Consider the following 72089-nt stretch of genomic DNA (forward strand, 5'->3'; position numbering starts at 1 on the left):
GGCTAGTTCCCTCAAGTTGAATGAACAACTATTAGGGATATTTCCCCAGAGTCCCACAAAAGAATTCACTTACTATTCATTGGTCAGAACTGAAGCATATGGTGCAATCTACTGTAAGAGAAGCTGGAAAAAACTACACCTAAAAAATCAGTCTTCTGTTATTGAAGAGGAAGAAAAGAATTGATGTTGGTGCTGTAAACTGGTTTCTGCCACAGAAAGTGACACTGAAGTAATGTGGACATGTAGACTGAGTGAGATTATGATTCAGTTTGTCTGAAACTAGTATTAAAACCAAAGAGACCTGGTTAATTCATCAATATTGTGTCAGGAGTTGGGATATAAAAAGGCTCTTCTCTTGTTCTGTTCAACAGTGTTACCTGTCATTTACGTGAGGATGTTGAGGGCCCTCTATCTATCTCTGCTGATGGCACAAACTTGGGAAGGTGAGCTGCCATGTCAGACAATAGAATCAGAATCTAGAAGCTCTAAAAAAGAAAGGCAGCTGGAAAGAAAGAGAAAATTTAACAGGAAAAAATATAAAAGCCAATATTTAGGACTAAAAATTTAACTGCCTAAGTCCAGGATGAGAGAGACATTGGCTTGGCTGTGGCAGATTTCATCTGTACATTAGAAGTGAGATACAGTGAACAAAAGATCTAATGGGATCTGGCCTTTGACAGGAAGGAAAACAGAAGTTAATATTTATGGAACACCTACCATAGGCCATGCCATCTGATGGGCCACATACACTGATTCTGGATGTTGTGTGTCCTTACACCCCAGGTTAAGATAAGGTTGGTGACTGTTTCACACAGCAAGGAAGCACAGAGCTCTCTTCTTCCTCTACCCCACACTTCCTCACTCCAAAGATATCCGCCCCTATGTTGTGACTAGGGGAACTGAAAAGCCCTCTGGTTCACACTACTCGCTCTGCCAGAAATTCCTTTGTAGGGACTACTCCTCAGGAGACATGTTCTAACTGCTCAAGGCAGTGTTTTACTTGCTTGGGAGCTCTTTAGCCAGGTAGTGTTAAAAGCAATTAGTTTATCTGATTAAGCAATTTACAGTCTTTGTCACTTTGCAGAGAACTGGTCCCAGAAGAATCCAAGCATAACAGATAAGATATGAAGAGGAAAAGATGGAGGGAAACACCGCTGGGGACAGTGGGAGAGGCTGTGGGCGAGCCCCAGACATCAGAGAGGAGGAGGCAGGAGAGTCCGTGCTGGTGAGGTTGTGCTGAGTGTACACAGCACCCCTGTAGCATCCTTCAGAACAGAGGGGTAAGCTGAGGCTCAGGGTCAAACAAAAATTTCCAAACTGGTTGGTTCCAACTGTACAGCTCCACAGTCTCCACACTGATTGCATACTAGAATAACCTGGAAACTCTTAGAGAACACCTTTGCTGGGGTCCCACCCCAGACTCATTAAATCAGAATATTGGGGAAGGGCCCCAGCCTGTGGCATTTATGTAAAGCTCCCAGGTGGGTCTAATGTGGAATAAGGGGGGTTGTCTTGGAGACCCTTTGTTAGAGAAAGTGCACTCATTGGACATGGAGACTGATGATTGCAGGCAGAAAGTTTATTGGGAAGCTCTTCCAATGGAGGGGGTCTGAAGAATAGACTTCAGCCCACTCCTGGAGGGTGGTAGATATGACTTTATATAGTACATCAACAGGTGGGGAAACTGAGCACAGCCTGGGGCCAAATGGCTAGGGATAGTGGGCTAGGAGGTAGGATATTCTTGGAATGTGGGAGGGGGCGGTTGTGCCTGGGTCCGGGAGGGGGTGAAGGCCCTTATTTGCTCCACTTTGCTCATTCTTAGTCCTGTAGGCTATGGAGGTTATGGCTACAGGCTCCTTTCTTCAATTTGATGTCATGAGGAATTGAGTCATGGTCTTATGACCTGTTAATCATTGCAAACCTTGTAAGTGGGAACCTCTGTCACCCTTGAAGTGGGTTTCTCAGGCAGGACGTCAGCTTCCCCTCCACGTAGGGATTTCCATAGGGGTGCGGGCATATTCCTCTGGTCTGCTTAGGAACTTCATTATCATCAACACAAGCCTTCCCTCTGCCCAGTTCATGGCCTTGAGGAGATGACAAGCACTCCGTATCAAAACCTAGGAATCCCAGGAGAGTGAAGTATCACAAATGCTGGAGCAAGCCAGCCTGGCCCCTTTATCTGTCCCAGGAAATTGCTTGAATTCATCTTTATTCCATGTCCCCATCTGAGTCCTTCTCTGGTTTTGTTTCTGCTAGAACCCCCCCCTCTTCCTAGAGTTTGTCCTTTGGGCTGGTCTGAAATAACCGCCTCCTCCATGACTTATTTCCTGGTTTCCAGAAAGGGGGCTCCTTGTGTCTCTCTCTACCCCTGGCGTGATCATGCCATGCACTTGGTGCTCTTACCTCTTCACTGTTGTAAGCTATCCTGGTGCTCACACCTGTGCCGGCAAATCACCAGGGAAGCTACCTAGCTGTAAGGACTCTTGGCTGGCTAGACAAAGATTCCAGCTCCAAAGCGAGGGTGGGCTCGGAGTCTGTGTTTCTAGAAGCACTGCCTATCCTTTGGTCCCTGGCATATGCAGCATGGTGTAAAATGGTGAGGAGGGAAACCTTCCTAGGTTCCTGTAGTTTTATGTAGTTGATGTGTATGTTCTATGTGTGTGGTCTGGTGTGTGTGGAGGGACGAGGGGAGAATGTTTAATTGTGTTATACAGGAATCACCAAGCATACATATTTCTGCCCTGGGAGGAAGGGATGACGAGAAAATTAATTCTCATTTTATGCCCCAAGTAGGCAGTGAATTTTTCTACCAGAAGAAATAAAAAATTCCCCTTCCATCTTCACAGTGTGGAGAATCGTGATTGCAGCAGAGAGTGAAGAGAATGTGGACAGAGAGCAAAGGAGAGAGACCAAGGCAGGGGATGGAAGGAAGGCATATGAGAGACAGTGTACACAAGGGAGCAAGAGCAAGTGAGCTGTGGGCAGCCCGCATTTTGTAGGGCTTTTAGGAAGTCTGACCTTGAAGAAATTAGTAGATAGAGAACATAAGCTGAAACTAAGGATTTCCTGCAAATGAAACAAGAAAGAGATACCCCAGCGTAGGTCTCCCCAAGATAATAGCATCATAGACATATGAATGAGAAACTGGCAAATCTCAATGAAGAGCACTGAAGGCTAGACCAGAACAGAAGCTACTGTTTGGTCTGTTTGACCCACTGACTAAGTGTTCTCACATGTTCCCCGGTGTGGAGAAACCAGCAATCGAAATCAGATTCCCAAGGGTATGCCATATAATAGCTGTATATCAATAAACATCTGGAGTAAAATGTGTATTTCTAGATTGTTCTCTTTCCAGACTATGGTCTCAGTGATTGTCATGAATCCTTTGGGTAAAATCCCAAGAGAAACAAAAACAAACCCAGGTGATGCTGATGGTAGATGTAGATGCAGTCAGATTTAGTGCCCAGGAGAATAAGAAAGCAGGGGTCCTTCCAGATCCTGTGAGATGGCGAGACATAAATGATTTATCTAAGAGTGCATTTGATAGTGCTTAGCCAATGTGTCAATCTGTCAATAGAATCTTTGAAATGGAAAGTTGCTTGAGGGTAGAAATGATACTCTAATAAGGCTTTTCTCTAGTTTAGCACATCACCTGGGTGGTCATCAGTGTTAGAAAAATGTTCTCTCACCAGCAGCCACGTGCCAGTGCCTGGAACTCAAGCATTCCCTTCTTGACTTCCTGCAGATCTTCTTTGTGGATAGTAATCTCCTCCTCTTCACTTGAAACATGAGAAATGGGAGATTAAACAAATAGCATCCCTCTGGGGGAAAACAAAGCCTGTGTCTAAAATTGGATTCACCCACATTCCTTTGGGCTGGGTGGTTTATTCTCCGCATTTTTCAGAGTTAGATTTTGGTTAATTACTTCCCTGGGAGGAATATGATCAAGATTAATTATGTTTGGAGGCACAAATAGCCAAACAAATGTATTGTCAGTTGTGTATAGATGCCCAAGGGAAATTTGAGGTGGAGAAGGGAAGCCAGAAGACACAGATCCATAGCGGGTAGGCTTGCTTCAGATGGGATTTGAATCCTCATTTTGGAGGTTAAGATAAGAGCCCCCAATTTAAGTGCCGAATGTGCTGATCTTTATGTTTTGAATTGACCCTTCTGTGACTAAGGCTCCGTAGAAAGCAATCAGAACCATTGAAAGCTGACATTTCTCGAGCCAAGAGCAGTCTCTCCATACTCCCGCTATTGATTTGATTTGCCCAGGATGTTTTCTACTAGAGAGAGAGAGAACTGTGGAAGATGTTTGCATTTATTTTGAAGATCCTGTAACAGAGCTCCCTTCCTTGCTGCACAGGTTGGCATTCTGCATTCTGGAGAGGTCCTCAAACATTTCCTTTGATGACAACCTATTGGTTTTCCCAGAAGAGGCCTTGACCCTCCAACTTTCTCACATCTCCTTCCCCTTGTAAGGTTTTGCTGCCAAGTTCATTGCCCTTACTTATGGGCTTTCTGAAGGCAGGCAGATTTGCCTTTCCTTGGCAGCTCTCTCAGTGCTTGGCATTTCTCCCCTTTCCCTCCCACCCAGAGCATGAAGAGGTCATGGCTATTCCCTCCCATGTCTGAGCTTAGGTGCTGGAAGCCAGAGGGACCCCAGTGAACTTGGGGGTGGTGGAGGAGGCGGCTCACCTGGAAAGGCAAACATTTAGGGCCAGACGGATGTTATGAATGTCCAGGATGGGCAAGGAGCTGAAGATTTGGGAGATTCAGGAACTTAGACTTGGGTCTTAGAATACCTGGCTTCCCAGGTGGAACTTTACAGGGACCAGGGAATCAGGACTATACATTCTATGACGGAAATCATTTGAAATGTTTGCCCAGATCAGATATTTGAAAAAAATCAACAGGTTTTGTAAATACCCCAGGAAAGATTTCTTTACCTACGGAAGAATAACAGGGACCCATGATAGACTTCGGTCTGTAAAAGCTCTGGAGTATGGTAAAAATTGTGGTCTGGATGGAGGGAAACCATAAGTTTTATCAGAATCTGAATGAGCTAAAGGGCACATAAAAGTTGAAAACCATTAGTGGCCTGCACTGGCAGCCGCCCTACCCAGGCCCCTAGCACCTGCGAGACATCCAGGAAACCAGAAGGAGCTCCTCATCAGAAAAATATCGGTGCTGAGAAAATTGCCGAGTCCAGCCCAGTCCCCTTAAAAATCTATCCGCTATGGGAAGCCCTACCTAAGCAAGACAAAAAAGCGTAGAAATCATAAAAGAACATGTTGACAAATATTTATTATATAAAATAAACAGTTTTACAAACAAAATTAAAAGCAAATGATAGGCTAGTAAAATATTTATAATCTATGTAATAAAAGTAAATATCCATAATATATAAAAAATTTCCATAGATAAGAAAAAATGCAAAGAAAAAAGTTTGAAATTTTGGGAGAAAGCCCAACGAGTTAATTTACAGACAAGGATATTCAGACAGCTAAGAAGCCCCACAAACCTCTCTAGTGATCAGATATATACAAATTAAAACAGAGAAACATATTTTCTACCAATTAGATTGAGAAAAATTAAGATGACTGATAACGGCTGATGTCTAGTCATAAGCTGTTAGTGGGAATAGAAACTAATGTAATCTTTTTAGAGAGAAATTTGACAGTTACTAATTAAATTAAATATACACATGATTTTTGATGCAGAAATTTTACTTACTGGAATTTATTCACCAAAAAATCACTCAAATGTGTACAATGTTTACTGAATCAAAATAATACTAAAAAACTGAAAACAACATAAACGTTGATTAATAGTAAAACGATTAATAATATATTACAATTGGCCTATCCTGTGGAATATTATGCAGCCATTTAAAATATTATCTATATGTTGATATGGAAGAAGATTCATGATATATTTTTTAGTTAAAAATTTATGCATATTATGATCCTATTTTTATCTTTATTATAAACTTTAGAACAATGTGTATATATATGTGTGTGTGTCCCTGGACACCCATGAACCCATGAAGATGTCGAGCATCTTTTTAAGTACTTTTTGGCCATTTGAGTATCTTCTTTAAAGAAATATCTATTCAAGTCTTTTGCCCAATTTTTGATTGGGTTGTTTGTCTATGTTGTTGTTGAATTGTAGGATTTCTTTACATATTCTGGAAATTAAACTCTTATCAGATATGTGGTTTCCAAATATTTTCTCCTATTCTGTAGCTTGTCTTTTTACTTTCTTGATGAAATCCTTCTATGCAAAAAGATTTTAAATTTTGATAAGGTTCCATTTATCTATTTTTTCTTTTGATGCTCATGTTTTGAGTTAAGGTCTAAGAAACCATTTCCTAACACAAGATCCTAAAGATCTTTCCCTATATTTTCTTCTAAGAGTTTTGTAGCCCGGATTCTTACATGGAAGTCTTTGATCAATTTGAGTTAATTTTTGTACCTGATGTGAGATAGGAGACCTCTTCATTGTTTTGCACCTGGATATCCAGTTCTCCCAGCTCCATTTGTGGAAGAGACTACTCTTTCTTAATAGAGTGGACTTGACACCCTTGTAAAATATCAGCTGGTCCTAGAGGTGAGGGGCTATTTCTGAATTCAGTGAATATATTCCATTTGTCTATATATCTATATCTATCCTCATGCCAGTACCATGCTGTTTTGGCCCCTGTAGTTTTGTAATAAGTTTTAAAGTCAGGAAGTGTGAGTCCTCCAAGTTTGTTCTTGTCTTTCAAGATGGTTTGGCTGTGCAGGGCCCCTTGCCCTTCCAAACAAATTTGATGACTGGCTTTTCCATTTCTGCAAAGAAGGCTGCTGAAATTTTTATTAGGATTGCATTGAATCTGTAAATTACTTGGGTAGAAGTGACATCTGGACAATATTTTATCTTTCAGTCCATAATCATTGAAATTTCTCCCATTTATTTAGGTCTTCTTTGATTTCTTTTTAGCAATGTCTCATAGTTTTATGCGTATATGTTCTTTACTTCTGTGGTTAAATTTATTCTTAGATACTTGATTCTAAGAGTTGTGATAGTAAATTGATTTTTTTTCTTAATTTTCTCCTCAATTTGTTCATTAAGAGTGTATCAAAACATTATTGATTTTTGCATGTTTGTCTTGTACCCTGCCACTTTGCTGAATTCATTTACTAGCTCTTGTAGTTTTGTTGTAAAATTGGGGGGACATTTTATTTGTAGGCTATGTCATCTGCAAATTGTGAAAATTTTATTTCTTCCTTTCCAATTTGGATGCCTTTTAATTTCTTTTCCTTGCTTAATTGCTCTGGTTAGAACTTCTAGTACAATGTTGAATAACAGTAGTGACAGTGGACATGCTTGCCTTGTTCCAAATCTTAGGGGAAAAGCTTTCAGTCTTTCACCATTGAGTATGAAATTAACTGTAGGTTTTTTTCATCTATGCCTTTTATCATATTGAGTATGTTTCCTTCTATTCCTAGTTTTCTAACTGTTTTTGTCAAGACATGTTTTGGATTTTGCCAAATGCCTTTTCTGTATCAATTGAGATGATCATGTGTTTTTTTTCCCTTTGTTCTGTTAATGTGATATATTGCATGAATTGATTTTCTTATGGTGAATCATCCTTGCCTACCTGGGATACATCACTGAACAATCATTTTTAAGATCAACTCTTCTGTTGATTTTTTTAAAACCCTCATGTGCTATATTTTAATTAGAAAAAAAAAAATCTCTCCTTGGAAGTCCGTGCCAACCCAGTAAAACATGCTTGGCAATGCTTCCAAGGGATAACCCATTGATGGATGACTGGTTCTCATGGAGTTATCTCAAGAACTGCCCATTTTATCTACTTTTGCATGGCATGTTTCCTTGGCTTCTGCACTGCTAACCTTTGCACAGTTTCCAGCCTTCTTTCCCCTAATACTTCCACCTAACGCCCCTTTATCTCCATTTCCTGGTTTCTTACTTTGCCTCTCCCACCTGGTCCAGCATTTCAATGGAGTGGTCATTGACTACTGACCTGCTGTTTGGCCCAGCTCTCACCATATATGACCCAACTTTATGGGCAGTTATCTAGCAAATATGGTCAATGAAGCACAGAGATAGAGCAAAAATCCAGGGTGGTGAGACCCAGAATGGGATGGAGTTGGGGTCAGAAATCAGGCAAATTGTCAGGAGTTTAGAAACAAGGGAAACCAATCATCATGGTGAACTCTTCTGAAGCCAGTCCCATAAGGAGAAACAAGGGCATATGTGGACACTGGCAGTTGAGATAAGCAGGCTGTTGGACACAATAAAGGCCAAAGCAAGGTTGGGGCCAAAAGAGTGGGCTGATGGCCAGAAACCAACCCACCCATAGAAGATGCAGAGCAGGTAAAAAGTAATAGTGAGCTTGACCTCAAAAGGCAGGACTTTGAATCCTGGTTCTGCTGATTGCTAGGGGTACAGCCTTGGGCACTTAAACCTGTTAAGCTCCAATTTCTTCATCTGTAAAACTAGAGATAGTAATACCTACCCTAATGGGGTCCACCTAATAGGCTTTTATGAAGCCCCATGCCCCATACTTCCCACTCCACTCTCCCAGTCAGGCCTAGAAGATACAAGAGCAGCAGGTGGGAGAACAATTGAGAGGTTCTTTATGAAGTACACCTTGATCCAGACACAGAAGCTTCTTCTTTTTTTTTAAAAGATTTATTTATTTATTTTCCCCCCTTCCCCTCCTCCTGCTCTGCTGTTTTTGCTGTCTGTGTTGTCTTCTCGTCTCATTTTCTCTCCTCCAGGATTCACTGGGATTTGATTCTGGAGACCTCAGATGGGGAGAGAGGTTCCCAGTCAATTGCGTCACCTCAGTTCCTGGTTTTTGCTGTACTTCACCTTGACTCTCTCCTTGTCCCTCTTTTTGATGCATCATCATCATATTGCATGACTCACTTGCGGGGAGCACTGGCTCACCACACGAGCAATGGCTTACCATGCAGGCATTTGTGCAGCACTGACTTCCCATGCAGGCATGCTTTCTCTTCTTTTTCTCCAGGAGGTCCCAGGGATTGAACCCAGGTCTTCCCATATGGTAGGCAGAAGCTCTATCACTTGAGCCACATTTGCTTCCCACAGAAGCTTCTTTTTTTTTTTTTTTTCAGTTTTTTAATTACCTTTTTTTACAGCTAATAGATCACACAAAATCCCACAAAAGCTTCTTATGTGTCTCTGCTCTTGCCCTTCCAAGGCTCTTTGGGCAGAAGTCTATATATGGTGGCATCTGGCCAGAGACGGTCTAAATTCTTTCTCTTTATTTCTCTCTATGTTGCGATTCTGGACGCCACAGACTCAAATTTCTAGCTCCCCCAATATCTTCCTGCTCCACATACATACAGATTTTCCTCTCATCCCTGTCTGGGGCTGGTAAGTTAAGAACAAAATGCATGTGTGTCCAAAATCTCACACCAAGACATGAACTTCCAAAGCTACTTCTATACAACCCCCTCTCATTCACCAATTCCTCAGAAATTTCAAACAATTTCCATTATTGGTAGACACGGTGTTCCCTTGTTGCATGCTACTTTCATACAACTGAAATTTGTAGACAAGAAAAATACAACTGTTATGCAGCACTAACTGGGCTTTTATGTAGCTTTATAGACAGGAGACTGGCTGTGGAATGCCACACATCTCCTTATCACGGCTTGCTTGCTGGGACCTCTATTCATTTTATGAATTGTGTATCTCTGAATTTTCCAGAATGTAGTTGAGAGTCGTGTTGCTTGCTTTCAGAATTATGCATAAAAAATCTTTTGTTTTTCTTGAGCAAGAAATCATAGGCACTGCAGAATCCTTTTGACACAGGCAGAGCCATGGGGTTGGTTTTCAACGAAAACCAGAGGGAATGAACTGCCATTGACTACGTTAACTATCCCGCCCGAAAGGAATGGGGAGCTCCCTGCTCCCATCCAGGTGTGAGGACATTGGAGGCAGCAAGCCTTTTAAAAACCCACCGTGGACCCCAGTTCCTCTAGCTGTGTGGCTCCATTATGTATTGGCTAAGGGAGTTGGAATCATTAGTTGCTTTTTTTTTTTTTTTAATTAAAACCATTAAGCCAATGTAGTGGGCGCAAGAGGACCAGAATTAGCAGCCTGGGATAACCAGATGTCTGCCACTACCATAGTCCAGGAGGAAGTGAAGCTATGTAAGCACTCTGAGGCTAGCTAGCCTTTGGTGAAAGAGCAAAAGAAGATACTTTCCCAGCAGTGGGAAGAAGGGCAAAGTCCGGGAGGTACAAAGGACTCTTTGTCTTGGAGATATTCCTCGGCCTCCCTACTAAGGGAGGAATTTGGTTGATTGTCCAGCCATTTGAGGAGGGACCTGGGAGTCTCTCACTGCTCCATGCTGCTTTCCAGCCTCAGTTTCCTTATCAGAGGATGCCGAGACTAAGTTGTCTCCAAGTTCATCAGGCAACCACTATAACTGCAAATTCATCCTGTGGGTAAGTGATTTTGCTCATTTCCTCTCTAAAGGTATTCAGGATAAAATGAGATGGTGGAGGAGCGCTGGAAGAGGAGGAAGAGGGGGAGAAAAGAAGGCTGCGAGGATGGCAAAGCTTCACTGATTCTCAAGGAAAGGCCTCCCAACCTTTGCTTGGGTAACATCCAGCTTCCACCCACTTGGGGGCTTAATGCTTCTGCTCCATTACTAGGCCCTGGGAGGCTGGCATCTTCCCTGCATGTCTCCAGCAGTCCCTTCTCTCCCCACCACATGCCCCAAAGTTCAGCCGTGGAACTGCAGTGTAAAACAACATTAGCAGAATGCAATGCAAGCCCAGCCTCGTAGCTTTGCCTCATTAACCTGTAGATCAGGCTTTCAGAGTCCTTCCTGGGCTGACTTCTTGCTTTATCCATCCTCTGATTTGGCTTAGTCTAAGTCACAACCCTTTTGTTCAAAGGACCTTTCTGTCAAGACAGCAGATCTGGGAAGTGGACTTGGCCCGGTGGATAAGGCATCCATCTACCACATGGGAGGTCCGCGATTCACACCCCGGACCTCCTTGACCTGTGTGGAGCTGGCCCACATGCAGAGCTGATGCGCACAAGGAGTGCCATGCTATGCAGGGGTGTCCCTGCGTAGGGGAGCCCCACGTGTAAAGAGTGCGCTCCGTAAGGAGAGTCGCCCAGCGCGAAAGAAAGTGCAGCCTGCCCAGGAGTGGTGCCACACACATGGAGAGCTGACACAACAAGATGACGCAACAAAAAGAAACACAGATTCCCATGCTGCTGACAACAACAGAAGCAGACAAAGAAGAACATGCAGCAAATGGACACAGAGAACAGACAACTGGGGCGGGGGGTGGGGAGGAAGGGGAGAGAGAGAAAAAAAAAGACAGCAGATCTTCCTCTTGTACCTCTTCTGATCTTCTACTTAGTGGTTCTTTGGAGTGTTGTTCAGAGCATGTCCCCAAATAAGGCTCCAACATTCTTGGCACAGGAAGCAAACCCAGACTCTGCTGTCCATTACCCAGCCCCGTGTCACCCTATGTGGTCCACAGCTGCAATAAAACAATAAAGTACTTCCTTCCCTTAGTAGATACCTGTCCCCATCTTAGAATTCCAATGATCTGTTCTTATCCAAAGAGCCTTCAGGAATGGACTATCCTGTGGCCTCAATATCAACAGTAGCATACACACAGTCAGTCTATCAGTTATTCTTTCTGAAAAAAAACCTTAAAAATCAAATGATGCAAAGAGGTGTAAAATTGAAAGTAAAATTCTTTCTTCTCCATCCTCCCAACCTACCTCCAGAGCCATTAAGCCTTCTAGCTGATATTCAGTCTTGTCATGGGCCTTACCATAACTCTGAATAATATGCTTATTTCTCTACTTCTTGATTCATCAGCTTCCAGCAGCATCTATCACTCACCACCTAGGGAATTCTTAAGTCACAAAACATTTGGAAAAGTTGGAGATGTTGCCACATCTCTACTTGCAGGTAAACCTTTTGCCTTACAGCCCCTTCCTCCCTCATAGTGCCATCTATAGGATGCACTGTGTCTTCTGAGCCAAATGGAATTTCCTGCAAGTGAGGATTCACCGTAAGATTGGGCCTTTGTGGAACTGGCAAGTGCAGGCAAGGATCCCAAACAGAGTCTCACCTCTGCAGCCATTCAGGAAATGCGCTGGAGGAGAATAAGGAACAGAAGGCAGGGTGAAGCTGGGATTCCTCTGCAATTTTGCATTCTTCAGTTGTCTCTCCTGCTCAGATAACATGGATGTAGCTGGGAGCAGGTGGTCAAGGGCTTTAAGTAAAAGGCAGAACAAACTCTATTTCCGCTTTCCCTGCCCACTCCCTGTGCTTGAGGGGTGTAGGCTGCTGAGAGAATGGGCTGCTTTCCCAGCCCTGCCTGATCACAGACCAGCCAAGGGCAATGATGGGTCACAGGTGCTTCGCGGGCCTCGGGGACCTGGAGGTGATGTGAGACCAGGGGACCACCTAGTGCAAACACATCTGGCCTGAGTCTCCCAGTCACCCTCTCATCTGCTGCTATGGCTTTCTGTGTTCAGGTTCCATGGCCCCAGTCATGTCCACTGCCCCTTGTCCTCGTTTCCCAGCTGGTATAGCCCTCCAGCCACCCTCACCCCAGGCAGTTTCTAAATGGAGGGCTCTCCATTCAGAACAGTGCTGTCCAATAGGGTAGCCACTAGCCACGTGTGGCTTCTTAAATTTAAATTCATTAAAATTAAATATAATTTAAAATGCTCATTTGTAACTAGGAGTACCATTTTGGACTATGTAGATCTGAAACAACTCCATCATCCCAGAAAATTCTCATTTTAGACTTTCCACAATGACTCATCTTCTTCTAACTCCAGACTTTTCATCTCCCACTTGCCTTTATAATGCACGATAAAAGTATTTTGTTGTTGTTTAAACCTCTTCTCTAGATGAGACTCCCTACCCATCTCTACATAAGGAAAACCCAATAAAGGTATTCCCTATGCAGAAAGGTTGTCTCCCCATAGCTGGTCAGAATTGTACCTCTCTGCTTGAATGCTAAAGCCCTGGAGTGACATCTCTTTTGGGAGAAATCACAGAGAACAGGCTAGACCACAGAGGGCCAGGAGGCCAGTGGTTAAAGACCAGTCTATGGGTTGGACTTGGGTGAGCAGCCCGAGAGGGCTGTACAGAGTCTGTGCAGAGTTTGCTCATCATAGCTGGGCTGCTCAGAACCAGGTACTTGGGCGAAGCCTGAAGGACCACATCTGAAGATTTGCAGACTGTGAGGGACAAAAACAAACAGAAAGGTCAATGAGTCCAACTCCTGTATTTGAAGTAGAAAACCCTCAAGTTCTTTTGAAAAAAAAAAAAAACAGAAACAAAAAGCCTATGCTGATAACGATCAAAGGTCTAAAATCTGCATAATGCCAGCATGTGGGCAAACAGATTGTCCCTGGAATGCAGGCATAAGTAAACTGAAGAAAGAGGAAAAATAAAAGCCTCCTAATGAACTAGGAACTTACCAGAAAAAAAATCTGCTCTGGAAAGAAATTCTTTTAAATTTAAATCCCATTTTCCTTTTGACTTCCAATATGAAATTGGAAAGTTACCTTAACAATGCAGCAACAATTAAAATGGGGGAAAAATCCAATAACTTTTAAAAATTCAATACTGATAGCAATACTAATTTTGAAAACAATGAGTCATTTGCCTTAAACTAAAAGCAGCGATGGGCACCTAGTCAAAGATCAATAAGTAACTGCTGATTGATTAAAATAAATCACGAAATAAAAATACAAATTAGGAATCCGTGCCTTTGCTAACCATTCTCTCCTCAGATAATGAGTTATTTATTTCGCCGGTGAGGGCTTGCTCCTTAGGGGTTGTACGTACAAAGCAGTGCTTGTTGAGGCTGGGCATGTGCTCATCAGTGTAAGAGATTAGTTTTGTATCGTAGGTGGTGGAAGCTACAGAGACAAGCGTGCAGGCACAAAACTTCAATTCTTTTCATCTTATAATGGGTATAACGATACATCTGCCCCTTAAATGAGGAATTCTAATTTTGGCGTTTCAATAAGTGAAGGAGAGCAGCACCGCGCTTAGTACACTTGGGCACGTTGTGTGTTTGAGTAGCAAAGAAGGCAAGAGGCACTGCTGGTTCGGAATCTCAAGCCAGACTGGTCAGTAAGGCAGAGCTGTGAATCTCTGTCCTGAAAAAGCTTGCATATGAAAATCATGTTGCCCATCATCCCAACTATTGTAGTGGGCATTTGTTGTTTGTGCTTCCCAGTATCCTTTTCCCCTTCTCATGACAGCAACCCCACAGTTTGCTTTGGAGTGGGAGAGAGTTCTGTGGTAGGGGGCAGTCCTAGCGCAGCCTCCTGCCTTTTCCTGGCACCCACAAATACACCCAGGTGTGTGGGGCTAGCAGGATGAAACACAATCCCCTAGTAGATCAGGGGACTGCAGGGACGTGCCTTTCCCTGTTGTCCCAAGCATGTGTACATATTCGCTGGAGACAGTCTGATTCTGGTGCAGTATCTGTGGAGTATCTGTCCCCAGCAGAGAGGAAGCGGGGTTCAAGAAAGGGGGCGCTGCATGTAGAACATCCCCCTGCCTTGGCCAGGAATTGAGGCCCGCTGGTAATGGGAGCCAACACCATTGGTAAAGCTGACCTATCGCTCTCTTCTCTGTGTGAATAAAGCGTCCTTCCTTAAGAGCCTGTGCAAGCCATGCTTTGGTGTCCCCAACGCCTGTGTCAGAGTAGGTTGTCATCTCTTCATATGTCTCTCCTTCCCTCCCACCTCTAGTATCAGTTAAAGATGCTAAAATGTAATGGCTCAAACAAGGTAGTAGTTCATTTCTATCTCACAACGATTCAGGGCCAGTAGACAGGCTCTATGCTTGTCAGCCAGGGACCTAGGCTGGTGGGAAAAAACCCCGCCATTCCCAACACATGGCTTCCGAGTTTGCCCCAGTCTTTGCCGTTTCCACTCAGCAGGAAGGAGAGAGGGCACGAAGGAGGGCCCGTTGTGCCTTTAGGCCAGCTGTGAAGTGGCCTTACACCACTCTCACTCCTATTCTACTGGTGGGATCTTAGGCTCAGGGTCTCACTCAGCTGCAAGGGTAGCTGGGCCATGGAGTCTCTAGCCAAGCCCTATGTGGTCCAGCAGGTGGGCACGTAATGCAAGCTACAGTAAATTATGGACATTCTGCCTTGACATTTAAATCTTGGGCAAACAGACTGAAAATAGTTGGAGCCACTTCCTCCCAGGAACAGCATCCCAAAGAGATCCTCCGGTGAGTTCTGTGGCCTCCAGTCCTGGGACTGCCTTGTTTCCTGCCGGGGTTTCTCCCTTCCCTGCAGCATTGCTGGCAGGACCTCCTCTGCTTAAACGAGCTAGAGGTGGCGCATGGCACTTGGTATGAAGTAACAGAGACGTGATAACTGATACAGCTACCTCTTAGTAACGGCCCATGTGAGCCCAATACAAATACTTCCCGTGCATCTACTCGGTGCCAGGTGGTGTGCTAAGCAATGGTGATACACCGGGATTAAGGCCCTGCTCTCACGCAGCTCTTCTCCATAGCCTTTTCCCATTTCCAGCCAGTAAAGCTCCTCCCTCTCTGGGCTCTCTCCTCTCAGTTTCTTTGGTGTGGGCCTGAAACTCCAGGATGAGCCCAGCAAACTTCCCCCAAGCACCGGTGCACAGTAAAGAGATGGCCAACACCACTTCAGCTTTCCTTGGGCCCTCTTGCTTTTATCTTGCCTTGTTTTTAGGTGTGCAATATGCAAATTATTTATCAGTGCCTCTTGCAAGGGGTTTATGACCAGGTAGTGATTTGACTCTTCCACTGAGACAAACGCCACCAGCTAGAGACATAATTTTTTGTGACAACGTGGAATTTGCATATTAACAGGCTTGGGTGTACTGCTTTGCCGGGAACCCAAATGAGAATTCCACCCTCCCCAGGCTTTTATTATAGGCATCCACTACCAACAAGTGCGTTCAAAAACAGATGCCTTTGTTAGAGTCTCCCCTTTACCTCCTTGTCATGCAAATCGCCCAAATCAAGGAGTCTAAAACATGCTGGAGAGGTGACTGGAGAGCATCTTAAATGAGTAACCAGTCCATGTTCAGGGCATTCCTTGATTAATTGGGAGTAATAGCAAAATAAAGCAGGCTCAAACCAATAGGGACTTGCTGACACCAAATTAGCTTTGAATACCCGCCAGGAGTGTGAGAAACTCCCTCTTGCTACTTCTGTCAGTGCTCTGTGGTTGTCTTTTCTTCTTCTTCCTCCCTCCCCCCTCCCCCGACTTTTCCTTGAGGAGTGGAGGTGGGAGGGAAGAGGAGGTGGGGATTGGAAGGAGTTGCCAGTCAGAAATATGCAAGCTAATTAGAGGAGTGCCGGGGCAAGGACGCTGCGCAGGCTTCGGGCTGCGGTGGAGCTGGGTGGACTCATGCACTTAATAATAGCAGCCTAACAGGTTTCAACCCTAAAGATATGTGATGGAAAGATGGCATGAATAATTCAGCAAGCACGAGGTCCTGAACCCACGTTTGCTCTCATAAAGAGGACAGCCATGTGCCTCCGGTGCAAAGTTTCTGATAGCAGAGTTTAATCTCACTCTTTCAGGGCTTTGTTACTAAGTGCTGTGTAGGTGTGAAAGCCTTATTACCATGTAATTTTGTTGGGAGCAGACTTCCAAGTACCTGCTTTACTTTATATTCACATACACAAAAAAGATCAAAATCTATTTTATTTCCTAACAATAGCCAATTTTGCTCTAATTATTGTAAAATACCGAATTTTAAGGCACGTCGCCCAAGTGACTCCCCACGTTGCTCCCCTCCATACCTGAAGATCTTCTTATTTATTGCCTTTCCCATAATGAACTTTGAGATAAACAACGGGAAAAGTAATTTGTTTTTTGACAATGCCGAACCTTTGAATAGAGAAAATCACACAGTTGAACACAGAGCGCAGTCCTGTGTGGTAAGTGGTATCCATGGTAACCAATAGATTTTATGCTAAGTCTGGCCTTTAAAAACATTTCACGTTTACCACTGAGAAAAAGATGGCCTTGATTTAAAAATGATACAACAAGTACCTCAAATGGGCATGCTTTCTGCTCCGGGCTGCAAACACAATTAAGAGGCATCTCCTCTGTACCGAGGCATCTCCTCTGTACCGAGTCACCTCAATAGTATCTGTGTCATCCTTGACGTACATCACGGCCAGCTAGAAAAAAGGAAAAGGTTGGACATTTTGTATTCTGCTGCAGGGCCTAAAGCAGTTTGTTTTCCACTTGTTCTCCTTGTATTTAACACCGGGAGTAAAAAATAGGGAGTAAAAATAGCATGTTGGCCTCTTATCTTAGTCTGTGATCATGGTGACAGTGAAAATATTATGGCCTGCTTATCTCGGGAGCAGCTCCAATAGCATGTGCTTATTATAACTTAAAATAATGGAAGGAGAAATACCTACCATACCAGCCTCAGACTCAGCACCCTAAATTAGTTTTGGTTCACATTTAGAAAGTTGGGTACCAAAAATGGAATGCAGTTGCAGCAAAGAAAGGATGTCACCTTAATGATATAGTTGAATAAAATGGAAAAGAACAAGCCCCCTTCTCCTTTAAAAAGGACAAAAAGAGAAACATTTGATCAATGATCCGTCAGAGGAAGGAAAGGAATGTTTCAGGGAGGAGTTTGCTTTTCGGAACTATTTGTAAGTTCTTTGAGGTTTTCCTTTCCAGGGTGGCATTTCTATTTCAAGCTCTTTTGCGAGGTGGGGTGGGGATGGGCGCTGTTCTTTATTTCCTCAATACGGGGTTCTCTTGGCCAGACCTGAAGTAGTTCAGTGTACCACAAATCAGGTCGGAAGGAAGGTGGAGAAAGTCCTGGTTGGTTTCCTCTGAGATATTTTCAGCTGGAGCGTTTTTGCAATTAACTGGGGTGGGGTGGGATGTTCTTTTAGGGAAAGAACAGTTTCTTGAAAGGTATGGTAATCAGTGCATTCAGAAAGGAACCTAGACTGGAGAAATCATTGCGGTTCTTTTTAATTTTTATTGTTTTTGGAGGGGGGTCTGCTTCGTAAATACACCTACCTCCTCTGACTCACCCCACCCCATTTGCCAGTAGCAAAGGGGACAGCTTTTTGTCTCCTCAGTAGTTGGCTTTGATGAATCCAGGATATTTTCTGATTCACATTTTATAGAGAAAAAAAAAGACACTTTCTTCATACCCCTCAAACACCTGAGAAGTGAGGTAGACCCGAGAGAGTGATGGCGCTAGAAAGAAGTGTACCTGGGGGACTGGGCTTAGTTCGCTATATCCATAAGCTTTGCTTGACAAGTGGGGGTGCGGGGGGCCTGGGGCTTAGGACCACACATCAGCCACCTGCCCCAAGGCCCACGCCATTCATCTTTCTGAGATAATTCTCTTCCTTCAGCCCACGGAGAGCTGTGGGCTATCTTTGGCCGGGGAAAGAATGTTGACTGTTTCACACACTGAAACATAAATCACTCTCTCTAGGCCTTGTTAACTTTTACTTATAAACTCTTTTAATGTAGAACTGTCAGGACCCTGTGAAAATAATGGGTAGTGACAGGTTTAGGATTAAAATCGTCTCAGGTAGTTAGGATGGTGAGTTAGGTTATAAATTGCTTTTAAAGAGCTGAGGCATGGACTATGCGCTTCATCTGCTTACTCCAAATGGACACCAATGAGGCAGCCGGGACAAGTATATGCTAGTAATTCATCTTAATTATTTGTCAGCAAAACCATCTTAATAAGAGATGTCGTTCATTTTGATTAAAATGAGCCTTGGTCATCTCTGAAGGGTCTTGTCTGAAAGGCACCATTGAAAGGGAGACGTTGACTCTTCTGGGGCCTGGAATTTTATGTCTCACGCAAGGAGTACTGAATCAGAAAAATGTTATCAACTGATGTAAAGATGGAGCTCAAGCGGCCAATTATAGATGCATCCATAATTCTCTTAGATGACTCTATTTGCTTCATTGTCAGGGCATCAGCGGGCTCATGATTTCTCTCAAAACTTATCACAGCTCAGGGCTCGCTGGACAAGAACGGCTGTTTACTCACAGAGAAGCAGAGCTCTGAGCAAGGGCGGGCTCCACGTTACACCCGTAGGGAGGTGACGCCACAGCATCCAGCTCCTGTAAGTCCGGCTGTTCAACGGGACAGCAAAGCAGACATCTCCGGTCACAGGGCAGCCAACACTTTTCTTAGGGGACTAAGACAAGTGGATGTCCCTCAGGTTAAGAAATGTGAATGGGAATGAAGAAGAATGGGAATGGGAAGAGAGAGGGGCAGACCCGCATCTGTAGAAGCCAGGAGTTCAATGGTCCTGTCACTCCTCATGTGAGCTCCAAAGGGCTTGGGGACACACAGGAGCAAGACGGTCACACGGAAGAACAGAGATCGAGCATTCATTCCTTTATGCCACCAAAAGTTATTGTACACCTACTGTGCCCAGCTCTATCGGTGAACAAAACAAACACAAATCAATCTCCTCATGGAATTTACTACATTCTGTTGGGGTCAGGGGCTCCACATCAACCTCATCCATTAAATGAAACCAGAAGTACATAAGTGATTTGTTCTTTGAGACCAAAGCTGCCTGGGACCAAGAGTGGGCCTCAGCCTGGCCTCAGGCAGCTGGAAAAATACTTGCCAGGAAATGAGCTAGAGGAGTGGGCTGCCCCAGAGTGACACATCCTCTGATGCTTCTGGGTGGAGACGCCTTCCTGTCTCTTGGAGATGCTCTAGGATTCAACAACAATTCACTAAAATATTTCTGACTTTTAAATATGTAACTATAGATACAGACAAACTGTTACAGTGCTTCAGAGAACCATCTGCTAGACTTTAATTTGCTTCTTAGGACTGAAAGGATAGCACAAATCACACAATAACACATGCAGCAACATGCTTTCCTCCATATTTGCAGGTTTTTAAAAATCACATGTAGTGGCATAAATTGACTTCACCATTCTTTTCTTGGAGAATTCATCTCCCAGGACTTCTCATTGATGGACATAAACGAAATGAAACTGCCCTAATATGGTGCACAATTTTACAATTATGATAGATTGTACACAAATACAAATACTTTGAAATATTTTCCCATAGGCATGTTTAACAGTTTTTTTTTCCATTCTTAAATATATAACACTATTGCCATGTAATTCCAAAGAGTCATTACCAGATTCCAAGACTCAAAACTGAGGGATCTACAGTGAACATCTAAGGTCCCAGAGTCTGGTTAGACACGAAAGAAAAGCCTTCCAGCTCACTATAATGCATGCACGCACTTAAGGTTGTACTTCTAACAATAAAATCTTCATTTAACAAACACTTGTTGAGCACGTATATTGTGCCAAGTCCAGTTCCTCTCCAGGAGGTCCCAACATGATGGAGGAGTAAACACAGAAATAAACACAAGAACACAGAATATGATATGTGCTTTAGTCTCCTGGCTGCTGAAACAGATATCATGCAGTGGGTTGGCTTAAACATGAATTTACTTTCTTATGGTTTTGAGGCTAGGAGACATCAGGAAGGTGATGCTTTCTCCCTGAAGACTTTGACCATCCTTAGTTCTTGGCTTTTCTGCCACAAGGCAATGCATATGGCGGCCTTCTTGGCTCCCATGGGTTCCATTGACTTTTGGCTTTTTCCTGTGGCTTTCTCTCTCACCTGTGACCTTCGCTATGAGGACTTCAGTATTAGGATTAAGGCCTGAGTCAGTCGGGCCACACCCTAACTGAACTAACCTCACCCAATGGTCCTAATACAATGAGTTTGCATCCCCAGGAATGGATTAAGATTAAGAACATGTTTTTCTGGGGTTCATAGATCCAAGCCACCACAAAGTGTTACAAAGAAGTGCATTTCAAGGGACCGTTGTTGTACAAAGGAAGAAATCCTTACCTCCGCCTGGCATGTGCATCCCAGAGAAAGGGGCATTTGTGCTCCTTGAGGAATTCTCAGCAACTACAAACTGTGTGTGTAAAAGTCAGAGGGGTTAGAAAAGGCATGGAACACTCAGGCAAATGCAAGCCCATTGGCAAAGCAGGAACCCCAAATTCAAATGAGAATGATGAAAGATGAGGCTGGGAAGCAGACTTGGCCCAATGGATAGGGCATCTGCCTACCACATGGGAGGTCCATGGTTCAAAACCCCGGGCCTCCTTCCTCCTTGACCTGTGTGGACCTGGCCCATGCTCAGTGCTGATGCATGCAAGGAGTGCCCTGCCACGCAGGGGTGTCCCCAGCGTAGGGGAGCCCCATGTGCAAGGAGTGTGCCCCGTAAGGAGAGCCGCCCAGCACGAAAGAAAGTGCAGCCTGCCCAGGAATGGTGCCGCACACACAGAGAGCTGACACACAAGATGATGCAACAAAAAGAAACACAGATTCCGGGTGCTGTGGATAAGGATAGAAGTGGTCACAGAGGATCACACAGCAAATGAACACAGAGAGCAGACAACTGGGGGGTGTGAAAGAGTGGAGAGAAATAAATTTTTTAAAAAATCTTGGGAAAAAAAAAAAGAAAGATGAGTCTGGAAATACTGTCCAAGGCCAGATTATGGTGTGTTTTTTCAACCATACTAGGAGATTTGTACTTGATCTTCAAGATAACAGGAAATTTTTGAAAGGGGATTACTTTCTGCTGATTCATCCACACTTGCTCATGCCGTTTTCTTGAAATAAATGGAATTCCAAGATAGTGTACTCTGTGCTCATGAAACAGAGGAAGCCAATAGATCCACCAGAGGGTCAAGTTTTAACCCCTGCTCCATGGATCCATGCCCTTAACAACTAGCTTCGAGTTGGAAAAAAATCAGGTTAAAGGAAGCTGATAGAGATTTGTCCCAAGTTAGAAGTTTGACATTCCAAGTTCTGGGAAGGGTAGGTCAGTATCTTTTTGATCTCAAAGAACTAAGGTTTCTGCATCTCAGGCTCATTGACCCCAACTATATTTCTTAGATAAGTCCCTAATTATGTAGTATGAGACCTACAAGATAAAAGTGAGAAGTGGGGAAAAGGTTAAAATTCAACTAATATGCTCTATTTTTTATATTTATTTTTGTCCCTTGGCTTTAAAAAAAAAAGGCATATAAAGAATTATGCTCAGGAAATATTTTTCTTTAGACCTTGCCCAAACTACTTTCAGATAGAATAAGATGGCATTCTGCCTTATTTAACAACCCTGGCAATGAGAAGTAAATGAGTCCATATGATCGAAGAATTTTGAAACCCTTTCTTTAAATGGCATTCGTTTCTTCCATAGTCTGTATGGAATGAAATTTAATAAATCAGACTTGTCTTTCAATGTGGAAAAGATTGGGGTTTGTTGACTGAACCTTTCTCCTTGGACTCTCTCTCACAGTTTTACTTCAAGCATCAATCAGTCAATTGCTCTGAGTGCTTTAAGTTTTCCTTCAAAACTGCCATTTGCCAACTTCTACCATGGAGGTGTTTGAACCTGAGCCAACTAACCTTCTACTGGGGGGAGAGAAGGCTTTGGAGGGTTGAAAAGAGCCCTGTCAGTTCTCCTTATTCTATTCTGGTCTCTGTCAGTGTCTTGATTTGTAGGATGGGACAAAGCACTTAACCTCGGTGTCTCCAAAAGCAAATGATGAATTCTGTCCCATTTACACTGTTTATTAACAGATGGGAGTTGCACATGATTAACTGCTCTGTTCCCTGGTTTCTTTGACCTTAAGATGAACGCCTCGTGAGGGGACTGCTATGCAGAGATGAGTAGCATGCAGAGCCACAGACAAGGTGATCAGCAAAAACTCTATGATGAAAATGGTGATGAATGAAACTCACTTGACTTCTCAGCAAATGCCAAACTCCCTGCAGGATAACACGTGTGGTAGGAGAGCCCTACCCAGTTTGGAGAGCTGGAAGAAGCTTGATGAAGCAACACAAAGTGAAAAAAAAAAAGGCAGGGATTCTCTAACACTGAACATACTTTACCATTTTTCCTAGGAAAGTCACTGATAATAACTAAACTGGTTCCAAACCAAATGGCAGGTCAGATCTTTGATGAATTCCCAGAAATTAAATCAGCTAAGTGCTGTTGACACTTGGCCGCCAAGCCTAATGGGGATTCTTTAACCTGGCAAGGCGCTCATCAATATCTCCGCGGTTAAGGAGAGAAGGAGTGAAGTCATGGAGATTCCAGCCTTTATTTTTTATTTTTTTAATGAATCCTTTTGCCGAGCTGCTCTACAAGTCTTCTGCATAGCAGCAAAGGATACCTCTCTGTCCCCCGTGCCTGATAAGATGAACGACAGTTCTCCTCTGATTTTTTACGTATATCTGAATCCATGTGAAATTACATGGAAAGATTTAGAACTTTCCCTAAACCAGCATTTCCCAAAATATATTCTATTAGAAAATTAGTTCTCCTACATGCTCTTCAAAGTAACATTCTATGATGCAGTATGTTGGGAATACTTCCAAAAAATATTTGCAGAGTGCTGGGGATATAGTGATGAACAAATTATTTACTCTCTGAGCCCTCATGGATAAAAAATGAGATAATGTAAGAAAAAAGGCCAAGGACAGCTCACGGAAGGTCTTGTAGACCATGGTAAGGACTTTTTATTTTATTCTGATTAGAATAGGTACTCATCAGGTTTTCAGCAGCTTTTATCCAGTACCTTGTGGAATATTAGTCTCTGGGAACTCCTGAGTGGAATAAATCTGTAATACTTTATTTAACCTAATGTTTTCCCAACTTATTTGATTTCTAATACCTATTAACATGTTGGGGAAAATATCTTTTAACTTAAGAGAAGAGAAGAATTCCCCCATATTGCCTCTTTAACATTAAAATGCTGTTGCCAGAACAGGGTTCTCATTGCAAAAACATTCCGGTTTTTAACCTTGGTCACTTCTCCCCATTCCTCCTTTTTGTTCACAGTGTTATATTATTATTTGAATATAGTTATTTCTTCCCTTTTATTAGTGAGGATAGGCTAACTGCTGTAATTAATAGACCTAAAAAGTGTGTAGTGGCTCAAATACTATGGAAATGTATTCACTTTTGATGTAGTAACGATACAGGGCAAGTCAATACGTTGAACAGATCTCCCTCCTCCACACGGCGACTCAGGGTTTCCAGCTGATGGAACCTTTGCCATTGTCGACATGTGGTTTCCAAAAGTGCTTTGGGGATCGTCTCCATTCTATCCAGACAGAAGATGAAGAGAGCGTGGAGAAGTATGCCTGCAGGTGGGTGTGAAGGAAGAGCTCCATGGGCCAGGGCTGGAAGGCAGTTGTCCCTTCTGCTCACATTTAGAGGTAGGAATAGTCACATGGTCCCACTTAGCGGCAAGAAGTTTAGGAGAGGCTTTTCCTGGATGAGACTGCACCATGGCAGAGTTACATGGTTTTCATTGGACTGCTTGCCATTTCTGCTACACTCCCGGTACATGGCCAGCTCTCTGAAGGAAAGGCTATATGGTTTTTTTGTTTTGTTTTTTTGAGGTACCAGGGGCTGAAGAATGAACCCAAGACCTCATGAGAAACCAGTACTCAACCACTGAGCCACATTGGCTACCCTGACTTGGTTTTTACATTTGTTTTTGCTTGTTTCCATTTTCCTTAGGAGGCACTGAGAACTGAACCCAGGACCTCCCATGTGGGAAGCCGGCACTGAACCGCTGAGTCACATCAGCTCTCCATGTAGGTTTTTTTTTTTTAAGATTTATTTATTTATTTCCCCCTCTCCCCCATTGTCTCTGTGTCCATTCTCTGTGTGTTCTTCTGTGTCTGCTTGTATTCTCATTAGGTGGCTCTGGGAACCAATCCTGGGACCTTCCAGAGTGGGAGAGAGGCCATCATTCTCTTGTGTCACCTCAGCTCTCTGATCTGCTGCGCCTCTTATTCTCTCTCCTTTGTGTCTCTTTTTGTGCACCAGCTCTCTGCGAGGGCCAGCACTCCTGCGTGGGGCAGTACTCTGAACAGGCCAGCTCGCCACATGGACCAACTTGCCTTCGCCAGGAGGCTCTGGGCATCGAATCCTGGACCTCCTATGTGGTAGACGGGAGCCCAACTGCTTGAGCCGCATCCTCCTCCCATACGTTTTAATGTCTTCATCTTTGTTAGCTTCACAGATATGTCATGGTGCTTGTCTAAAATGGGTGCTCCAATAAATGTTTGCTGAAGTAAGCAGTAGTACATCTAAAACCTAAATATCTCAAACAGGGGGATGCAAAAATTGAAGGAACCATCCGAAAACAGAACAAGGAAACAGGGTATTTCAGTTCCAAAGAGATAAGCATTTTCAGAGAAAAAAATTGAAGTTTAATCTCCTCCAGGATTTATCTAAAGTAGGCCTGGCACAAGCAGAGATGAATTTAAAGAAGGGCATGAGATTTTCTGGGGCTCATCTGAAAGTGAGAAAAGTTCTTTCTACATTTCTTTATTGTGTTTTGGTCCCAGACCCTCAGAGCACAGGCTGAATGCTGTCAGATACCTTCTGGGTCATAAATCACACAGAGGCATGGTAAGCACTAAATCAACAGAGCTTCTAATTTTTGAAAAAGTGGGAAGGTGCTTATGTAACCTCACTGCGGAAAGGGAAAGCCGTTGGCAACTTGCCTTGTTTATCCTGACTTGGACACATGCTCAGAGGCTTCTCTGCCCCTGGGAGTCCTTTTTCTCAGAGGACACTGGGGGAAATGGTGAAATCTGCAGGCCATGGATGCTGATTTCCCCATCCCAACTTGTTCCAGCCATAGTTCACTTTGCAAATGCAACTATGGAGAGTTGTTTACAGTGTTGCACATTACAGTGCTGCTCACATTTTCTCTTCTGTAGGAGTAAGAAGAGGTGGGAGCTGGAAAGGAATGAACATTTATCATTCGGGACACCTTCCCTCCCAAATATGATCATCACACCTCTTCAGAAAAATAAAGCATTTTTGGTGCCTATTCGGTATGATCCAAAGGTTTTCTGTTCTTAAGTCTTAGCACCCCCCTGTGATAAGATCTTAAAGCAGAGAAAATCTAAGCAGAGCACAGCCTGTCCTTCTGTCCTGCAGTCTTCTCTGTCTATCTGTTTATCTCCATCCAAAGCCAGCTGAATGCTCCGGGCTTTCTTTATCTGAAAATTGGGATGAAATGCTTTTTTTTTCTTTTTCTTTTCAGCAGATCCAAGATGGGGAGAAGCACTGGTAGTTTAATACTTTTGATACATGGTCCATTGAGCCAGTCCAGCAAATTTCAACAGGACTAGAGAGCAAAACTGCCCTTCATGGGCCAGGGAGACTTAAGTGGAAGAGAGATAAAAAGATATGACATAAATGATCAAAGCAATAAAACTCACTGCTCAATTAGTCACTCAGAGAAGCAGGAGGTAGAGGGAACTGGTGGTTGAGGAAAAGTGCATATTTGCTCTGCAGGGATCCTATTCGTTTCACAGTGCCACCCTAACTTGCTTGGCTCAGCTGCAGAATTCAGGCTGGTTGTTAATTTTATAGGAGGTTCTACCCACCTCACCCCTGCCCCTCCTTTTCTGCTACTTTAAAGCATTAGCTCGTTAAACAAAGTATATCCATCATACTATGCAAATTATGCCTCTCTGTTTTGATGGTTATGGGAGCAAACAGCGCTGCATCTATTCCAACTAATGCTGGCAATTTAGGTTTCTTTCATTTTTCCAAGATTCCATTATAGGCTTCACTGAAAGCAAAAATCCTTCAAGATCCATTTGGCGACTGGTAGAATCCTATATGAATAAACATTTTTAAGGGCTTAACATGCCATAGGCAAGTCCTGATAATAGACATTTCTGACAGTCATGCCTGGCCTGACCCCGGAGGGTATTCTAGGAAATCTAGAACTAGGGCAAAAATAGGAGTGCCCCAGAAAATCTGGTCTGTCATTGAGAAAGAGCAATTTATATTTGAAGGAACTAGTGTACACTAATAACTACTTTTGAATTTTCCAGTCTGGTCTAAATTAGCCCCAGTATTTCCAAGGTCTAGCTTCCTAATGAGAACAATTATTTCTGGATTCCAATTACGCTGAATTAAAGAAGTACTTTATTCATTTCTGTTTGTAATTTTTTTCATTATAAAAGCAATATCACCATATGATAGAACATATGAAAAATATACTGAAAAGAGGATGCTCATAATCCCCTGCCCCAACAAGACCCTGCATCAATCTTGGTGCAACTGAAGAATATTTAAGGAGCACCTACAATGATAGACGCAGTGTGATGGGACAAACATCAAGAGCAAAAACAAAAGCAGGAGGTATGAAGTCTAGTTGGAGCGGCCGTACATATGGATGTAATGCAGACACAGAATGAAATGGTGTAGGAATGAATAAGGGGTAGGAGGCAGGGAGTGCTCCACAAAGATCATGGGAAATGAGTAGTACCTTAAAGGATGGACAGAATATGGCAGGTGGAGAGGCTGCTGGAGTCGGGAAACTGGGGTAGCTTGAAGGGGATTAGGATTTGAAACTAGCATGTTTGTGAGGAGCAGAGAAGCTACTTTGGCTGAAGAATTTAAATGGCGGACAGTCAAATACAAGATTTGATAGGCAGTATGAGCCCTCATAGCATAGTCTAAAAGGTTCTTGAGAGAAGGGACTGTTAGAAAGCTTACCAGTGCAGTGTCTGACACATACAGATACTCCCATTGTTCTCTTATTCACTGATGCTAGGTCTAGGGACTCACCCAGTGCCTGGGATAAAAGGAGATGCTCAATAAATATTTTTAACTGAATAAATCAATGAGGTGATAGGGTAAGAGTATAGAAGGTCTTGCTTATTTCAAATTCGGTGACAATGAGGGGTTCACTATTCTGCTTTTTGAGTTTAGGTTGGAAGAGGGACAGTATGAGACTAGTGATCCAGGAAAAGGAATGTGGTGTCTGAGTGCACAAAGGGTGGAGAAGGAGGAGCTTGGAGAGCTCTTGGGATATTATTTTAATAATTGAAGAGAGGAAGGCAATGAGAGGCTGGAGGAAAGTAATGGCAGGGGAAGGAGAAAGGAATGGAGAGAGATGAGGAGGAGGAAGCCTGAAGAATAATGAGGTATTGGAGGGAGTAGTCCAGGGAAATGATCTCAAAGAAGGCAGAGTCAAACTTCTCATGAAAGTCTTGTGCTTGGAAAACTGGAGGTGTTAGTGAGCAAAACTGAGCAGTCAAAGGTAAGTTGTCTGGAGGTTGTCTTAGTTTTCCAGAGCTGCTATGTACCACTAGGCTTAAACAAGAATTTATTGTTTCACAATTTTGAGGAGAGAAGTCCAAAGTCAAGGTCTTGAGAAGCTGTGCTTTCTCCCAGAATTTGTAGCATTCTGGTGTTGGTTTGCCACAATGCTTGGGGTTCCTTGGCTCGCATCTCTACCTGTCACAGGGGAATCTGTCTCCTTGGTTTCCTCTTATAGCTTTCTCCAACCCCTGGCTTCTGGCTTAGTTTGAGTGGCTGCCTTGAATTTCCTCTCTTTATAAGGATCCAGTCAAAAAGATTAAGACATGACCTGGTTCAATTTGGCCACACCTTGACTAATAATAAACCTCCGAAAAGTCCTATTTACAAATGGATTCACACACACAGGAGTGTGGATTAAGAGTTGAACATGTCTTTTGTGGGGTACATGACACAATCTCCCCCAAAGGGGAAAGGATATATTCTAATTTGAACTTGTCTAGTTTGAAGTGACATTGGGACACTAAGACTAAAAAGCTGGACCATGGGGCCACAACTAGGTTGGTTCTAGTGGTTCTAGGTTGGTCTCTAGATCTATAGTTTCCAAACATTTTTGATCATACAACCCTATCAGAAAAACTTTTTTGAGTGTATAACCATTACTATTAAATTATGTAAATATACTACTATGCTAACATATCTGGTACATTATAAATTATATAAAATTGATATTAAAAATTACAAGAGGATAAAGATGAAAAAAAGACAATATTTTAAAATATTTTGCTAATGTGATGGTTTCTTTTGTTTAGCTAATGTTAAATATCCCAAAGAGCAGAAAACTCTAAGGGAAAGTTCATTATTAATGGTAATTAATATAAATTCATATTTCAAATAGCCTTTTTAATACTTTCAAAATATTTTGGTTAGCTTCCTGACACATCTTATTATATTGTTTGTTTGTTTTTTACCTTTAATGTGGCTGATGAAATCTTGCCCCTGGAGTAAAAGGGCCACCTCTTCATCTTCTTATTGTTTTCACATGCTTGCATTATTAATAGGGTGAACACATGTCCCAGGTTGTTTTGGGCACTCTTAGTTCATACTTGTTTCTTGGCATAATGATTAAGAAGGTGACCTTATAATTTATCATCCAAACAGGGACACTTTTGAGAGTGAGAAGGAGCACTTATTAGTATTATCTTTGTACTTTTATGCAGGAAATATTTTACCTGCTTATACATCTTGGACGGGTTAAAAATAGATGACACAATTCATAAATGCACTTAATAAGCACATATAAGCATGACATAACTGCAATAGGTTGCAACTGAATAAATAGTGAGAGCACCACAATCAATCTTTCTTTGTGTGGACATCCAGTTGGTTCTCAAGGATCACCACATGCCACATGTGGCCCATGATTGTCTGACTTCTGGACTTAGTGAAGGATCACTGCCAACATAAATATAAAATATTAATAAAGCTGAACTTCTGTCTTAGTTTTTTATTCTTCTCCTATTTGAACCTATAGTTAGTTAAAATAGTTGCTAGGTGTATGCCCAAGAGACTTAAATCTTGGGCTGTCCATGTGCCAGCTGGGCCTTGAATCTCAACAGAGTTGCAATACTGGCTCTCCAGTTCATCAGACTCACCCAGGACAACTAACAAGCAGATGATGATGGACAATGACCATCACAAAGAACAGAGAGAGCCTACAACTGCAAGCAAGATAGTCGCATCCATCTGCCCCATGGATCTAAGCCCCCTCTCAATTAGAGGTGGAGTGGGCATCGCCATCCCAGAATCCTCAAGATTGGGGAATGAACAATGGACTAGAGTCGACTTACTGGTGTTCTACTATACACTGACTGTGATTCTAGCGATGGAAGAGCTCATATCACTGATGTGGAAGCAGTGGCTTCTGGAAGTTTTGAGGGGAGGGAGAGGGAAAAACAGGTGTAATATGGGGGCATTTTCTGGATTTGGGTATTATCCTGAAAGATACTGCAATGGCAGATACAGACCATTATATATTTTGCTGTAACCTACAAAATTGTTAGAGCAAGAGTAAACTACAATGTAAACTATAATCCATGATTAGTGGCAGTGCTCCAAAATGTGTTCATCAATTGTAACAAATGTACCACACTAATGAAGGATGTTGTCAATGTAGGAAAGTGTGGGAGGGATAGGGAGCAGGGCATGTGGGAATCCCCTATATTTTTTATATAACATTTATGTAATCTAAGTATCTTTTAAAGAATTAAAAAGTGTATTAAAATAAAATAAGCAAATTCAAACAGAAAAAAAAGAATTAGATATTCATTAATCTTCATTTCAGTAGATTTCCTTGAGTACCTACTTTGGGCTCTTGAAGAGTCTGCCTTGGGAAGTGGACGTGGCTCAACTGATAGAGCATCTGCCTACCATATAGAAGGTCCAGGGTTCAAACCCAGGGCCTCCTGGCTCATGTGGTAAGCTGGCCCACATGCAGCGCTGATGCACGCAAGGAATGCCATGCCACACAGGGGTGTCCCCTGCATAGGGGAGCCTCACGCACAAGGAGTGCAACCCACATTGAGCCGCCCCACACGAAGAAAGCCCAGCTCTCCCAGAGCACACATGGAGAGCTGACATCAGCAAGATGACGCAACAAAAAAGAGACACAGATTCCCAGTGCCACCGAAAATGCAAGAGGACACAGAAGAACACACAGTGAATGGACAGAGAGCAGAGAATGGGGGGGGGGGGGCGGTGAGGGGGAATGGCAATAAATAATAAAAATAAATCTTAAAAAAAAGAGTCTGCCTTAATCCTGCCTGTACCTCCAAAGCTTGGCACTGTGGCACGGAAAAGACACTCAAGATGTTCACGAAATAATGAATGAATGATATAATTGAATGGATGAAATGCAGCTGAAATAAGGAATGGGGAGTAATGAAAAAGAGAGACTAATATTTGCTGAGTACCTTCCTTGAACCCAGCACTTTCACTAATGCTTTCATTTAATCCTTCCCATAATCTCATGATATGCTTTATTATCCTACTTTCACAAATGAAACTGAAGTTCAGAGAAATCACGTAACACATCCATGGTAAGTGGCAGGGACAGAGTGGCCTGATTTCAAAGCCGTTTTCTTTCCAGAGGTTGGCAGCACTGAGGTCATATTTAAAGGCATCAAAATCAATGAATTATTCAATGCAGAGGATGTAAAACCAAAGAAAAAAAGGACTTATCGTTGAGTTTGGGGACTATGCCTATAGGGAAGGACCTAAGGAGAGGTGTGAGGAAAACCTGGTAAAGTGCTGAGTGATGACATCTGCCAAGGGAGAAGAGAATTTCATTAGAAAAGGGAAGTCGATGTGTTCAAGACTTGCCATGGGCCAAAGAAATGGGGACTCAGAGAGAGACCTTGGTGACCTCTCAGAGTGTGTTTGTAATTAAATAATGGGAATAAAGGCCACATTGCAGGAGATTAAAGGAGTGGCTGATGAAGAATCCATAGAGGAGAAGTACACACTCATTTGGAAAGCTTCTCTCTGAACGGATACTGAAGTCCATGAGGACCAGGCAATGCTTTCTCAAGTCAGAGGAAAAGTGTGCATCTTTGGAGGACATTGCAGAAATAGTGGCTGTGCACCTAATAGCCCCTTTGCCCTCCCACATTCCTCTACCTTTTTCCCAAATAGACTGGCGCCATACGATTATTTCTGCTCACTGGCCTAGGAGCAGGAATGACACGTGGAACTTCCGGTGGAGGTTATCGGGAGCCAGGGTGCTCTCCATCTCCCTCTTTCCAGGACTTGGCAACCCTGGATAGCATAGCCTCAAAATAGAGGAGGGCCACCCAACCCTCATCAGATTTTGTGAATGTGAGAAATAAGTCTTCATTGTGTTAAGCCACTGAAATTTTGGGTATTGTCCTTAGGCTTGTGCTAACTAGAGAATCAATGAGGGATTCTCAAAGGGATTGCTTACTTAGGGCCTAGCTGCCGTTGGTTTCTCCTCGAGAAAGTGATGAAGAGCTGGAAAATGGCGAGAGGCTAGGAACTAAAATGATCAAGAAAATGTGATTTTTCTGAGAGGGAAGCGAAAATGATTGGAGTTCTTCAGCCTGGAAGCACAGAGAGTGAGAAAGATGTGATCAAAGGGTTTTTATTGTGAAGAGGACAGAGGGTGAGGGAGAGACGGTCCGGCTCACTGCGACTTGTGAAACTATACAAAGGAGCACATCCTGAAACTTGAAAGCGGCAGTTTTAAGACAAATACCCAAACCGCTACCTTCTACAGCAGGCTCGTTATTGGCATAAGGTGTGGCATAAATGTAAATATGAGTACAGCAGGAAACTGACTTCAGAAATTGGATTCCCAAAAAGTTGTACAGATGTTAAAAATAGATTAAACAAGGATTTTGCAGGGCCGTGGGCAGAGGGGAAAAAGCATGTGGTTCAGCGACAGAGGGACCTGGTTTTAATCTTTCCTTACTTACTATGTTCCATCATTTTTCAGCAAATATTTATTGAGCTACTATGTGCCAGCACTGGACTACATTGAACAGGATTCTAATAGCAAACAAGACAGACGTGGTCTCTGCCTTCATGGAGTTTACAGTTTAGTGGAGAAGGCAGATAGAAAATAAATGATTGCATAAATAATTACATAAATTACAACTTTGATAAGTGCTATCAAGGTCAAGTACATGGAGTTGTGACAGCATCCAAGGGGCTAGACTAACCTGGGGTCGATGTAGGAAAGCTTCCTTGGAGTGCCGTATAAACTGAACTTTACAAAAGCCATACAAATTGGCACAGGAAGAGGGAGATGAGGAGAGTACCTGGCAGAGGAAAAAGCAGGAGTAAAGGCCCTGGGGCTAACAAAGTTCCTTAACCTTTCTGAGCCTCAGTTTCCCCATCTTCACAGAACTCAACCCTTCCCTGAAGAATTTGTCCTCCAACAACAGAGCCGTGTCACCCCAAAATGCCAGGGAGATTATGATAAATCTCTGGGCACAGTGTGCGTGTGGGGGGGATTGGGTGTAGCACACAGTCAAGACTGGTTGACGCAGGGTGGCTTTGTTTGCCAGGGCTGCTATAACAAAAATCACAAGTAGGTCAGCCTAAATGACAGGAATTTATTGTCTCACAAGTTTTGGAGGCCAGAAGTCCAAAATCAAGGTGTCGGCAGGACCTTACTTCTTTGAAGTTCTGTCATTCTGGCTGTTGGTAGCTTGCTGGAAATCCATAACTCAATCTCTGCCTCTGTCACACGGCCATCTCTCTCCCTGTCTGTCTCTTGCTGTGTCCAAATTTCCCCTGCTTATAAGGATTCTAGTTATTTTAGTTTGCTGGGCTGCCAGAAGCAATATACCAGAAATGGGTTGGTTTCTAGGTGGGGATTTATTAGCCCACAGGCTTACAGTTCCAAGGCCATGAAAATGTCCAAATCAAGGCATCATCAGGTGATGCTTTCTCCCCAAAGACTGACTGCCAGTGATCTTGAGCTCCATGTCAAAGCACATGGCTGCATCGGTGGGCTCTCCCTCCTCTCAGTGCTTCATTGCTTTCAGCTCTTGGCTTCCTTGGCTTTTTCTCTCTTCCTCTGAATTTATCCCATTTATAAGAGGATTAAGACCCACCCTGGGTCATGCCCCAACTGAAGTAATTTAATCTAAATGTCTTTAACTGAAGTAACCTAATCAAAAGGCTCCACTTGGGAAGCAGATGTGGCTCAACCAGTTGGGCACCTGCCTACCACACAGGAGGTCCCAGGTTCAGGTCTTGGCACCTTCTAAAGAAGACAAGCAGAAGCTGTACCCAGCACATGAACAGATGCCACAAGCCAGCAGGCGCTGCAGCCCACAGGGAGCGGACGTGGCTCACGTCGCTGGGCACTCGCCTCCCATGTGGGAGGTCCTGAATTTGGTTCTCAGTGCCTCCTGGAGAAGGCAAGCAAACCACGAGCAGACAGAAGAGAGAACCCTCTGGGGTGAGGGTGAAGGGGATAAAAATACAAAGCGTCTATTTACAATAGGTTTATACCTACAGGAATGGATTAACTTCAAGAACATAAGTTTCTGGGGCCCCTAAAGTCTCAAGCCATCACAAGTCATATTGGATTAAGGCCCACCCTGATTCAGTTTGGCCTCACCTATAAAAAGAGTCTGACTACAAATGGGCTCACACTAAAGGGAGCTGGAGTTAGGACTTGACCATGTCTTTGTGGGGGGCATGATTTGATCCAAAACACAGGGGTACAGAAGACCAGCCCTTTCCTCATGCCACAGTGTCATTCACACTGCAGAGCACGTGTGGTATCGGCTGAGGCTGGGCATCAACTGATACCACACCTTTGCTGGACTTCTCCTGCCTTCTCCTGCCGCCCTCGCTTCCTCATAGCTTTTTCTCCTGAGAGCACTCCCTCAAAAATCACTTACACAAGAATCCCCCTCTCAGGCTCTGCTTCTGGGAATGTGGCCCAGGACAGTTACCTTAACTGGAGTCATGGATTTTCAAGGACTCACACCATACTTGTGAGCCGTGCAGTGGAGCATCCTTAGCTCCCTGCCCCCATCTCTGGGGACTTCATTTTAGGCAACGGAAGTTAACATTATTTACAAAGCACATTCATATCCATTATCTAATTTGGCTCTCAAGACAATCCCTTGAAGGAGATAGAAAGGAACCGGTTTTATCCCAAGCTTCATGGTACAGAGGAAGGAAGTCAGCCAGCGAGGTGAAGTGCCCCGTGGAAGGTTATCCAGTGGTGGAGCTGGGACTCAGAGCCCCACACCCCGTACCCCAGTTCTTTCCCCTCCACATGGCCTCTCTACCCGCTGTGGACTGGCACTCAGTAGGGAACGAGGGGGAAGGTTTGCCTGACTTGATGTGGCACTTCTTAAGCTCATGTGCATTTACTTTGATCTTTGCTAATTTGACCTTAAGGGCAAACATGATCATGAGGTGAATGCACACAGCACTTTTCAAAATGTGTACATGTGTTTTCTTCTTTCGAGACTCAATGAATTGTGCCGGTTTCCTTTTCACCTATGAGATCTGCACCACCCCCCATCTTCAAGTGCAAAATGCAGAAAATCTTTCAGGATTCAGCTATTGGCTAAAAATCCAAAGAGGAAAGTCAATGAAATTGTGTGGGTATCATTTCAGTTGGGGAATTAAGAGGCTTTTAAAAAGACATGACTTCTTAGGCACGTCTGCTGAAAGGGACCACAAGATTTCAGGGAACCAGTCCCGCCCACACTCTCAGGGGACGAGCTTTAAAAATGAGGGCCAAGTAACCTTGGGAGAAAGCTGTCTGGTCTTGAAATTCTAGAGGAAGAATAAAGGACGTTGGCATTTGTGCGATATCCTCTGGATTTTTCTTTCCCTGTCTCCAAGTGCACAGAACAGGACTTTCATTTCTTGAGAGTTAATTTCCTTCAGCAGCTTATTCACCATCAAAGGCCCAATCCTCTTTGGGGGAAGCAATTGGTTATTGTGTAAAGGATTTTGAGGTTACATACTAAGGGTTATTACTCTATTTGGTGAATAAGAAGTAGTGTCAGGAGAACTCTTAAGCACCAAATACCCAGTTTTGATGAAAAAGTTCCTGGCGGAGACGAATAAGAGCAGAGATAGTAAAATCTATGTAGTGTCATAGGTAGAAGAATTGTTAATGAGAATTTTATCCAAATGTGTCATGTTATTTCATCTATTGGTCATCACAGTGTATTTCTGTCCTGTATACTGGGACACCCTGGTTATAATTGAGTTTTACCAATTCTGTGAAACTCTTTACTTCCATTCTTGTTACCACAACAGTCTTGCCAGAAACATAATCCCTGCCCTGCATAACAGAGTGAAGAACAAATGAGATGTGCTTCACCAGAAAACACTACAGCTCCACAAGGAGGTATTATCACCGGGTGCAGCTAAGACTTTCTCACCAAAAACAGAAAGCCCCTGAAATGAGTGTTTCATGTTCCTGAATGCTAGCACCTTGACATGAATCTATATGAGCATGGTTTTTTTTTTTAAATGGGTGCAAACCTGACCAAAATGACACTCATGAAATATTAACTTGGAAAATTTAACTCAGGATGCAACGAGGTGGGAAAATTGCAAATTCCGTAATGTCAGTCATTCAGTATCTTTCACTACTGTTTAATTTTTTATGTAAGCTGTGTATTTGCAACCAGAACACGTTGGCCTAAAATTCAGAATGTTAACTTTAGCATTGTGTGACTCCTTTGAATGTGCACTTGTCCCTTACTAGAGCTATGCACGTCTTTTCTCCTGGGAGGTATATACATTCTCCTACTTAGTTTTCTAAGTTAATTCACTCCAGAAAGAGGTTCATCATTGTCCCAGAGAATCCCTTTTTCTTTTGGCGCACCACAGCTTCCAGCCAAAAGTCATGTCGATTATCCTCCTTGCTTTGGTTTGGAAATAAACTCTAAGAGAAAGAAGTCCAACTCTCCCTGGAACCGTGTGCCTCCACCAGGCCAGAAAATGTTGCACAGCTAATAAGAGGGATGGACCCCGAAGCCCTGGAGCATATGTCACCTTTACTCAGGCCCATTTGCTGTGGAGAACAATCATATTTTCATAAGAAGAACAGTTGCACTATTGTGCTCTTGGTAAAAAAGGTTTATATTTCATCTGCATTAAAGTGAATTTTCAACCATTTTGAGTTCTTATTAGTTCCCATGTATCATTTTTCAAAGTCACTAGTGAGTGTCCATTTATCCCAATGCTCATGTACAATGCTCTAATGGCCATATTTTTCAGGCACAGTGACAAGTGAAGCTTTTAATGGTGACTCCAAGGTACCACAAGATCTTGAAGTGCCTGTAGAAACATTGGGATTAAATCATGCTCACCACAGTCTTGGGGTTAAGTGTATGTGATTTTGTTACAATTCATTGCCAAACGGATAACCCTTATTGATATATAGGTAGCTCCAGTTTAAATAAAATATTAACGAACAATAGTGTCAGTCAAGTAGCACATGAGAAAAAACTAACTGGTATCTTTTGAAAAGAGAAGCTAAGAGAAAAACTTAAAAAAAATCACTAAATGACTCCTAATTTTGTTTTTTAATAGATTCATTCAAGGTGGAGTTGCAGCCCAACTCACATTCTTGGAAGCAACACAACCATGTATAAAACCATAGGCTTTTTTTCAAGCAGAAAAGTCATGGTTGCCGGAGAGCAGTGAATTTGTCATTTGCCTGTAAGGAGACTATCTTTGGTCACAGCTCTAATCAAAACAGTCCAAATAGGTTATATTTTTATGAGGCTTTTTCACCCAAGCTGGGGAGTGACCCAAGTCCCTCCTACGTACAGACGTGGTCTGTGTTTCTCTCCTGGGCAGTTTGGAAGGGCTCCTCTATGGGCTCCTCACCACCAGGGGATCTTTTGGGTCCAGGGTGATTCACCAGTCAGTCCCACTCCCCTGGGATACCTGGCAGGTGAGCAGGTGCTGGGGCTGGTGTACATGACAATGTTATTACTGTCGACTGTCAGTGAGCATTACAGAATGTTGGGTAAGTGTGTGGACTTAGATGTTAGCCAGTCTCAGTTCAAATTTCCTTTTTACCATTTATGAGCCATTGTTATCTTTTTCAGACAAACCCCTTTAAATCACTGTTTACTCACTGGTAAAACAAGGATAAAAATGCTACTAATGATAACTACTCACAGAGATGCTGTGGCTTAAACAAGATAATATATGGCACAGCACCTGGCATATAGTAAGTCCTCAGTCAAGAGTGGCTGTTATTTTTTTATCTGGCAACCATCCACAACCATCTATACATGTGCAGGCTTTCTTTACCCTTATTGATTTGGTAGCCTAAAACTGCTTTCTCTCTCACTATTTATTATAAGAGCAATCGCTATTGTCATTACTGTTTGTTCATAGCACTTCACATATTATAATTATTTTTTCCTGCTCTCACAAATGTCATTAATAATTAGCAACTTCATGACATCCCACCACAATATTCTGGATAAATAGGAGTTTGTTTTATTGGTACCAAGGGCCAGCCATAGGTGAAGGATTTGTCTCCATTAAATAAAAAATTCCCCAGACTGTTCAAGGTGAGTTTGTTTTCTCCTCCAAACTGCACACAATAACTGAGTAAATGTAATGTCTGCCCTAAAACATCTGAAAAGATCATGTTCTGAAGGAAAACATTTCAAGGCTATGTGGAGTGTGTGAAATCAAGTGCACTGGGCAGGAATATGTCCTTCACTCTTCTGTGAGACGGTATCCTAGGAGAAGTAGTTGAATTCCTTTTTTTTTAAAGTCACATGAAATATCAGCTTACTTAAGTAAATTCTCCAAAGTGCACACATGAGTGTTTGGTTATGTAATTCAAATCTCATTATGAACTTCAAGATGCTTCTAAATTATTTTATTTACTGGGATTTTGCTGAAATTAAATACACTGTATGGGATGGAAGCCAGATGATGGGGCCTTCGGCCACCAAGGAAATAAACCACAGTGAAAATGCAGTTTCATTTGAGCAGGGAAATAATGGGTTGATAAGAGCAACAAATGATATGAAGAATGACCAGCATTCCATTTTGGGTTCCAGACTTTCAATTTCCTTTCTCCACATGTCACTTAACTACTTTCTTTCACCGCCGGGGAAATCAGAGGTCACAGAGGGGATGCAGGGAGAGGAGAGATCCGCACGGTGGCCCAGCTGCCTTCCTTGCACACCCACTGGTGCTTTGAGGGGGTGGGCTAGGTGGGCTTGGCCATTTCTGCCTGTGCAGGGGCCGGTGGATCCCTCCCTGGAATTATTTTCTGCTTATGCAATTTACATGCTCTTTATTTGTTTTCTTCAGGGTGAGACTGCAGACTTCTAAAGGGCAGGGATGGAATCACACTCATGTTGGTGTCTCCAGCATTTAGCACAGGCTCTGGTGTACAGAAGGTACCCTGTAAAAGGGCCTGGTGTGAAAAGTAATCCAAACGTGGGGGGAGGAGCATGGACGTGAGCAGGATTGGAGGCGAGAAATGGCAGTGGTCTGGGACTCTTTCTAGTCCAAGTCTCCGTGGATCACCTTTAGCTTTTCCCACCTTGATTCCGGTATGGTAGAGAGGCTTTAGTTGAAACATGAAATTCCATCTATGCTGGTTAAATATATTTGAATAATTGCAATTTAAGTTTCAACCTAAGAGGAGGCAGAGAGGTTAAGGACATGTATTTCAGAGACAGAGATGTGAGTTCGAATTCTGACCTCTGCTTAGACATTGGCCAAGTGACTTAACATTTCTAAGCTTCCATTTCTTTGTAGAAAGGGGGACAATAATATTTGCATAGTTTAGATAAAGAAATACTCATTGAATACCTAGCTGGTAAATTCTCCAGCATTCATTGAATTTAAACTCCATCCCTTTTTATTTGCCTGACTTGTCCCAAAAGTAGGCAATGGCTGTTTTTCTTAGTCATTCCCCCACTGTGCAACATATCTTTTACATGATGTTAGTTAGTAACTGTTTGTCTTTTAAAAATAAGATGATAATAGAAGCTTTAAAATGAACTATTCAATTGTTTTTTTTTCCTATTAAAATCAGAAATGTCAATGCATGAGGAAAGCATCTTTTCTGTTTAATTATTCAAACTAATGGGTTTATTGTAATGAGTTTTTAAAAACCATTATGATGGGCAAAGGGCTGAGATTTAAAATATTTTCATTTACAGATATGTTCTGCTTTAATGAAACCCAGTGTGCAAAAATCTAAACTTAGGTACATTAGAAGCTTTACCTGGGCTTATATTGTTTACCTTACAATAGGAGTATTCTGCTTTACAGAGGCATTTATTTCAGTATTTCTTTAAATAGTGAGATCCTTTTGGTGCATTGGAAATACAACTTGAATTATTACAATGTTATTTACACACAGGTGTTTTGTGTAAAGCAAGGTTCACCCAGGGAGAGGTTGGGGTTGCAAGAGGAATGATTCTGAATTGCGTAATCAGCCAGAGAAGAGGGATTGAGAAAAGAGATTTTGAGTGACATCGTCAGCGGAAGGTAAGAAAAGCTCGACATTAGACTTCAGTGCTCCTATCTAATCTTGATGTGAAGGTACCTGTCAAAGGCACCATTATATCTCTTTAGCTTAAACTGAGTGGTGTTTAGCGATTAAAGTAATGGAACATGAATCTGGAGTCCTGTTTTCTGTTTCTGTCTCTTTTAAGTTCAGTGTAGACACCCCTGATGTGTTTGCTCAAAGGCTAGTTTTCCATTTGTAAAGAAATCATTACTATTCTAATGGATGTAATAAAACCCTAATGTTTTTTAAAAAACCTTGTGAACTCTTTAGGCTAAATCTGGCATTGTCACCTACTCCAGCTTGTGAATCAAAGACCAGAAAGGCCTCTCTACCCTTCACTAGATTTACTTTAAAAAATGAAAATAACAACAAAAAACATGTTACCCAAACGTACATAAAAAAATTTCCCAAACAGCTTTATTAAATAAGACTTTAAAATCTGTCAAATGGACGGCAATCTGTTACTAAAGCTGTCGTACAGGTTATTTTATTCAAAAAAATTTTGTTAAATCCATGCCGGCAAATCATTGCCATTCTGTGTAGTTAGTAAAAAGACAGAAATCTTCTCATTATATAGAAGGGGACAAAATATAGACTATATCTCACAATTTCAATGGTGGGAGTGTAAAAGTAGAGTTTTAATGATTTTAGATATACAGTCTTTCAAAGCAAACACTGTAGTCCTAGAATGGTACTAGAGTGAGATCCTTGGGTATGTTCATTTAAAATATATAATTACTTTACTTATCTAGTTAAGGTAAGCAAAACTATCTTTGAAAGAAAACAAGGAAGGAGACATATATTCAAAGAGAAAGGAGAACAAACACAGGAAAGCATAGGCCAATGGCTGCTTAGGCTTGAGTGCATAAGTTATCTTCCTTCTTTCGCTTCCAAACGTAGAATTCATTCAGGTACTGCATTCTAAGTGCAGTACGAAACCCTTAACACATGGGTGGGTGTGCTCTCGCACCAAGGTAGGGTCGCACTTTTGGGCCAGGGTAACCCAGACAATCCCAGTGAGCCAGGCAACTGGTGGGCAGGCAGCCAGGTCCCAGCCATGGCCCCCCCGCGGGAGGCAGAGCACTCCTGGGCTGGACAGTTCTAGGGAGGAACGTTGGCTAAAGTTGGGCAGGATTTCACATCCCGGAGAGAATGAACAGCGAGAGGTCCTGGGGTAAGGAGAGGAGAACCAAGTCACAGCAGTCTAGGCACAGGCGAGCCTCGATGCCAAGCCCTGGCAGACTCTGCGACGTGAACTCGTGTCAGGACCGACCTCAAGATGGGCTGACTCCTGGGGCAGAGGGCCAGACCTGAGCACAGGCGTGGAGGGAGCGTGTACATGGGTTCCTCGTCGGTAAAAGAAACAAGAAAGTCTGTAAAATCTGCAATCCAGCAACATCTCCTCAGGTGATACTGATGGGCATATTAGAAAAGGAACAATGAGGAATGAGGATTATTTGAATGGCGGCTTCCTCTAAGCATTCTATTAATATCTGAAATAATCTAGATCAGGCATCTTGTCTTTTTCCTTTAGTGAAAAAGGCTTCCCCGCTCTGTGTTGGGAAGGCGTGAAGGAGATGGCACCCTTAAACTAAGCAAATTGAGGAGAGTTTAGTGAAGGAACTATGTGCAACAGTGTGAGCAGGATTTAGGAAGCCAGGGGGATGCGCACGGCCCGGGCTGGCCATGGTGGCGGCCGCTCGGCCTCCAGCCCTGAAGATGGGTATTTGGAGGGGCCTCCCTGCTGGAGCTGCGGTCTTTGTAGAGGGCATGGCAGGGAGGGGGCAGGGGCGACAAACAGCCAACCATCCTCTCCCCTCTCCCACTCATCTCCTGTCCTGCTCTCTCTGCTGAACCCCACAGGCATCCAAAGCACACAGAGGCCAGCCTCCGGGGCAGAGTTCTAGGTGGAGAAGGCTACGGAGTGGATCCCAAGGGGCAAACAGAAGAGGCGCAGCACACCCTCACTGAGAAGCCAGTTCACATTAAGGAAGTAACAGCTCAGAGATATTGCCTAGTAGAATAAACATACTGACTTGGGGGGATTGTGATCGGCTCAGTGTGACTTTGCAGCAGATATGAGATTGATGGACATTTCCTAAAAGGACCCACACAGAATGAATATCTTTGGTTAGATCATGAACTTTATTCACAGAATAGGGCAGGAACTGTGCTTTATTCTTTATTCTTAATTAGCACAGTACCTGGCACATAATTCATATTCAGTAAACATTTGTTGATTGATTGAATACATAAGTAAATTAATGGATTGAGTATATTCTGGTTTACTTAATGTTCTTTTAAAGGAATCTTTATTCCAATAGAAAAAACAAACACAGAAGCCTCTTTGATCTTCTACCCTATGATTGAGAATTCTTCCTAAAATATAGCATTGCCCTAAGAGGATTATACTAAGCATGAAGAAACATTTCTTTGATGACTGAGAATCTTGCAATACTCAGAGCTATCATTTTAAAATGTAGATGTGGGCAGCAGGGCTGACTTTCAAGACACTAAGTTTTTAAGCACAAATAAACACATGGGAATTACCATACCATATCATACTGATGGTTTATCCTACCAAGAATTCTCTGTCAGGGCTCACTCTTCTACATCTTTCCTTCAGTGCATAAACACTGATTAATTTAGGATTTGTGTTAGACAGGTTCCAATGAGGAGAGATTTTACTTCTCCACTTAAAAACTTTTTTTTTCTTGTCGCTCTCGTATTTTGACTTCTTTCCTGTGTGCTTTTAAAATTTCCCAAAACAATTTAACTTTTTTTTTTTTTTTTAATGAAAGCCTCTTCAAAAGATCTCTTTACTCTCTTACACCAGCCTGGTAAGGATTAGGTAGTGTTCATTTATTTCTTCTTTCAAATATTATTTCATTAGCAATTTTCTCATAAACTTTCTCTATAACCCAAGGTCCCTAGTAAATGCTGTCAGTTTGTTGACTCTTCTCTGAACCCCTCCTAGTCACTCACGATCTTGAAAAAATGAGGGCGATTGATCGGCCCCTGCTAGTCTTCTGAGGACAGTCTGATTCAGGGTTCTGTCACACGTACAGGTTGATCAGAGAACACTGACTTCCACAGCCTAAAAAAAGGATTGTAACTCAGCCTAAGTGGATTTCTCCTAGATAATTTTGTTTTTCTCTAGGTTAATTTCCTGGCGATGGTCTCTGGTAATTTCCTGTGGTCAGGTTCTCTTGTCCCTTCAGAAATCTGGCTGCTAACACTGGTTCTGCTCTGTTTCCAAAGTCCCAAGCCACTGCAGACACATGGATACTGCCCAGCCATTAAGGGACTCTTTTTAGTATCTTTTTCCAGTGCTTCCTAAAACAAAACCTTCCCCTACATTTCTTATGCCAAACCTTAAAGTCAGGTTTTTTTTCCCTTCAGGTCACTCTAGGAAGACTGGTCCCCATTCACAGACCCGAAGACTCTTAAAATCATCCTCAGCCTTCTTTGTACAACTGAATATTGCAGTCCTTTTAACTATTTCTCTAATCCTTCTCTTCCATTCTCCCCAACCTTCAACTCCTACCCTCTCCATCACCCCATACCTTTGAACCTCCAGAAGTTCTCTAAGTCCCTCCTTGATTTTGTACTGATGGTGACTTCTTGGATTAGTAGCAAATTATACTTTAATAGAAGGATAAAGTTTGTTTTTAAAATAAAACAAAGTTTATACTGTGTATGTGCATATATGAGAAGATAGAGAAACCAAAAATTTACAAATCACATATGGAAAGCAAAAAAATTAAAATTAACATGCTAAAAATCACCTGAAATCCCATCATTCAGACAACTATTGTTTACATTTTGATGTATATGCTTCCAGTCCCTTTCAAAAACCATAGATGAATGTTTTTAATAAAATGGGACATTATTATCTGTAACTGTGAGCAATAATACATCAGGAATATTGTTGCATGTTACTAATCTTTTACAGCATTGGAAATTACTGCATAATAATACATTTTATGAATGTTCATACTTTATTAAAATCTCATTGTTTCCAATTTTCATCTTATTAGTGCTATGACTATTTTATGCCTAAATATTTGCACATACCAATATAAAGAAATAACTCTAGTGTAATTACTAGAGCAAAGCATACAAAATGTTGAGGATTTTAATACAAATAAGCCATATGGCTGAGATTTAGAATATGACCTGCCGGAAAGATTGAGAATGGAGTTCGCATGATTCTAAGAATTTGTCCTATTCATCTAGGCTATCTAAGTTGTTAGCACACAGTTAGTTGTTCATAGTATCATCTTATAACCCTTTTTATTTTGGTGGAGTCAGTGGTAATGTCCTGCTTTTCATTTCTGATATTAGTTATTTGTGTCTTCTCTCTTTCTTTCTTCATCAACCTAGCTGAAAGTTTGTCAATCTTATTGATCTTTTCAAAAAATCAACTTTTGGTTTGGTTGATTCTATTGTTCTTTATTCTCTATTTCATTTACCTCCTCTCTAATCTATGTTATTTCCTTCCTTCTGCTCACTTTGGGCTTAGTTTGCTCTTCTTTTTTAGTTCTTCCAGTTTTGAGATTAGGCCGCTGATTTGAAATCTTTCTCCTTTGTTAATGTATGCCTTTAGAGCATTTAGGTTGGTTCAAGAGAAATTGTGGTTTTGCATTGTTGAAAATTGCCATTTGATATTGGCATATGTTCTTAAATAATGTGGCTACATTATACATCATTTTAATGTGCATTTCTCACTTTATGTTTCTTTGCTACTGACTTATTACTTGCTGTTTATTTTACATTTATTTTAAACCATGGAAATGTTAGACAAAAAGCAAACTCGAGTGATATTCTTATTTGAGTTCAAAATGGGTTGTAAAGCAGCGGAGACAACTCGCAACATCAACACTGCATTTGGCCCAGGAACAACTAACAAACGTACAGTTCAGTGGTGGTTCGAGAAGTTTTGCAAAGGAGACGAGAGCCTTGAAGATGAGGAGCATATAAAGGCCTGCCATCGGAAGTTGGCAATGACCAATTGAGAGCTGATCCTCTTACAACTACACGAGAAGCTACCAAAGAACTCAACCTTGACCATTCTATGATTGTTCGGCATTTGAAGCAAATTGGAAAGGTAAAAAACTCAGTAAGTGGGTGCCTCATGAGCTGACAAAAATTTTAAAAAATCGTTTCGAAGTGTCATCTTCTCTTATTCTACACAACAACAAAGAACCATTTCTTGATCAGATTGTGACATGCAGTGAAAAGTGGATTTTATAAGAAACCAGCCATGATCAGCATAGTGGTTGGATGGAGACAAAGCTCCAAAGCACTTCCCAAAGCCAAACTTGCACCAAAAAAAGGTGATGGTCACTGTTTGGTGGTCTGCTAAGGGTCTGATCCACTACAACTTTCTTCCCAGAGCAACCATTACGTCTGAGAAGTATGTTCAGCAAGTCGATGAGATGCACCCAAACCTGCAAAGACTGCACCCGCCATTGGTCAACGGAAAGGGCCCAGTTCTTCTCCAGGACAATGCCCGATCGTACATCATACAACCAATGCTTCAGAAGTTGAACAAATTGGGTTACGAAGTTTTGCCTCATCTGCCATATTCAACTGACCTCTCACCAACCGACTACCACTTCTTCAAGCAAGTTGACAACTTTTTGCAGGGAAAATGCTTCCACAACCAACAAGATGCAGAAAATGCTTTCCAAGAGCTCGTCAAATCCCGAAGCATGGATTTTTGTGCTATAGGAATGCGCAAACTTATTTCTTGTTGGCAAAAATGTGTTGATTGTAATGGTTTCTATTTTTATTAATAAAGATGTATTTGAGTCTAATTATGATTTAAAATTCACAGTCCGAAGCCATCATTCCTTTTGCACTGACCTAATATAAATTTCCCTTTTAGCACCACCTTTGCCGCATCCCATAAATTTTGTTATGTTATAGATATCCATTTTCATTCACCTCAAGATATTTTCTAATTTAACCCATCGGTTGTTTGAGTGTGTTGTTTAATTTTCATTTCTGAATTTGTGAATTTTCCACTTCGCCCCTCTGTTACTGATTTCTAGCTTCATTCCATTGTGGTCAGAGAAGATACAAATTGTAGGATTTCAAATTTTTTAATTAATTGAGACTTTTTAAATTAATTGAGACTTCCTTTGTGACCTAAGATATGGACATGACCCATGTGCACTAAAAAAGAATGTACATTCTCTTGTTGGGTGGAGGATTCCATCTATGCATGTGTTAGGTCTACTTGGTTTAGAGTATTGTGTGGGTCTTGTTAATTGCTTTATTAAACTTCTGTCTAGATTCTATCCATAATTGAAAGTGGTGTACTAAAGTCCCCTACTATTAATGTAGAAATGTCAATTTTTCCCTTCACATCTGTCAGTATTTGCTTCATAAATTTGGAACTGCTGTTAAGTGCATATATACTTATAATTGCTACATCTTCTTATTGAATTGACCCCTTTATCAGTGTGTAATGTCCCTCATAACTGGTTTTGACTAAACTCTATTTTAAATTTTATTAGTATAGCTACCCCAGTTCTCTTTTGCTCACAACTTATATGGCATGTTTTTTCCATCCTTTCATATTCAGTGTACTTATGTCATTTAATTTAAGGTGAGTCTCTTGCAAACAGCATATAGTTGGGCCATGGTTTTTTATCCCTTCTGCCAATTTCTGACTTTTGACAGGGGATTTTCATCCATATATATTTAAAGTCACAACTGATAATGCAGGACTTTTTTTTGGACATTTTTCGCTAATTAGTCTTTGTAAGTCTTATACCTTGCTTGTCCCTCAATTCTTTCATTAATGCCAACTTTAATATTTATTTTACTTTTTATGTTGATCAATGAAGAATGCCGTCTCATTTCTATCTGTGTATGTATATCCTATGTTCTGCTTGTGGTTTCCATATATTTAACATCCTAAATATATAACAGTCATATTTGGTTGTTATCACCTTGACTTCAATAGCACATATATAAACCTTTCCTACACCTCTCCATCTCCCCACCTTTTTTGTACTTGTTACCAATTATATCTTTATACATTATGTGTCCAGAAGCATAGATTTATCACTTTTCAAGCAATTACGTTTAACACCTGAAGGAAGTAAGAAGCGGAATAAAATACAAAAAACAACAAAAAAACACAATACAATACTACTAGCATTTACAATTACCCAAACTGCAATTATATCAGTGTTTCTATATACCAGCAGTGAATAATCAGAAGAAGAAATTAAGAAAAAAATTCTAAAAGAATCCAATACCTAGGTATAAATCTAACCAAGGATGTGAAAGATATGCACACAGAAAACTACAAAACACTGCTAAAAGAAATATAGGAAGACCTAAATAAATGGAAGGACATTCCATGTTCATGGATCGGAAGACTAAAATATTGTTAAGATATCAATTCAACCCAAAGTGATTTATAGATTCAATGCAATTTCAGTCAAAATTCTAACAATCCTCTTTGCTAAAATTGAAAGGCCAGTCATCAAATTTACAAGAAAGAGTAAGGGACCCTGAATAGCCAAAGCCATCTTGAAAAAGAATGAAGTTGAAGGGCCCAAACCTCCCAATCTTAAAACTTATTGAAGGGGAGTGGATATAGATCAGTGGTTGAGTACCTGCTTCCCATGTACAAGGACCTGGGTTCAATCCCCAGTACCACCTTAAAAAAAATAAATAACCAAGTTACAAACTTCTAGCCTGAAATTTCTCAAAAAAAACAAAAAACAAAACATTCTTTAAAAAAAAAACTTATTAAAAGTCACGATATTCAAAACAGCATGGTATTGACACAAGACATAGAAACAAATTCAGAGCTTAGAAATCAATTCTCACATTTATGGTCCACTGATTTTTGACAACAATTTTAAGACCCACTCAGTTGGGAAAGAATAGTCTCTTCAGCAAATGGTGCTAGGGAAACTGGATCTCCATTTGGGTTTAGTTTGCTAAAACTGCTGAGAGCAAAATACCAGAAATGGGTTGGTTTTTATAAAGGGAATTTATTAGGGTAAAAGCTTGCAGTTCTGACGCTGTGGAAATATCCAAATCAAGGCATCTTCAGAGATTCTGTCTCACCAAAGCAGGGCTTCTGGCAATCGTGGACTCCTGCAAGGCAAAATGGCAGCCAATCTCTGCTTTCTCCTCTAGGCTCACTTTCTACCTGTGCTTAGCTGTGGGTGGTCAGGCATATGGCTCATATCTTCCTGGGCCTGTCTCTTTCAGCTTTTGAGCTCCTCTGTGGGCCTAAACTCTTGAGGACCTCATTAATTCAGCTTTGGCTGCTCTGCCAATCCCAGCCTTTGGCCTCTCTTGCAGCTTCTCATGGTTTTCTGTCTTTCTGCAGCTGTTGGTGACCTTGGAGTGCCCCCCTCACATGGCAAGTTCAAAATGGCAGCTGTCTTTCTCTTTTTGTTTTGCTTTCAGTTCTCTGCTTATGTAAGACTTCAGCAAGAGGATGTAGTCCAATCAAAGGCCCTAAATCAATCTAATCAAACGTACCCTTAACTTGATCTAATATAATCAATGGTCCCACACCCACAGGAATGGATTAGTTCTAAGAACACGATCTTTTCTGGGATTTACTAAAGCTCCAAACTATCATAATTTGCAAAAAAAAAACAGAAGGGGGAGAAGGAGGAGGACTCCTACCTCAGACCTTATACAAAAATCGACTCAAAATGAAGCAAAGACCTAAATATAAGAGCCAGAACTATCAAATTTCTATAAGAAAAGGTAGGGAAGTGTTTTCAGAACCTTGTGTTAGGAAATGGTTTTTTAGGCTTTATACCCAAAGTACAAGTAACAAAAGAATAAAATAGATAAATGGGACCTTATCAAAATTAAAAACTTTTGCACCTCAAAGAACTTTATCATGAAAGTAAAAGAACAATGTACACAATGGGAGAAAATATTTGGGAACCACATATCCAATAAAGGTTTAATATCCAGAATATATAAAGAAATCCTTCAACTCAACAACAAAAAAAGAAGATAAACAACCCAATTAGAAAGTAGGCAAAAGATTTAAGTAGACATTTTTCCAAAGAAGATATACAAATGGCCGAAAAGTATATTTTGTGCTGAATATCATTAGCCATTAGGGAAATGCAAATCAAAGCCATAGCGAGATACCATTTCACACTCACTAGAATGGCTATTTAAAATGCTGAAAATTACAAGTGTTGGACAGGATGTGGAGGAATAGGACAATCATTCATTGCTGGTGGAATGTTAAATGGTGTAGCCACTGTGGAAAACAGTTAGGCAATTCCTCAGAAAGTTAAGTATAGAATTATCACATGAGCCAGCAATCCCACTTCTAGGCATATACACAAAATATTGAAATCAATGACTCAATCGGATATTTTCACACAAATGTTCATAGCAGCATTAATAACAACTGCCAAAAGATGGAGGCAACCAGAATGTCCATTAACTGAGGAATGAATAAACACAATGTGGCATATACACACAATGGAATATTATTTAACCATAAAAAGGAATGGAGTTGGGAAACATGAGACTACATGGATGAGCCTTGAAGATTTCATGTTGAGTGAAATAAGCCAACATAAAGGACAAATATTGTATGATCTCACTTATATGAAATAATTAGAATGAGCAAACTCACATGGTAAACATTTAGAATATAATTTATCAGGGGATAGAGAAGGGATAGGGAATAAGGAGTTAAGGCTTAAAATGTACAGTTTCATTTGGAATAATATAAGTGTTTTGGTAATGGAGGTGTTAATGGTAGCACAATATTGTGAACAGAATTAACAGCACTGAAATATATATCTGAATATGGTTAAAAGGGAAATCTTAGACTGTATATATAGTAGTAGAATAAATTTTTTTGGAAAAAATCCATGGAACTGCACTACACAATGAACCCTAAGTTAAACTACGGAATATAGTTAATAGTACAATTACAAAAATATGCTTTCATCAATTGTAACAAATGTAACACACCAATGCAAGATGTTACTAATAGGGTAGTAAATAGAAATCCTGTATTTCACGGATGATTGTTCTACAAAGCCACAGCTTCCCCAATAAAAAACAATAGATTGAGGATGGAAGCAAAAGATAAGGAGAAAAGGAGACTGTTTGGAAAGAATGGGAAGAACATCATTAGTGAAAGAGACCTCAAAACACCCAGGTAAAAAAGTAAGATTAGAAGCTTAGCTTGTAAACAAAAACACCTACAGGAACCGGGGTCCATATGATACTTCAGAAATCTCATTCATATCCTCCCTGACCTAGCCAGGAATCCAGTAATTTCACTGATGGGGTATCAAGGCACTTCTACATTTATCACCTGAGATGTTTCCTCAGTGAACTATAGCTTAGATCCAGAACAGATTGCAAGATCATGGTCCTGATAGCTCAAAAAAAAAAAAAAAAAAAAAGGGGGGGGGTGTGGATTTAAAAAAAAGGAAATTCGCAAGTCAGCATTGTTGATTTCATGTAGCATTGCAAATTCTTCCCAACAAATGAAAATTGCAGTAGTGTTTATAACAATCCCCATCTCTTAAACCCTTTGAAATTAGAGATGTGAAGCGACTGTGGTGACATGCTTGTCTGCTTTGTGACAAGTCCAGTAAGGGTTTTGTCCCAGTTGTCTTCATGTCCAATTGAAATAGAACTTTGGAATAAATATAGCAAGCTGAGAGTCACCTTTCAGAATGTCCATAAATACAATGAAGCTTAGGGAAAGATTTTGAGAATGTGGCCAATAATACCATTTCAACCATGAGTTGAGGAAGTTAAAATAAAAATCATCCGTTGTCTTGGGGCTGGGGACTATGGAATGTGTCCTTAATTCTGAACTTGCATACTGCTTCAAGTTAGGATGGCCTTGAAGTCCAGAGAAAACATAAAGCACACTCAGGAAAGAAGAAAGGAGACAAGGCAAGAGTAGGAGAAGAGTAAGGAGAAAAGTAGGGAGACCAGAAAGAAGTGCAAATGGAGTGAACACAGAGAAGCTGCTTTCCCTGCCATTCGGTGCTGTGAGAATAGTATTTGTTGACCTACTCTAAAGACTCCCTGTGGCAGTGTTCTTAAAACATTGCATCCTCTTCTCCTCAAGAAGAAAAATTATTTTTTCTGTACAGCTTGCACAGCTTCGGTCCTTCATACACACACACACACACACACACAATGGTGCTGAATGGTCTCCCCTGGGACAAATGGAATGAACATCAGAGCCTTTGATGGGCTCATCTGTGGTGAGCCAAACATATAAGCTCATGGGACTGCCCTAGAAAGTTCCATTATGGGTGTGTTGTGTCATCTTTGAGGGCTTGGTTCTGACAGGGTCTGAGCGCAGGGTCTTTGATGCCCATTCTTTTTGAGTGGGTTCTCTAGTGCCAACCTCTCCAATATATTAAGTCCCACTTCTCAACACTGTCACCCAGGATGGAGAGATGCTACAGCTGACAGCAGGAGCCTGGAAAAGTACAATAATATTCTGAGCTGCTTTTAGTCTTATTTTTATTTAGGCTAATTTGCATGACTGGGTTATGCCAAATGAGGATATTTTTCCTTCTCTGTGGAATAGCTTCATGTTAAAATATCACTCTTTTCAAAGTGCCCAAATATTACTGTGATGAATAATGAGACAGATGGAGAATAGGAAGGGTGGAGCAAGTTCAAAATGCTTTATACTTGGCAGAATAAATTAGCTTTGCAGATTTTCAGCCTCCATCTTGTTTACCCATCCGAGGGTACCTTCCACTCTATCCTGTGGAGAAGCGGGCACCAGAGAGATTCCTGATTCTCAGCTTCCACAGAAGTCACATCTATCAGCCTCCTACACACAGTCTATTCAAAGGGCATGTGGCAGCTCTCTCTCCCCAGGCTTAGCATGACACTTTCTAACCAAGGAACAAGCATGCCCAGGGAAAGCTTCCAAGCTGTGGGATTTTGCTGCTTGCAGAACTCTGCCTGACACATCAACCATTTTCTAGAAAGATACCAAAGAATGCCTAGTACATGGTGGATCTTCAGCAAATGGACGATTATGAGGCCTTCTTTAGTCCTTTCTGAACAGACTATTGCAGGCGGCAACTACCAGCTAAGTATTTGACTCAATCAGGTTCACAGCTTTATGTTGCTAGTAAGAAAGGGTGTGTCTGTTTGATCCCCATAATGACAGCTGCCATACTGATGCATTCCAGGGTTTTCCCTCCAGCCTCTTTTTCCTCCCCCCAGACTTAACAACTCTCAAAGGACTACATGAAGTATCAGCAGCTCCTCCAGGAAGCTGCTTCCCTGTAGATATCGCCTTTCTGGAGTGGTTATTCTCTACACTAGACAATATAGAGATTAATAATGTAGCAAGGAGAGAGTAAAAAGCCATCTGGTGAGCTCCCCCAACACAGTTTAAAATACCTACAAAACCAAAAATGAGATCTCATGGTAAAAGTAGAGCCTTGGAAATCAGAGAGCTGAGTTCAATTCCTAGACCTGCTCCTTATTAGCAGTTCAGGGCCTCAGTTCTGAGAATAATGATGGTACCTACCTCATAGGGTTTGGGAGAGCAACTGATGATAATCTTAGATAATCTAATGCAAATAGTATAAATGTTCGTTGCTACAACTATTACTCTTGCAGCTAGGAATGGGCCAACTACCACCAAGATCCTAGATGGGAGGCCCATTAACTTTGTGGCTGATAGAACCAGAAAATGCCCTGGGTGGTCCCCTCACATCTGGCCATCACAACAGGAAAATGAGGAAGACTCACTGTCTCTGACACTTGGTCTGTTCTTTGGTGCCAAGAGCTCACAGCACCAGAGTTCATTCATTCATTCATTCCCTTGATTCTTAGTGAGTGCTTGCTATATGCTTATCTAGGAGCTGGATATACCCTAGGAGCAATGAATAAAGCTGACAAAAGTTCCTGCCCTTTGGTGCTCACATTCCAATAGAAGAAACAGATATATAAGTAAAATATATGGTATACTAGGGGAATGAGGTGCAGGACTGGAGATAATCAGCTTTACATATGATAGACAGGGAGGCCTCACCTGAGAAGGTGACGTCTGAGGAAAGACGTGAAGGGAGTGAGGGAGAAGACCATGTGAGTCACTGGCAAATGGCATTCCAAGAAGCTCTGACAGCGTTCTCCCTTCCTCCCTACAATCTGAGGGTTCCCCTTGTCCTCAAAAGTTCTTCTCCTTCTTCATCCACAGAGACTGAGCAAGCACAAGTGCCATGAGCTGCCTCCCGGGCCCAGCACTCAACCAGGACTGGGAGAGCAGAGGCCCCAGCTCCTGGCCAGCCGCAGTGCAAAGAAAAGAGGCTTCCCTGGTCCTGGTAGACACACACTGCCTCGTTCCCGTCCTGCTTGCACTGGTGGGATCAACCGAGGATGACCGAGGGGCCCTGGCAGCAGCAGCACCCCCGGGGCAGCTGGCAGGGTGATCTCGAGGCTACTGCAGAGAAACTGCAGCCCCGCAAAGGCCTCTAACACCGGGAGAGGGGCACGCGGCCTCCGAGGTGTCAGCGTAAGCATGGAAGGCCGTAGGTGGTGACTACAGAGACTGAGAGGCTGGTGATTACCACAAGGAGGAATTGAGACCCTCTCACCCAGCACCTCCTGGGGAAGCCAAAGGGCCTGAGTGATGCGGGGACCCTGTGGCTCTGAGAGGCTGGAGAAGCACATCCTGAAACTGAAAATCAGGTTGCCAGGGTTCCTTCTCTTTTCAATTTTCCTACCCCGGTGGTGACCCAGAAAGCACCCATTGTAGAAAATGCCTCGCTGTTTTTGCATGTTTGATCTTCAATCTAAGTGGCCTGGAAGCATCTTAAAGGCAGGGACCAAATTTTATACTTGAATTACTCATGATAATTTTCTTAGGGCTAAGAAGTAGTAGAAACAGCTACCACTTATTGAGTGCTCACCATGTGCCATCGTCCCAAACATTTCATGACTATTAACTCTACTAACTCTCACACCACCCCTATTAGGTGATAGTTTTAATATGCCCAGTACATGGATAAGGAAATGGGAGCACAGAGAGGTTAGCTACCTTGCCTGAGGTCACTCAGCTAGTAAGTGGCAGAGCTGGAATTTGAACCCCAGCTGTTTGGCTTTCAAGTCATACACAGCACCTCGTGAGTGTTTTAGATCCATGCTTCCCTTCTGATGCCACACAATCTGGCCCTGCCACTAGTGTTTCTCACAAGGCGGTGACATACCTGGTCCCCTTAGGCCTCCAGCAGCTCAAACTGCTCATGGTCTCCTCAATGCTGGGCATGCTCCTACATCCTCATTATGGAGAAATTGTTCTTCACCAGTCTACAGTCCAGGAAACTAGACTTTTTCATTCATTGATTCACTGACTCATTCAACCAGTGATTACTGATGGTCTGCTATGTCTGACACTGGCCTGAGTACTGGGAATATAAAAGCCACCAGAAACTTGTTTCAGTCCCAGGAATATAATTTCAGTACCAGATAATATAAAATTGATTTTAATCAAGGAAGCATACACATAAATATAAAAGAGCCAACAAGGTAACAATTTAAAAAGAGAGGTGTTCAGCGCAACGGAAACAGGTAATAGGGGAAGTTGACCTAGTAAGGGAGGTCAGTGAGGACTCGAGGGCTGTGGAAGACGTAAAGGATGCCCTGGAGTTAAAGAAGCACCGAGAAGAAGGGCTAACATTCCAGGGTGAGGAAACAGCAGCGACAATGACCTAAAGCCTTAAAGAAATGGACGCAGCACACTCCAGCCCTGCTTTTGAGATGCTTGCAGAAATGAAGGAAGGCGGGAAGGAGACAAGGGAAGCAAGAAGGGAAAGAAAGGAAAATTAGCTTTAACTGGAATCTACAAGGTGCCAGGCAATGGGCTTGGCATTTTTAAATACCTCGCTCACATGTTTTCAACTACACAGGATGAGGGCTATGGTGAGGCAAGAGGGGCACCCGCGCAGGAACCTGAGAGTGAGTGCCTGCTAAAATTTTGCACCCTGGATGCCTCTCTTGCCTCAGCCTTGCCCAGATCCTGCAGCTAAACGGACACATGTTTTCCATACTGCTGAGGCCTGGCCTGGCTGCGGCTGGGCCCATCGCCTCTAGGGCTGAAGCAAGCTCTCTCAGAAGCACAGCGTCAACGCCACGGTCTCCGAAAGCTAGACAAACCAATTAGGCCCAGGAAGAGGCCAGAGCAGAGCCACCACAGGCTGTGCCTGCCACCGCCAGTGCAGCCTCCCTGGTGACTTTGAAGAAAGCCCAGGGAAGCTGTTGAGGATAACTAGAGGTCAGGAACCGGGGGAATGTGATGGGACGTGCTGAAGGGTTCAGAGTCTCAGGCAAAGGCCAAGATAGCAGGCATTTATAGACCAAAACCAAGACCTGGAACACAAGCAGAGAGATACACTGGGCTATTTTTAATTGCTGTCCAAGAAGTGCTTTTGTTTGATACACACATATACCGAGAGAAAAAGAGAAAGAAAAACAAGTACCTCCACTCAGATAAAAAATATTTTAATGTACATTTATGTGCCACTTACAGAAGGCCTGGCAGCACTAAGGTCAAAGAGATTTATTTTCTGCAAGTCACAATTGTGCTTACTCCTAGTAATTTCCCAGCTTCTTGATTAAAGAACAAAAGTAACAGTCAAATAAATTTTGATAATACAGTGTCTCTGAAAGTATGACTGAGAGCTTTGCCTTGTGCCTAGGTCAACATTTATATTAAAGCCTACATGAGAATGTGTTAAAATTCAGTGCTAAGAAAAGCGTCCTTTCTTTTCCAGTAATAAGAACGATTGACCTTAACTAAGTTTCTCCTCTTACCAGGGCTGCTAGGAAGCTCGGAATCATGGTTAAGGTTCAACTTGCAATTATGTTGGTCCATAAGGTTGGCAATTACCATCCCCTTTTTTCATGCTGATTTCCTATTTCTTATCTGTACCTATGGCTTCCTAACATAAGTTTTTGTTGTACATTGTTATATTCTTTGGGAAAAGACAATATAAACAAAAATTCCACAAATTTTATTTTTTGTTCTTGGACCAAGCTTCTCAAACTAGGAATTCTTAGATAGCCCCTGTCCTTGATCACTGCTTCAATAACTTGGCCAGTCTGATATGACAGAAAGACATGGCCTTAATACCTTTAGCCACCACAGAAAATAATCTGAGTTGCAGAGTGTGTTATTTATTGTGGCACGATGAATTACACTAAAGGTTAGTGGCCTAAAACAGCAAACATGTCCTATCTCAAACAGTGTTTGTGAGTTGGGAATTTGGGGAGGCTTAGCAGGCTGGTTCTAGTTCATTGTATCTCATGAGACTGCAGTCAAGACGTTGTCCAGGAATGTGGTCCTCTGAAAGCTTGGCTGGCACTGAAGGGTCTGCTGCTGGGAAGGCTTACTCACATGCCTGGCAAGTTAGTACTGGTAGTTGGCAAGAAACCTCAGCACCTCACCACAATGACCTCTCCATAGGGCTGCTTGAGCATCCTCGCAACATGGTGGCTGGCTTGCCCAGAGCACGTGATTGGGGAGGGCAAGGGCTAAGCTGCGATGCATTTATGACTCAGTCTCAGGAATCATACGTCATCACTTCCACCACATTTTATTCATTAGAAGCAAGCCATTAAGTGCAGACCACAACTACCACACAGAGTATAAAGCTACTTCTGTGTTAAAAAGGACATATAATCAAGTAATAGCTGGGTTTTCAATTTGCCTTTGTCTTGATGGAAACTAGGATAGAAAAAGAATGAAGAACCAAAAAAATTTTTCCCCATTTGATAGGCTGCCAACAAGCATCTGAAACTGTACAGCTCCACAAAATTCCAAATACAAGCACACATGGGAAAGAAGTATTACCCTAAGGGAAATGGGGTAAGAGAAAGAAAGACAAGAATTTTTAAGAGAAAGAAAGAGGACTACGTTCCTAGCAAATCTTAAAGATCAGCCCCACTTCAGACCAGAATAGAAGACTAAAACCAAGGTGGCAGGGCTAATGTGTCTGTAAATTACTCTCATCTTTTGTCAAATCTTCTCGTTAAATGCCAGGTGAGAAAAATGAGTGGTGACTCAGAAAACAAGGTTGGAGGTGAGAGCTAGTTGTTTCTGGAAATGATGATGAGTGATGGTGAGTTGAGGGAGAGGAACTGAATCACAGCTCAGATTGTTATAGATCAACGTTGCCAGGAGAAATCTGGTAACTCCAGTTGGCCAAGATGTGTGCCTAGCATATCCCTCTGCTATTCTGGACCCACTTGACAGGGATACTTATTTTCTCATTCATCTAGCGATCACCCCCCTCCTAGGGAAAGAGACCACAGGAAAATAGGGGAGCTTTCTAATTCATCTCAATATGTCATGGCTTGGCTTACTTTTGATAGTAAAACCCTAACGCTAAATTTATTCACAAGATGGCTAGACCTTTCTTCTCCTTAAACTCATCTTTGCTCTCACAAAATTGCCATAAAATACTCCAATAAACACCAACTAAGTTACCAGCTCGGTGAGGTGTGTAACACTCCTGTCATGTGGGAATTAACTAGCCTAAAATATGGGCGAGCCCCAGAGTATATCATGGAATAAAGCAGGCATCTTAGAGCTTTTGTTTACGCAGAACTCCATGTGCCTAAGGACATTAAATCCACGTTTCCTCGCGCTTGCCCCCACCTCCTGGCCCACACACCCACCTCCACCATCAAGCCACCTTACGACTCAGCTGAGGCCACTTCCCAGACCCACGGAGGCTGAGTTCTGGGCCCTGAACCCTGAGCATATGAAACCCCTCGGACCGTGCTGTTTCATGTTTAGCTGCCAATGAGTCCGTTTCTACTCCAGAACGTGAGCCCTAGAGGGAAGGTACTTAGTCTTATTTACATGTGTACCGTTTTTGAAAATGTACTAGCTCCTGAGACAAGGGTTGGTATAGAGATACTTGACTTTGGGGGGGATCCCAGGAAGAGGAATGGGGTCTGGGGAGGACAGACTAGGGCAGGAGGAGACCAACCCAGGATTGTTCTCCAGTTGGTGGCCCCTGCCTCAGGGGAAGCTTGCACCCAGAGCTCCCCTCCTCACTGGTCAAGACTTGCCCCAGGATCAAATCCCTCAGCCTTCCGGGTCCCCTGGGGGCAGCAGAGGTGAGGTGCTCTTGGAAGCCGATTGCCACAGCAAGGTCTGTTCTAAAAAGTGGAGCAAGAGGATTCGAGACAAGGCGCAAGGAGCAGGGATCACGAGTCCAAGGCCATTGCAGGAACCTAGCAAGAGGTGACAAGGACCTGAGCCCAGAGCCGGGCCCTGGAGACAGAGGAGAGGGAGCTGGACCAGAGAGGCATTTAAAAGGGGCGCTGGTAGATCTTCCTGAGGGATGTGGATGAGGGGAAATACGGGGAATCATTACAGATGCCCCGCTGAGTTCTGACCTGGCTGCCAGGCAGAAGGCGAAGCAGGGATGGGGGGAGGAGGCCAGGAATCCAGATGCCTGGAGGGAGAGTGTCATATTCTCAGAGGAGGTGGGAGTGGTTGGGGACCAATGCCCCGGAAAGGGACTGACAACCACCAATGAGGGCCGAGCAGAAGTCAGAGGCTGCAGTTCATAGTGGCCCCCAAACTACGAAGTGGTGAAATTTTCTGCAGACCAGACACAGAATTAAATAATGTTCGCAGCCAAGTGAAATTCAAGCTTGAGATTTTGTTGGCTGGGTCTGGAAGGACAAATGAGTAAAGGAATTCAAGATACTGCTAAAAATAGAAAAGCTCTAGACCCTATGTTAAATTTTAGGATGGCCTCTCCAAGCGTTTTGGAACGTTTCATTATGTTCCGGAGTCTTAAATCAATTTGTGTAACATGATTTTTTCCTGTCTGACCTGATTTAACAAAAAAAAAAAATTAATGCATCCAATGTTGATGTCAGTAGGCAGTTATGACCAAAAAAAAAGTTTTTTTCAATGTATTGGCCAGAAGAAGTTCATAGCAGGCTTTATGGGCAGCTGAAATGAACTCGTGGGTGACTTTCTCACTAGGATCTGAGGTAGTGAATGCTGACAAGGCACATCCTGGTTTGGCTTCCCACTGTTGGCACTCAGAGGCTGGGTGTGGAGATAGAGAAAAATGGGAATGATGGACATGTAAAAGCCAAAAGGGTTGTAAGCAATCTCTTCTGCTACTCAGGACTGCATTAGCATATGTTTGCTCCTCAGCCCTGGAGTTCTGGCTTTCCACCCCCCTTAGTTTCACCCCTCCCTTTTTTTCCGCTTCTCCCCAGTCTTGTCTATCCCTGCCTACCTCCAGTCCATAGTGCTGTAAAGTGAAAGATAATATTTGAGTCCACCCTAGCGTTTCCCTTTAGGTCATTTCCTTGAGTACCATGCTGGTTTTGCAGGTGCTCCAATTACCCTGGAGAGAGCTGGACAGGACCCTGAGGCATTTGGGTCAAGCCAGGACTCTGAGCTGGCCCATCTCTGCTGCCACCAAGGATATTCAGTTTCAGGTTTGAAGTCACTGCCGTCCTTAACTGCAGAGGTCATGTGGGCACGGGGACAGGCTCTAACACGGCTCTGTTGAAAGCCTCTGGACTTTGGATTGGTTTGGTTTCGGACTTTTTTTTTTAGGATTTCTCAAGTCTTCTGAATGCTCTTCCATCTTAGCTGAGTTTTCAAACCCTCGGCATTTGCTTTAAAGGTAAGTCTGCTTCAAAAGACCTCCGGTGGAAATTTCAATCATATTCTTATTCATCGTCAAGGAGTGAGTGGAAACTAAAAATAACAGCATTTTGGACTTTTTTTGCTTCCGAAGCCATGAAGAAGCGCACCCAGCCCTCCGAGGCGCGGCGCCTGGCTCACCTGCACAAACGCTGACATGCTGCCTCGCTTGTCCTCATTCAGATCCACAGATCTCCAGCACATTTCTCCAAGCCCATGTTTCTAAACATGTAAAATGAGGCTCCCTAAAGACATTACAAATTTAACAGGCAAGACGAGTTGGCTACGGGAAGACCTGAGTGGTCAGAGTGTTTGGGGTAAATTAGCCAAATTAGCCTACAAGTGCCACCTCCATGCTATGTCAGCCTGACATCAAGTAGTCTAAAAGTTATTAGCAGGGCGCTGCGGCCAGAGAGAGCTGCGTGCCGCTGTAAAGCCCACATTCATTATTGCTTGGCTTGCTCTGCCCGTGCCCTTGCAGGGCGATTATATTCTCTAGGCACGGACAAGCCAAACGAGTGCAGGGCTGGAAAATATTTCACTTGAAAGGCAGTGCTAACGTAGTCGCTGATTTACCATTGATGGCTTCTGTGTGAGTCAGTCTTTCTAAAAGAGGAAAGGTTCCTTTAAAGGAAAAAAAAAGAAAAAAAAGCCCTCAGAAATCTGTCAACTTTTTAAAACCAGATCTGTTTTTTGGAATTAGATTTAAACGAAGACAAGATGACTCACTCTGCCAACGCCTCATTAAAATAGAGATACCTTAAGAAGCCCAGAAATTTGGATGTTAAGAGGTTGGATACAAAGTGTCCTCCATTTCTGGAGAGCTGATCTCCCAAAGATAAAGGCATCAGGTAGAGTCTGACATTTCTTGCTGAAAAGGGTCAGCTTGTCCCTTGGCAACATGGGCACACATTCTGATTGACAGGCCAAGTTAACAGTCTGTAACTAAGGTAATAACCATTTGGTAGGACCATATCAAAGCTAATTATTAAAGTTAATTAACAGGAAGATTAATTAACTTATTAGCCAGCCAATGGTGGAGAAACTGCTAAAAGCCACTTAGGGACTGGTCAGTTCTCTGCTGTTTTATTTTAGGTTAAGGGTGAAGCAAGAAAATATTTACCAAGTGAAACAGAACAAAGGGAAAAATTGCTAAAAGATCAGAGGCACCATGGTAACATTCCATTCTGAGTGCCAGGCTGCGCTACGACCAGGAGACAAGTGACAGTGATAACAATTCCTGGTAAACTGTATTAGATAATGCCTGCCACAAAGATACAAGCCATCAAGTCATTGTTTCCTTACTATGAACATACCTATTCCTTTCATTTAAAATCAGAGGTGAAGAAACTCATCCACAACAAATAGTCACTTCTTAGATAAATTGCCTAAGAGGTTTCTGCCAACACAGAAGATATGATGCCTTGTGAAATAAAACTAGGCATTTAGGAAATGCCAATCACTCACTCTCCCTTCCTAACTATCCACCCAGGCATACCTTTACCATTAGGTTTAGCCTTATTTTCTGGCCAGATAAAATGAATATGATATAATACATAAACACTACCTGTTGCATATTCGACCTTGGATAAATCCATCCAAATCCATAGATACTGTGATGGAAAGAAGTGGGTCTGAGGGCCAGATACCAGGGACTTAGATTCAACACCTGGCTCTGCCACTTACTTTCTTGTGACTCAGGCAAGTCCCGTGGCCACTCAGGACCTACCTCGCAGTGCTGTTGTATGAATAAGGGTAAGAGAGTTAAATTACCAAACCATGTCTAGCATCAGATAAGAGTTTGATAAATCATATTATTGTCCCAAGGGGTCTGTTGAAGTGACAAAGAGAAGGAGGCTCATTTATTTACTCATTCCTTTCATTTAATAAATATTTATGGAGTACTTACTTACTGTGTGCCAGGTACTGAAGGAGACCCAAGGTTATCTGGGATGACCCTGGGCCTTTGAAGGAGAATGGTAAGTTATACAAGGTCTCCTCTGAACCACAGGGGTATATTTGGGCTGCTCCACTCTGCCCAGAGTCTGATTCAATCAAAGCTGAACTTGTGTAACAATAGAGCAGTAGATCTCAAAGTTTTTGATTTCAGGACCCCTTTACCCTCTTAAAAGCTGATGACCATAAAGAACTTTTGTTTATGTGAGTGTATTAGTTTCCAAGCTAAAGCAAATACCATGGCTTAACAACAGGAATTTATTGGCTCAAGTTTCTGAGGCTAGGAGAAGTCCAAAATTGAGGCATCAGCAAGGCGATGCTTTCTCCCCAGAGACTGTGTCCAATTCCTTTGCTTAAAGGACTTCAGCCATATTGGGTTAAAGTCCACCCTCTGTGTATATATCACTGCATGATGTATAGCATCTTCCAAGGTCCTATTTAGAAATGGGTTCACACCACAGACCAGGGGTTGGGACCTGAACATGCCCTTTGTGGGGACATGATTTAATCTCCAACTTAGTTAAAGCAATCATTGTCTATTGTCTTAGAAATAAAAACAGAGAGATTTAAACATTACTTATTAAGTCCCTTAATATAACAAGTCCAACAATATAATAAATACATTATTTATGTTATATGTTAACATAAATATTTTAATGAAAACAAATTATATTTTTTTAAAAATGTGGTAGGAAGAATGGCATTCTTTCACACAATTGCAAATCTCTTGAACACCCAGATTAGTAGAAGAGAGCTGAATTCTCCTATCTCTTGAGATATTTTTTTTTGCTTGAAATAAATGAAGAAAATCCAGCCTCACACAGATATGTTGTTGGAAAAGGGAGGAGTATGATAAGAGTCTTTTCAGATCATTGTGAATATTTTTCTTTGATACAATACCAACCTTCAACAAGTGGTAATTTCTTAAAGGTTATATGTAATGTGGAATCTGAGACCATATCCATGACATTTTCATACTCTGTTACATTAAAATCCTTGGTCTATGGGAAGTGGACTTGGCCCAGTGGTTAGGATGTCCATCTACCACATGGGAGGTCCACGGTTCAAACCCTGGGTCTCCTTGACCCGTGTGCAGCTGGCCTATGCACAGAGCTGATGCGTGCAGGGAGTGCCGTGCCACTCAGGGGTGTCCCCCGCGTAGGGGAGTCCCACGCCCAAGGAGTGTGCCCCATAAGGAGAGCCGCCCAGCGCGAAAGAAAATGCAGCCTGCCTAAGAATGGTGCCGTCCACACAGAGAGCTGATACAAGATGACACAACAAAAAGAAACACAGATTCCCGTGCTGCTGACAACAACAGAAGCAGACGAGGAAGAAGACGCAGCAAATAGACACAGAAACAAACAACCGGGCGGGGGGTAGGGGGAAAGGGGAGAGGGAAAAAAAAATCCTTGGTCTACTTTGAATGCACTTTGAGTGGATTTTTTTATCCACGAATGATATAACATCATGTTGCAATATATGACATCATTGGTTATTTGTAAAATATTGATTTACTAAGTTTTGCAGATCTTCCAAATATTAACACATTTCATCATGCAATATTTAAAAATCACATTTGTTAACCTCACCACCAAGTTTATTAGAAAAGTCTTTAAATATTGGAAAGCTGTTAACAAGTTTTCTAAATTTTTAATTTTTGCTCGAAAGCTTGAAGTTTACTCCTGCCAATTAATGGTCTTTGAAGTGACAGGCTCCCTTTGTTTTTAAGATAAATGTCTACCTAATACCCAAGTGTTAATAACTGTATTTACTCAGCTCTTCTTTCAAATAAAAATGATGATTCATGAAAAAAAAGTGGCTAGTTCAGCTTGCAACTCAAACTGTCATACAAGTACTTTCCTAAAACAATTATAACGTGGTATGCGCCATAAGGCTTTATGCATGCTACCTCTTTTGTCATACAGCTTATTTAAAAAGACTTGTATTCAAGGGGGTGAGAATTAATAAAATTAGGAAATATTATTGCTTCATCAAGGATATTCTTAAATGAAATGGTTTGGGGTTTTTGTTTTTTGTTTTTGTCTTTTTGTGTTGTTGTTTTTGCTTGTTTGCTTTGCTGTGAGTTCCTGACAGTTAAAAATACAACAACTGCTTGTACAGTTTGGTGCCACTGACTTGATTTGGACTAAGGTGCCAACAGTTTTACCTACTGTCTGGAGGAGTATGCATCCCAGAGAAACATGTTCTTAAACTTAATCCAGTCGTGGGGGTATGAACCCCTCATAAGAAAGACCTTTTGATGAGGTGACTTCAGCTAAGGTGTGACCCAACCCAATCAGGAGTGCTTTATTAAGAAGAATAAAATCCAGACACACAGAGAGGAAGCCAGAGGAAGCAAGAATCTGAAATTCAGTGGAACCCAGAAGAGAATGGAGAGACCAGGAGAGGCTACCATGTGCACTGCCATGTGACAGAGGAGCCCAGGATCGAGGATCACCAGCAGCCAGCCCCAGAACGCCAGTCTTCAGGAAGAAAGCATCTCCTTGATGACACCTTACCCTCAAAATCATGAACTAATAAATTCCCATTGTTTAAGTCAACCCATTGCTTAGGTATTTGCTTGAGCAGGCAAGGAAACTAAAATACCCACTATTGCTTTTGGACCATCATGGCAAATATCAACACCGTGAAAACGGCAAATAGAATCTTAGTATTATTATGAAAATAGTTTTGACCTAAATATACTCCCCAAAAGGTCTTACAGATCCACAGAGGCTCACAGACCACACTTTGGGAATTCCTGCCACAGAGAAACCAATACATCATGGGATATGAAATCAACTAGGAATGAGCTGGGGTCTTTTTTATTGTTAAAGATCACAGAAGCAGTTCCAGTAACAAACATATCCCTGGAAGAGAAAAGATTCTAGCCTTAACTAAAATCCTTTAAACCTAAGTTTTTCTTCCATCTGAAAAATGAAAATAACATTTGCACTAACAGCTTCAGAAGTTTATTATGAGAATCAAACTTCAATAATGTGTGTGAAGATAATTTTTCTTTTTTTCACAGCTTTACTGAATTCTAAGTGGTATAAAATAAAATGCATATATTTAAAGCGTATAATGATACATTTTGATTATATATAGATCTGTGAAACATTCATAAGATCATACAATAACTATAATGAACATATCTATTGCCCCCCAAAGTTTCTTCATGCCCCTTTGTAATCACTCATTCCCACCTGTTATAATTACCAAAATTTTCTGTGTGCTGCTTCAGCATCTACCTTACTTTGACTAAGCCACTTGCCTCAATACTGACCTTCAGGCTGCTTAATACACAGCTTTCCAGCCCTGGGCATAAACTCCCCCAGAGCCCAAACCCAAATCTGTGGCCACCACCCAAACCACCCACATGCCTCATCCAGAACTTCCAGCTGGCCGCAAATGATAAGCTCTCTCAGATCCCCCAGTCCCTTTCCCGTTTCGAGTATTTGCTCTACACTATCCTATCCTTGACTGTTTTCAGAAATCTACTCACCTCCGTCCCTGGACCACAATAAAGGCACAAGTCCAAGAGTCCCTCTTGTTCTGCTTATGTGCTTGCTGGTTGAGCCTCTTGAAACTATGGCACTTCCCACTGACCCCTCTCTCCCTGGAACCTATGAGTAGCAAACTAGCTTTTCTTCCCCCGTTCATCGTCACCTCAGTTTCCCATTGTGTTACACCTGACCACCACCTGTATGCAAATTTAAAATCCAAATTAACTATTTTGAAACACCCCCCTCCCTGCCTGCCTTCCCCTTCTGCTTTCTACCACAATCGATAAGCTTGCATTTTCTAGAATTTTATATAAATGAAATTGCACAGCATGTATTTTGGGGGGGGGGGGCTGTCTGGCTTTTTCCTCTCAGCAAAATTGTTTAGAGATTTATCTGTGGTTTAGCAGGTACCAATAGTACATGCCTTTTTCCATTTTATTTCTGTATAGTAATTCATTGTATAGATACACCACAATCTACCCATTCACCATTGATGAATATTTGTATTATTCTTAGTTTCTGGCTATTATAAACAAAGCTGCTGTAAATATTTGCATGTAAATTTTTGTATGACATATGCTTTCATTTTACTTGGGTAAATACCTAGGAGTAAAACAACTAAATCACATGGTAGGCATATGTTTAACTTTTTAAGAAACTGCCAACATTTTTCCAAAGTGATTGTACTACCTTACATTCCCACCAGCAGCATGTGAGAGTTCTAGTTCCTCCACATCCTCCCTTGGTATGCTGGTCTTTTAAATTTTAGCTATTCTAATAGGTGTGGACTATGTGTTAAAGTGATTTGAAAGCTAAAATTCAGTATTCAATATGAGCTTTTATTAACGGGTGGTGGACTTGGCCCAGTGGTTAGGGCGTCTGTCTACCACACAGGAGCTCTGCAGTTCAAGCCCCGGGCCTCCTTGACCCATGTGGAGCTGGCCCATGCGCAGTGCTGATGTGCGCAACGAGTGCCCTGCCACGCAGGGGTGTCCCCAGCATAGGGGAGCCCCCCGCGCAAGGAGTGTGCCCCGTAAAGAGAGCCACCCCGCGTGAAAGAAAGTGCAGCTTGCCCAGGAATGGTGCCACACACACGGAGAGCTGACACAGCAAGATGACTCAACAAAAAGAAACACAGATTCCCATGCCGCTGACAACAACAGAAGCGGACAAAGAAGATGCAGCAAATAGACACAGAGAGCAGACAACCGGGGTGGGTGAGGAAGGGGAGAGAAACAAACAAACAAACAAATAAATAAATAAATCTTTTTAGAAAAAACACCTCTTTACTGTGCATACCATAGGGCCTGTGGATTTAGCTTACATATTACTTTCCAATCCTTGGTTAGTTGTTTTGAAAATATTTTCCAAAGGTTTGTGGCTATTTTGAATACTTAGGATTACAGATTCCTCAACCGCAGTGATGGGGATTTTCATCTCTTTGATCTTTCAAAATAAGACAAAACAAAACAAAACAAAAAAACAACCTGTTGACTGACCAATAAGAATATAATCTTCCTTACCCCTCACATTCGCTCCAAACTACTTTGGATCTGTATCTACATCCAGCCAAATAGACCTAGCCTTAGAGGATTTTACAAATTACTAAGTCATTCAACTAATATGTACCAGTGACACTGATAGTCTCTGTTGATTTTATCTTGCGCTTAAGTCTTGAGGCCAATTTTTGTTTTCACTGCGAAGGCAACTCCAACAAGATTTGGAATTTGAGTAGACTGAAGGAAAGAATATGTCAGACTCTTCTTGCAGCTACTTCTTAAGAGTAATCACCGACAGAATGTAATCCATCTCAGAGACATTCTGATTTGCATCTTCAGAACCACACCGACTCTCATGACAGAAGGCCATGCTAACTCTGATTGCTGAGAAAAAAATAGGTCATTAAATAGAAGGAAAGACCAGAATGATTTCTAAAAATAAACACTGATTAGATACACTTTTTTTAGATATACTTTTCAAGAAACAAATGCTTAGTTCCTCATTTTTCCCTTCAATGTTAATCTATGTGTTACTACCTATTATTAATAAACTCTATTATTAGTACTAAAAACTTAATAATTTATGCAAAAGTTTTAGATACATTATCTCACGTGGTTCTTACAATAAATCCAGAAGAAATGCCCATTTTAGAGATTAACGTAGGTAGACAAACAAAATGCAGCTGGAGGCTTAGAAATGTTAAATGGCTTGCCTACAGAGAGTACATTAGTTTTCTATTGCTGTGTAACAAACTGTCACAGTTTAGCAGCTTAAAACAACACAAACTTTTTTTTTTTTTTTAAGATTTATTTATTTATTTAATTTCCCCCCCTCCCCTGGTTGTCTGTTCTTGGTGTCTATTCGCTGCATCTTGTTTCTTTGTCCGCTTCTGTTAAAACAACACAAACTTTGTACATTAGTTTCTAAGGGTCAGGCGTCTGGGCATGGTGACTGAGTTCTTTGCTCAGGGTATCAGCAGGCTGAAATGAAGGTGTCGACCAGGGCTGCCATCTCATCTGAGGCTTGGGGTTCCCATCCAAGCTCTCGTCATCACAGGGTTACAGGAGAAGAATTCAGTTCCTGGCGGTAGTAGAGCTGAGATGCCTGCCCTCTGGCTGGCAATCAACCGGGGGTCCTTCTCTGCTGTCTTCAGTTCCTACTCACGTGGCCCTCTCACCAAATGGCAACTTGTTTTTCAAAGCCAGCAGGAAATCCTTTCCCCAGTCTGCTACGATGGAGTTGTATATATTCTAACACGAGGGGGGTGACTATCCCGATACCTTTGCCATTTAAGGTAAACTAATCAGAGGAGGCACAAATTCCCCTATTCACAGTTCCACTCATGCCCAAGGAGAGGGCATTACACAGGTCAGCTTAGAAAGCTGCCTTTCACAGACACACAGAGAATAAGCTGTAAGAATCAGAATTCAGATGTAGGTAACCCAACAGCTTTCCATGTGAGCTTTTGACATGGTCATCAGATGCCTTGACCTTACATTCCTGTTGTTTATCACATCCACTTCCCCTGCAAAACCCCTCTTCAAAGTCAGCAAGCCCTCTCTCCTCCCTCTCAATTCAGCAAGACCTGAATTGAGCATTTGCCCTTGGTTGGAGCCAAGGTCATGAAGGTATCCTGAGCACCAGAAAACAGCATCACTGATGGTCACGTTCTCTCTGGGTGGCCGACCTCATTTTTCAACCTGTACACAGAGAGAAAGAGCCCTTCCTTTTGTGGCTGCCTACTTCAATTGTAGAAGCTAGCGTCCTTTGCATTCACTTCAGTCTTCCTCTTTTTGATGACTGTTCAGAGCGTGGCAACCCCCATTTCCAATCATGGCTTGTTCACAGTTTCTTTTTCCATGATAAGCAATTCTCAGTCATCCTATGGCATCATCCCATCACCTGGAACTGTACTTCTATGGACGTCATCCACCTCTAACTGTCCAATGATGTTCTCTCTACTTTGGGCCAAAGCCAAAGTATATTTCCCAGCCTCCCTTGCAGTTAGGTGTGGCCACATGACTCAGTTCTTGCCAATGGCACGTGAGATGCAGTGACATATATACTTCCTGGACTGACCCATAAAAAAAGAATCTCTACATTTGCTCCGCCATGCTCTTTCTCTTTACTTTGGATAGTTATAGATTGGGAGAAGGCATTGATGGTGAAGAAGCCACAAATGGAAGAAATATTGGAAGAAAGCTGCTCTTCCAACTGAGCAACTTCCCAGAACAGTTGCATGAGAAAGTTACAATCTTCTGTGGCATTGAGTCATTTCCTGTGTAGGGCTATTTGTTACCTCAGCCTAACCCACACTAACACATTCACAACTGTTCCTCCAGCTCCTAACCCAGGGCTTGCCACAGAGCCAGCAATTGGTCAAAGAAAGAATAAGTGAATATCTGTGCCTACTCAGGAATCCTACCATTCGTCTATTCATTTTCTTCTTGCAACTCAGCAGAATTTCATCATAGCAAACAATGAATGCTCTAAAACCTTTAGTCCTGATAGTTAATGTTATGGGCCTTAGTTATAGATAGCCCTGATGTTATATTGAAATTTTTGACCAATTTCATCACCTGAAAGTCATTTTCCTTTGTGGGGCACAGTTGGAAAACATGGGCAGAATCACACGGTGCCAAATGAGAACCCAGGTTTCAACTGGACTCTTCTGGATTTATAAAAATGATAATATACTATTATAATATATTATTTATAATAACAATAGCTACCACTTCTCCAGTGCCTAACATAGGCTAGGCACCATATATATGTAGTCTTAATCTAAATATCAAACCTGTAAATTGGTACTATCATTATTTCCATGATGTAACGAACTAGAACTCAGAAATTAAGGACCTTAAACAGAATTGATGTTGCTAAGTGGCAGATTTGGCTTCAAACCCAGGTGCTCTTTCACATTTCCATACAGACACTGTCTACAGTTGTCCCCACTTCGGGATTTCTCTGCCATGAGTCACTTGTCTTTTATACCAGGAGAAGAAAGAGGGTCACCATTAGCCTATATGACACTTTTGCTGGAATTAGAACAAGGCACCCTTTATCAAGGAGCTTTGATGCTGTCAGAAATTTTTGTGATAAAACACAAATCTCTAGGTCTATATTGTGTATGACGGTGTTCCTTAGGGTTGTTCAGGGTTCAGCCTTCACAACTGTGTGGTCCTGCCCTGGGAGGAAGTGAAATTTGTCATGTAGGGTCTGATGCAAGTTTCGGTATGATTTGTCTGTACTGCTGATCTTGGGGCCCAGAGGACTGTTGATTTTTATAGGAGTTTAGTGGCTCTGTGTCACTCTATTCTTGTCAAAACCTTTTTATTAATGGATGGTATCAAGAGCTTTACTAATAAATAGTTATTGATTATTAAGCAATAAATAGTGGTAAATTTTACCACACACACAGTTTTTGAAAAAGCAAACCTAGAAACCAGACCTTCGTCTTATTTTCATACCGTCTGCAAATCTGTTTCCGGACTTGACCTGTGGGGTGGTGGAGTGGCACGCTTCCCGGGGGGCATCCGGTGCTCCTCCAGAAAAGCCCCCAGTGGATGGCCGCTCTGGTGTCTTGTCTCCTGGGACCAGGTCAAGTGTTCACGACTCAGAAAGGAGGGCGCCGCCTCGTTTCTCCAGCCTTGGGTCCCTTCAACAAACGCTGCGTCCTCCGGGTGGTTTGCCGGGATCATGAGGCTCCTTTCACGTCTTGCAGAAATTGGGGGGCTCTGGGGTTACAAACCCCAGGAGGGCAGCGAAGGAGGCACCTGCCGGGCCCGCTCGTGGCCTTCCAGATCTGCCGCCTCTGGAGGTCAAGTGGCTCCTTCTTTATTCTCTAACTGGAAAGGGGCAACGCAGCGGAAGTGGGGCCAGGGGCGCACCTTTTAAACTGATCATAGCTATTTGTGCTCCAAGGCAGCATAGTAGGGAGAGCCTGGGAAGAGAGGGTGGAGGATATGTTAAAAGGAAAAATAACGACCCTAACCAGCGGGCTCGAAAGGTACAGGGAGGTATAATTTCCAGCTGCTGCTATACTTCCTGTGTTAGAAATCAAAAGTGTTTTTCAAATTTTCTTCTGCTGTATAAGGATTTTTCCGGTTAGGAGAGAGAACTTGCTGCAGGGCAGAATGAGTGATTAAAGTACATTCTAGGTCATTTGGAAGGAGTCATTCGGGCTTGGATATCTGGATGCTAATTTACCCCTAGCCTCAGTTTCCTCATCTGGGTTACAGGAAAAGTAACAGTACCTATGTTACAGGGTTGTTGTAAGAACTAAATGAGAAAACCAAAGTAAAGGCCATTTGCTAAATGTCTCACATTTAGTAAACACTCAGAAAAAGTAATTATTATTATTAATAGAAGAGCAATATTAAACTAATATTATATTGACCTCTCCCAAGGGTGATGAGACATTCCTTCTCCAGTCTTGCAACCTTTAACAATGTTTCCACAAAATGTCAACACTTACAACTTGCAAGAAACTCTGCAGCAATGAAAAACTGTAGTGAAGAATTAGTTCTATAATATATGGCATAAATAAGTGTATAAAAGGGCTATGTTCTCCAGCCCTTCTGGAGTGGATTGTGGGAGTTTTAACAGAACCAAGGCTTCTAAGCCTAAAATGATGAAGAAGAGTTAGTCCAATGAACCTACCATGGGGAGGGGGACATTTAGATAAAGCCTCTTTCAGTAAACGTGCAAGTCTCTGTAGAGCTAGAATCCAGCTTCGCCCACCTGCCCACTCCTACTCTTCTGCTGTTAGATCTAGAATTAGCCATGGGGCTGTGCACCCACCGAAGAAAGAGAACTAGGGAGCCTGGGCTTAGCCAGAAAAAGGCAAGGCTGGGTTTGGAGCTCATCCTCACCCCCGCTTCAGTCCCCCTTTGCTTCTTCTTTACTGGGAAACAGTTCTCAGAAAAAATAAGGGATACAGATGGGAAGTTTTTGAATTGACTTGAAAGTCCAATATGCTGCAAATGTTTCTATAAATGGTTCTTTGTTCAGGTAGACCACATCTGAAGGTCAGAAAGGAAAGACGAAGGTGAAAAACTGCAGGGCACTCCCTACAACTGACTAAGAATGAGTTTTGAAGATCCGGGCCTGCTCCACATGGCTGTGCAGGCT

General features: G+C 42.2%; 1 long non-coding RNA gene across 1 annotated transcript; it reads left to right on the forward strand.

Annotated features, from left to right (window-relative positions):
* Positions 1-17630: 17630 nt before the first annotated feature.
* On the forward strand, positions 17631-25016 carry LOC131274623 (uncharacterized). Its single transcript, XR_009181909.1, has 3 exons — positions 17631-17731; positions 24653-24729; positions 24965-25016. It is a non-coding gene; the product is annotated as an uncharacterized lncRNA (long non-coding RNA).
* The last annotated feature ends 47073 nt before the right edge of the window (positions 25017-72089 follow it).

The sequence above is a fragment of the Dasypus novemcinctus genome, chromosome 1 (assembly GCF_030445035.2).
Source record: "Dasypus novemcinctus isolate mDasNov1 chromosome 1, mDasNov1.1.hap2, whole genome shotgun sequence".
NCBI classification, from domain to species: domain Eukaryota; kingdom Metazoa; phylum Chordata; class Mammalia; order Cingulata; family Dasypodidae; genus Dasypus; species Dasypus novemcinctus.